The 72,089-nt window shown below is 45.3% G+C and overlaps 2 protein-coding genes across 3 annotated transcripts; both read right to left on the bottom strand.

Annotated features, from left to right (window-relative positions):
• Nucleotides 1–16,567: 16,567 nt before the first annotated feature.
• Nucleotides 16,568–40,881, bottom strand: ETV3 (ETS variant transcription factor 3). 2 transcript variants are annotated; one of them, XM_075283215.1, is made up of 5 exons: nucleotides 40,752–40,881; nucleotides 33,397–33,460; nucleotides 30,424–30,661; nucleotides 26,170–26,285; nucleotides 16,568–24,115 (listed from the first exon to the last, which is right to left on the bottom strand). In XM_075283215.1, the coding sequence occupies exons 2-5, from the start codon at nucleotides 33,440–33,442 to the stop codon at nucleotides 22,935–22,937; spliced, it is 1,581 nt and encodes a 526-aa protein (XP_075139316.1). In that variant the 5' UTR covers nucleotides 33,443–33,460; nucleotides 40,752–40,881; the 3' UTR covers nucleotides 16,568–22,934. The 2 variants fall into 2 exon arrangements, with proteins under 2 accessions (XP_075139316.1, XP_075139317.1); XM_075283216.1 differs by having other exon boundaries at nucleotides 30,424–30,771; nucleotides 40,752–40,815.
• A 12,790-nt stretch (nucleotides 40,882–53,671) lies between these two features.
• LRRC71 (leucine rich repeat containing 71) lies at nucleotides 53,672–70,776 on the bottom strand. The gene is made up of 17 exons (XM_075283214.1): nucleotides 70,752–70,776; nucleotides 70,515–70,603; nucleotides 66,665–66,694; nucleotides 66,425–66,559; nucleotides 66,093–66,236; nucleotides 62,830–62,905; nucleotides 62,654–62,728; nucleotides 62,274–62,342; nucleotides 60,902–61,061; nucleotides 60,709–60,792; nucleotides 60,539–60,628; nucleotides 60,326–60,463; nucleotides 60,022–60,136; nucleotides 59,814–59,896; nucleotides 56,713–56,821; nucleotides 56,162–56,283; nucleotides 53,672–53,785 (listed from the first exon to the last, which is right to left on the bottom strand). Exons 2-17 carry the CDS (start codon nucleotides 70,582–70,584, stop codon nucleotides 53,672–53,674), a joined length of 1,614 nt encoding a protein of 537 aa, XP_075139315.1. The 5' UTR covers nucleotides 70,585–70,603; nucleotides 70,752–70,776.
• Between the last annotated feature and the right edge of the window lie 1,313 nt (nucleotides 70,777–72,089).

Below are 72,089 nucleotides of genomic sequence, written 5' to 3'. Positions count from 1 at the left end.
CAGAGATAATTCCCCGCTCCTGCCTCACTTCATCCATACAAATCCCTTGTCGAGCTCATTAATTCCCTCATGGGGGACGCCCGGGATCATCACAGGTGATTGGCCCTTCCCCGGCTAATGTAACGCAAGGCCGAGGTCAATACTACTGTTTGTTTAAAGCTCTGTAATGCTATTAGGCCAAGAGGATTATGGGACACTGGCAGGACCAACAGACTGGACGCAGAGGATTCTGGGATGGTCATTTACAATTGTGTCCAAGATCAGTTTGGCAGTGAAGACATGGATAGATTTGTAGACAAGGCGAATTTATATAGATAGATATGGAACGGATATCAATAGGTAAATAGATAAATACAATTATATAATATAACACTGCCATTATGTCTAAGAATATAACTACTATAAAACTGCCCTGTTTGTACAAGAATATAACTACTATAATACTGCTCCTATGTACAAGAATATAACTACTATAATACTGCTCCTATGTACAAGAATATAACTACTATAATACTACCTCCTATGTACAAGAATATAACTACTATAATACTACTCCTATGTACAAGAATATAACTACTATAATACTATTCCTATGTACAAGAATATAACTACTATAATACTACCTCCTATGTACAAGAATATAACTACTATAATACTGCTCCTATGTACAAGAATATAACTACTATAATACTACCTCCTATGTACAAGAATATAACTACTATAATACTGCTCCTATGTACAAGAATATAACTACTATAATACTACCTCCTATGTACAAGAATATAACTACTATAATACTGCTCCTATGTACAAGAATATAACTACTATAATACTACTCCTATGTACAAGAATATAACTACTATAATACTACTCCTATGTACAAGAATATAACTACTATAATACTGCTCCTATGTACAAGAATATAACTACTATAATACTACTCCTATGTACAAGAATATAACTACTATAATACTGCCTCCTATGCACAAGAATATAACAACTATAATACTGCTCCTATGTACAAGAATATAACAACTATAATACTGCTCCTATGTACAAGAATATAACTACTATAATACTGCTCCCATTTACAAGAATATAACTACTATAATACTACTCCTATGTACAAGAATATAACTACTAATATACTGCTCCTATATACAAGAATATAACTACTATAATACTACTCCTATGTACAAGAATATAACTACTATAATACTGCTCCTATATACAAGAATATAACTACTATAATACTGCTCCTATGTACAAGAATATAACTACTATAATACTACTCCTATGTACAAGAATATAACTACTATAATACTGCTCCTATATACAAGAATATAACTACTATAATACTGCTCCTATATACAAGAATATACATACTATAATACTGCTCCTATGTACAAGAATATAACTACTATAATACTGCTCCTATGTACAAGAATATAACTACTATAATACTACCTCCTATGTACAAGAATATGACTACTATAATACTGCTCCCATGTACAAGAATATGACTACTATAATACTGCTCCCATTTACAAGAATATAACTACTATAATACTACTCCTATGTACAAGAATATAACTACTAATATACTGCTCCTATATACAAGAATATAACTACTATAATACTACTCCTATGTACAAGAATATAACTACTATAATACTGCTCCTATATACAAGAATATACCTACTATAATACTGCTCCTATGTACAAGAATATAACTACTATAATACTACTCCTATGTACAAGAATATAACTACTATAATACTGCTCCTATATACAAGAATATAACTACTATAATACTGCTCCTATGTACAAGAATATAACTACTATAATACTACCTCCTATGTACAAGAATATAACTACTATAATACTACTCCTATGTACAAGAATATAACTACTATAATACTATTCCTATGTACAAGAATATAACTACTATAATACTGCCTCCTACGCACAAGAATATAACTACTATAATACTGCTCCTATGTACAAGAATATAACTACTATAATACTACCTCCTATGTACAAGAATATAACTACTATAATACTGCTCCTATGTACAAGAATATAACTACTATAATACTACTCCTATGTACAAGAATATAACTACTATAATACTACTCCTATGTACAAGAATATAACTACTATAATACTGCTCCTATGTACAAGAATATAACTACTATAATACTACTCCTATGTACAAGAATATAACTACTATAATACTGCCTCCTATGCACAAGAATATAACAACTATAATACTGCTCCTATGTACAAGAATATAACAACTATAATACTGCTCCTATGTACAAGAATATAACTACTATAATACTGCTCCCATTTACAAGAATATAACTACTATAATACTACTCCTATGTACAAGAATATAACTACTATAATACTGCTCCTATATACAAGAATATAACTACTATAATACTGCTCCTATATACAAGAATATACATACTATAATACTGCTCCTATGTACAAGAATATAACTACTATAATACTGCTCCTATGTACAAGAATATAACTACTATAATACTACCTCCTATGTACAAGAATATGACTACTATAATACTGCTCCCATTTACAAGAATATAACTACTATAATACTACTCCTATGTACAAGAATATAACTACTAATATACTGCTCCTATATACAAGAATATAACTACTATAATACTACTCCTATGTACAAGAATATAACTACTATAATACTGCTCCTATATACAAGAATATACCTACTATAATACTGCTCCTATGTACAAGAATATAACTACTATAATACTACTCCTATGTACAAGAATATAACTACTATAATACTGCTCCTATATACAAGAATATAACTACTATAATACTGCTCCTATGTACAAGAATATAACTACTATAATACTGCCCCCTATGTACAAGAATATAACTACTATAATACTACTATGTACAAGAATATATCTACTATAATACTACTCCTATGTACAAGAATATAACTACTATAAGCTACTACTATTTAGCATTGTGTAGTAATACTATATAATACTACTAGTAATGCTGTGACCTATAAATACTATTCCTATCATATGTATTAGTAAATAATGACTTTTGCTGTTATTTTTAGTTGTGGTGTTTTTTGATGTTGTTGTTCCAGGAAGACACAAGTGACCCGATAACAGAGATCTCATCCGGAGACATAAATATCAGTGTATTTCTATTTTTGCAGTTGACGTCAGTGTATTAATGCCGTCATGTAGATATAAATAACCCGGGGCCGGAGCCAGGGTCTCACTTCAACACCTACTGTATGTTGTGCAGGGAATTACCGGGACATTCATGCCTGTGTGCTCTTGGCATCACTCTCACTGCCCAATGCCAGCAGTGAATACCTCGCTCCTGACTCCGGTCAGCTCCAGTAGCAACACGCTCCCTACCACCGACTCCCCTCCATTTCCTTGCTTTGTGTCTCTAGGGGAAATAGGATTTTAAAAAGCTTTTGTACTCTGGTCAAACAAGAAATCCTAAATGAGGTAAGAAAAGATCAGGAAGGTCGGCTGAAGGAGGCAGAGACAGGGGCCAGTGTGATGGGATTAAATATAGACTAGTAATGTTCTTCTGGCTTGAGGAGACCATAGTGTGAGCTCTTGTGGTCCACAAATTTGTGTGTATATAGCGTATGCATATACAATTTTGACTAACCAAAAAAATTTGGAGCTCCCGTGCTTCATGTCAAAGTTAAACATAGACACAGTCAATAAGGTTGGAGAAAGAAAAGTCCATTCCGCCCAACCTATAAAATTACTATGTTGATCCAGAAGAAGGAGAATTTTTTTTTTTTTTTAAAAAAAGCCATAAAATGTCTAATAGATGCAAATCTCATCTCCATAATGGGGGACACACATTACCATTCACACCAGGACACGTCCACTGTGAATGGAGAGGTTCCATCTCCATAATGGTGGCTATCCATTAGCATTCACACCAGGAGACATGTTCACTGTGAATGGAGAGGTCCCATCTCCATAATGGTGGCTACCCATTGCCATTCACACCATCTCCATAAGGTAGCTACCCATTATCATTCAAATCAGGTAACATGCCCACTATGAATGGAGAGGTCCCATCTCCACAATGGTGGCCACCCATTGCCACTCACACCACCTCCATTATGGTGGCTATCCATTATCTTTCACACCAGGAGACATGTCCATTGTGAACAGAAAGGTCCCATCTTCATAATGAGGGCCACTCACTACCATTCAAGCCAAGTGACATGTCTTCTTTGGATGGAGAGGTCCAATATCCATAAGTGGGAATCAACCACTACCATTTACACAGGTAACAGGTCCACTGTGAAGAGAGGTCCAATCCCCATAAGAGGAGTCACCTATGGCCATCCACACCAGATGACATATCCACCATGAACAGAGAGGTCCCATCTCCCATTGCCATTCATGCCATCTCCATTATGGTGGCCACTTTCTATAACCGTTACACTAGCCTCCTCCATTTGACCTTATCGGAGCCAATCGTAGTGTTTCAGGTTAAGCAGCCAAGAACTGAGTTTTCTCAAATCCCGGCTATTAGTTATGGAGCGTTTTTCTCTATTACAGTTACACCCCTACTCCTGATCACACTGGCACAAATATGTCGTACCGTCAAAAATTCTACATGTCCATCATTTTTTCCAAAAATAGTTGAAAGACCTCTCCCAAAAATTATAACCAAAACTGGTTAAATCAGCGAACCCAACTCCACCGAATATGTAAGAAACTTCTTATAGAGAGAAGTCTCACCTCTGGGTTTGGCATTCATAAGAAGGGCCTCATGACCACCATCCCATATGACAACTGGCCGCCTACTCGGCTTTTTCCATAACTCCTATAGAAATAAACAAAGTCCCGCGCGTACGTGGCCACCGACCTGGATGTGATGGCTGAAGGAAGGTTCCTTGTTCCTAATTTAGACGCAGGTCTTAGAGGTTGGACCCTATTATTAGGCATTTCCGACAAATTCATCTATCGATCCTCAAACTCAACTCCCCTCACCGGATATTTTTAGGGCTAAAGAGTTGTCTCTAGAAAAACGTCCTTCTTCTGTGCAGCACACCAAAACCAGACTGGTCATCCCATACAAAGTACTGATGGAAGGAGAAGTCTAATTACACCCAGGGTCCTCCAGAGGATGGCTGATATGGTCACTAGTCATACTAAGATATTTTATAGAAGCTTCTTACACTGTTAAAGTAGAGGGAACACTTTAAATAACCTCTTAAAAGTCTTCATTTATGGCTGGAAAATAATTTGTTCCCTCACATGGGCTATAAAACATTTACATACTTGCCAAGTCCTGGTCCACTGGTAAGCCCCGCCCCTGCTTAACTGAGCACTGCTTCTAAGCTGATTTTTTTGGGGGTAATTCCCTTATATTCTTCCCATTTTGAGTCTAGTATTGTTGGCAAACACATATTTAGCCTAATCCTGCTTCGAAGTAGTCACTAGGACAAGGGAGACTTCTTGTAGTCTCCCTTCATAGAGCTATTTAGTGCAAATCATTTTACTACATGTTGCACACATTTCAAAAACATGACGACATTTATATTACATTAGCATTGAATGTGACATCTGTCCGTGGGGTCCCAAGAATCCGGTCATGCTAAAGATCCGTCTCAATGGGTAATCCACCTGCCCCTTATAATATATCGCGGCAACTATTTTTGTACACAGCATTCCCACACTATACCGCATGGTATTATAATGGACACCGCATCAACTTCTAGTCTCCTATATAAAATAAAACAATAAAATATATACCTGTGTATATATATATATATATATATATATATATATATATATATATATTAATAATAAATAATAAATATTCTACATTAAGATTTAATTTTTGTAAAAAATTGCAAAAAGTAAAATTTGGATCATTAAAAATTTGTCATTTATAAAATCGAACGGAATCATTTCAGTATTATGGATTGTGGGTTTACATTATTAATACATTTTATTTTTTTATTGAGATCACAAAATTTTATAACCTGAAACATAAGAGGTTAGAGGACCCTTCTATTCTATCCAGTATAAAGAACACCATGTGATAACGCGTCTGTATATATACGGTATACACTAATGTAACATCCAAATACATGACCAACGTTCATCTAATAAAATTACTTTCACTATAATGTAAAAAATAATAACTCACCGCGTGAGCCAAAGCACATTCAGTTACAGATTATTCAATATTTTTCAAGACTATACTATATAATACATGGTGATATACAAATATAAACTGATATTTATTCATTTTGTTTTGAACAATTTATTTTTGGGAAAAAAAACTGCAAAAAAGTAAAAAAATAAATAAATTTCAGTTTCCCTTTTATGACGAAGGAAAGATCATTTAAAAAAAAAAAAAAAAAAAAAAAAAAAAAAAGGATAAAAAAAAAGAAAAGAAAAAAGGAGAGTGGAAATAGGTTCAATAGCTATTTGGTCAATAAATGGATTGGGACCCTAAACTTATACGTAAGGGTAAACACTGATGTCCTTAGTTGGAGTCTATTCTTTAGAAAAATAAAAAAAAAAAAAAAAAACAGAAAAAAAACCCAAATCTATAAAAACTCTAAAAAGATAATAAATATGAATAAAAAAATAGGATTGTATAATAAAAATGTAATTATTTGACAGAAGAAAAAAATCTAAAATAGAATTTTCATAATAGACAAAAATCCCAAAAATAGAAAAAAATAAACAAACAAAAATTACATAAAAACCCCCCAAAACAAACAAAAAATAAACACACAATCCGAACAATATATTCATAATAATTATTGAAAAAAAAAATAAAGACTACATTTGTTTCACTGATTTTTAGGTGCAGGTGAAAAACAAGATCTCTATACTCGAACGAAACTTTTTATACGTTGCTGACGGTAACCAAACTCCGTTACCAAAAATTTTTTGTGCTTAGATTACGGAGCGGAGTCTTACCTTAGGAGGTGATCGGTCCTGTCTCTCTCCTGTTCTGCGGAGATCTGTCTGTCACCAGCGAGTGGCACTTTCCATCACACGCTGCATTAGAGTTACTTAAAATGATAACCCAGTGTTCAGTCCCAGGGGAGCGCCGGGGGTTCGGAGGCAGAGACTTTAACCCTTTAAGTAAGGCAGCGGTGATACTGAGTTAATAAAGGATATAACGCTTGCATTATCAGGTGGCCCTTTGCCCTGAATCACTATTGATCGGAGACCTCATCATACTCTGCCGCTATAATTCCTATTTATTTGATCGTCGCACTGCCTACTCTCTGGGGGTACGGCCACATTTTAATTCTTCTTGACACTAAGTGCATCGAGATCTAAACCTCCATCACCCGGAGGCCGCTGAATTGTTTGGGAGTGATGTGGCTCTGGAAATTAATTGGATGTCACCTGTGTTACTCTATGGGTGCGATGGTAACACAAAGTGCCCATTTATGAAGTCAGCATGTCTGGAAAATAAAACCTAATTGGGCCCGCGTTTGCCAAGTATGATGTAATTCGTCACGTGTGGTTATGAGAAGTTATTTTTCTAGTTGGTCGTTTGGTACAACTATCTGCAGTCTCACATAGGTGGTGTATTATTTTACATGTGTAGGGTTGGACACAAACCTTTTACAAAATAGAACGATTTAACAAAAAGGAATAGTACTCAGCAGATCAGTGGTAGGTTCTCATTCTATAGCCGGACGGCCTGTGGAAGGGGAGTCTCCCTCTCCTCATATGGAGTGTAATGATAGAGAGAGAGGGGACTCAGTCCTCTGGTGGTGACCAAGTATGATGTTCAACTGTGGCATGGCCATGCTCGTGCCACGGTGAACCTGGCTCTGTTGCACTGTGTCCTAGGCAAGGGCTTAGTCCTCTTGCCCTATCGCTAGGAACTCAAACTGAGTCCAACATTAGTCTGGCTATGCAGCATGCCCATCAGTGTCCCGCTCACTGACCACTAAAGATGGCCACCTTCTGTGGCATGGTCATTTCCAACCTTCGGTGAGCCTGGCTCTGTTGCTGCTAGCTGTAGTGCTGTGCCTGGGCCTAATTTCCATACATGGGCCTAGTCCTCTTACCCGGTTCCTGGAAACTCAAACTAGATGCACCACTATCTTGGCTCCATAGCACCACTGCATGCCCAACTCTGTTAGCTGAACTAGACTTGCAAATTTATCTCACGATCCATGGGATCCTTAAGTAGCCTGTCTTTTCTGCACCCCATTGACATCTGTGGGACTGGGGCCCTCTAGAAGATGAGGGGTGAGCCCTCTACACAACACACACATTGTATAAAAGTTAGGCAGAACTATCTGAAAGGGTTAATTTGGTAGTTTTGATGCTTCTACAACTTCAGTTTAGTAGATTTGCTGACTACGGTGTCCAATATAGGGGTGCAAGGTCACCATCCAAACCAGTGACCATAAGACGTGCACGCAACATAGATCCATCTCTTAAAAGGGTTTTTTCACTAAATACATTTATGGCATATCCACTGGGACCTGCACCCATCTCCAGGTTGTGTCACCCAACTCTACGTTACATCAACCTCGTTGACCGTGAAATCTGAATTGTCCTCGATGGTCAGGCTTTACAGAGAAGTCATCGCTCTCTGAGCTATACCGTTTCCGCAACTCCCATAGAAGTGAATAGGAGTCCTAGAAACAGCGTGGATATGCCAAAATTGTGGGGAAACAGGACATTGAATTGGACCTTCATCAGGGGATTATGGTTTCAAAGCCCACAAAAGGCACCATGAAAGTCAAATTCCTATGATATACCAAGGCCTAAATGTATCTAGGTATACTCGACTCTGGACACTGCATTGATATTTCCTCAATACATCCCAATAGAGTGACCACTTGCATTTTAAGGACCGATGTGCCGAGTATCTCAAGTGTTTGCTTGAAAACAGACAAGCGTTAGCTCATCTCTATTCCTTGCTAGCCGGGTAGTTGCTTGTTGAAGCCATTATGGTGTTATAATTGCCATTAAGGAATGAGAGCGGCCAAAAGCGGCGCCTAAAATATAGACACCGCCAGCATAAAAATGAAGCCAAGGCGAGAGATTATACTGCAGGAGAGGAACGCGGACACTCTGGTTACTGAAGGCTTTTCATATCCCATTAGCACCAATGAAAAGTGACAGCTTAGGATCAATAACAATCCGAGCAAACAGACTGAGTAATGAACTCATTCCAGGCAGATTTAGGTGTTGGCTCCATGACTGGCCCCCCCTCCAACCCCTCCGGTGTTTATCAAAAAGAAAAGACCAAGCTGAGTTTTCTAGGGGACTTTGAAAACTTTTACGTGGAATAGAACGCGTTGTGAGGACATATTAGTATTACCTCCAGGAACTAGGAAATATTCACCCTCCGTTGTCCTCTTCGGTCAATTCAGGAAGGGTGGTAGGCCCACCAGCAGAACTACAAATGATTCAACGACCCATCTCCATAACTTTTGTAATAGTGCTACACCCGATCCCCCGTGAAAACTCTTCCATGTCAACTTCCTCATCCAAAGTCTTGTAGGCACACTGCTCTTACCGTAGAGAATCCCACCTATGATGAAGCCGTAGATTCCTCCTTGTTATAGTTACCGACCTGAATATAAATAGATGCGAGAATGAAAACAAAATCCTGATGAGTAATAAACACCATAAAGGATTTGGGGAACAAATCCAGTCTTAAGCTCGTACAAGACGTCTTCCTTCGGTTCTCCTTAACGTGGTTCCATTATACTGATCCTACGATGAGTCACTTGCGCACTAGGCCCGTAATAGTAACAAGTGATCAGAGAATAAATATTACTCATATTAGGGACGGAGAGGTAAATCTTTATATACATATTTGTAAGACCGGTGATGCCAATCTCGTAGAATCCACTAAAATGATTAAAAAGGTCACTTGCTGGTGACTCAATGGAGGACTCCAAAAGGATTTGAGAGCTTATCCAATTTCTTAGTGAATCAGCCACTCGACAAACAAAACTTTCTACATCAGTTCCGCCTCCCGGCTAGAATCTGTCGTCTTATCCATTTAGATAGTAACGAGATGACTCAATACTTGGCCAGCATTCTAGGATCTGATATAAAAATAGCTACAGTGTCGTCATGGATAGAGAAGGTTACATGTTCCATGTTTACAGACCTTGAAGATGATGAACAAAAGGAGAGGAGATTGGATCCAAGTAGCTATGCAATTTTCTTCAAGGAGATAGATCAGATTGGATGTCATTTTCTCCAAATGTGGACTCAAGTTTGAGCAAAGACCAACAGTCTACAGATTACCAAAAAGTTTTGACCACCGATGTCTTGGCTTCCATCACTTATCTTCTAGGAGGAGCAGAACTGGCTAGTCGAAGAGACAAGAAAGGAATCTTCCAAAAAGAAGGAACAGTAGACGTGAATGCTCTGGTTAGGGCCAAAGTCAACTAGTGAAGAAGTTGGTCAGATCATGTCCTCTGTAACGTGATTTACATGAAGCAAACATGTATACTTCGTGATGAGCCTGCCGTACCAACCAATTGAGGCGCCCTAGAAATGAAGCCTTCTCATCTGATAAGTCTTGAACATTTCGATCAATACGGGAGTTTTTGGTCTCACCAAAATATTTAACCATATAATTTGGTATAGTAAATCAGAATTGTGAGAATGTGGCAGGTGCATCTACAGTGTTGGCCAAAAGTATTGGCCCCCCTGCAATTCTGTCAGATAATACTCGGTTTCTTCCAGAAAATGATTGCAATCACAAACTCTTTGGTATTATCTTCATTTATTTTGTTTGCAATGAAAAAACACAAAAGAGAATGAAAAAAAAAGTCAAATCATTGATCATTTTACACAAAACTCCAAAAATGGTCCGGACAGAAGTATTGGCCCCCTCAGTCTAATACTTGGTAGCACAACCTTTAGACACAATAACTGCGCACCGCTCCCGGTAACCATCAATGAGTTTCTTACAAGGCTCTGCTGGAATCTTAGACCATTCTTCTTTGGCAAACTGCTCCAGGTCCCTGAGATGCCATCAAGAGATCTCTCCTTCCCCCCACAGGTGTTCTATGGGATTCAGGGCTGGACTCCTTGCTGCCACTTTACAAGTGTCCAGGGCTTTCTCTCACCACCATTTTCTAGTGCTGACCTGTGTTTTGGGTCATTGTCCTGCTGGAAGACCCCTGACCTTTGAGGGAGCCCCAGCTTTCTCACACTGGGCCCTACATTATGCTGCACAATGTGTTGGTCGTCTTCAGACTTCATAATGCCATGCACACGGTCAAGCAGGCCAGTGCCAGAGGCAGCAAAGTAACCCCAAAACATCATGGACCTCCGCCATGTCTGACTGTAGGGGGCGTCTTCTTTTCTTTGAAGGCCTCTTTTTTTCCCCTATAAACTCTATGTTGATGCCTTTTCCTACTTTTGTCTCATCTGACCAGAGAACATTCTTCCAAAATGTTTTTGGCTTTCTCAGGTAAGTTTTGGCAAACTCCAGCCTGGCTTATGTCTCTGGGTAAGAAGTGGGGTCTTCCTGGGTCTCCTACCATACAGTCCCTTCTCATTCAGACGCTGACGCTGGATAGTACGGGGTGACACTGTTGTACCCTCGGACTGCAGGGCAGCTTAGACTTGTTTGGATGTTAGTCGAGGTTCTATATCCACCATCCGCACAATCTTGCGGTGAAATCTCTCGTCAATTTTTCTTTTCAGTCCACATCTAGGGAGGTTAGCCACAGTGCCATGGGCTTTACACTTCTTGATGACACTGCGCATGGTAGACCCAGGAACATTCAGGTCTTTGGCGATGGACTTGTAGACTTGAGATTGCTCATGCTTCCTCGCAATTTTGCTTCTCAAGTCCTCAGACAGTTCTTTGGTCTTCTTTCTTTTCTCCATGCTCAATGTGGTACACACAAGGACACAGGTTAGGTCAACTTTAATCCATTTCAACTGGCTGCAAGTGTGATTTAGTTATTGCCACCACCTGTTAGATGCCTCAGGTAAGTAACAGGTGCTGTTAATTACACAAATTAGAGAAGCATCACATGATTTTTCAAACAGTGTCAATACTTTTGTCCACCCCCTTTTTTATGTTTGCTGTGGAATTATATCCAATTTGGCTTTTTGACAATTCTTTTTGTGGTTTACCATAGAAGACAAATTAAATGAAGATAATAATACCAAAGAATTTGTGATTGCAATCATTTTCTGGAAGACAATGAGTATTATCTGACAGAATTTCAGGGGTGCCAATACTTTTGGCCAGCACTGTATATGAAACGTTAAAGAAACCCTCTGGCATACATTAAAACAAACAAACAAAAAAAAAAAAACCCCAAAGAACTAAAATAAATGTATGGTTAACTCATTGACAACATGTGCTCAGTAACTAGGCCCAGCAAAGGTTAAATAACACAAGCAGGAAGAGTCTACACTTTTCCTCAGCCTTGACATTGAGTAGGCATTTACCTACCTCACTGCACATCCCCCCCTTTACCATTGGTAATGCCACCCATCAGGGCTGCCCTTTCTCCCCTTTATTGTTTGTATTGTGTATTGAACACTTAGCTTCTCACGTTAGTCAATCTGAGGTCAAAGCGCGTAATAAGGAGCTTAAATTATCTCTTCTCACCCTTACGAATAGTTCATTACCTAACCTCCACACTGCCCTCCATACCCATGGTAGACTAGCAGGCTATAAGACCAATACCTTAAAAACTGAGGCCCTACCCATCCGATTCCTCCATCATTTCTTAGCTAGCGCCAACAATATTTCCAATTTCAGTGGAAGGAGACTTTCCTAAAATATTTGGACATACACCTTACCTTATGCTACTTTATGGTATAGTAAGCCGATTCCCCTCTGCTCAGGGAGTTCCGTAAACTTGTGGATATTTGCAAACATCTACCCATATCTTTAGGTTGCATAGCTTCAGTTAAGACTACCCTCCTACCCAAACTTTTGCATTACTTTCATAACACTCCCGGCCTGTCATTACTATGGGGAAGCTCAGGGTTGTGACGTCAACTATACTTTGATTTATTTGGCACTCTAGGAGGCCTAGTATTCCGAAGTTTGTCGTCTTAACTGATAGGGGGTCTGGCAGTTCCTGATATTCTTAAATATAATTGGGCAGCCCATCTCGACAAATCCCTTGGACACTGTGGGCATATAACAGATGGACAGAGATGGAAAAGCTATGGTTGACCCCCAATACACCCTAACTCTCTAACGTACATTTGCCCATCTTCAACAGCAATGTCCTCTCACCTCAAACATGTTATCACTACACACAAACCCATCACCACGTCCTACTTTTTCACTCCACTCAGGTATCCCCCTGAGAAACTCCTCCTTATAGGCACATTCACCAAGGACCTCATATTGGCTATTCATTGCATCCTCCACATCCCAGTGCCATCGGCTCCACCTGCTCATAAGTATATGACGAGCTGGGAGGATACTGTGCAATTTGGTCGAAAGCGGCTAAAAGATCTAAGTGCACCATGTAGAAGAAAAAACAATATAAAAACACTTTATGTTTCGGTGTCACACCCCTGTCCTCCTGCACAAAGTTAAATTTTGCTGTTCCTTCGGTCGGCAGGATGTCGTTACATTAAGCTGCAACCATTCTGATACCACGTGAAAGGGCCGATATGAAATTTATCACGCCATGTAGGACCCTCTTCAGTACCTTCTGAACGTACCACCTAGAGCTATAGGTAAAGAGTTGGCCAAACTATACTCACCTTGGCTAAGACCTTAATTGTTGGAAATAGACATCAAGGAGTGAGTGCTCTGCGTATAATGGAAAACCTCACCAATCGTTCATCGATTCCTTGGAATAGTTTCAACTGATTTGGGACCCTTGGGATACATATTGGCAATCTCAACCTTCCCGAGAACCAGTATACTCCTAGGTAATAAGGTGGGACATACTCACGTGACATAGTAGAAGAGAGTTCCAATTCACATATTTTCTAACATTATATAGTATCATGAATGGTACCATTAAATTTTTTATTTTTTTTTGAAAAAATACTAAGGGTATTCAAGTCTGTAGGATAGTGATAGTCCGGGGTGCTACTTATAGGGCACAACTGCCTTCATAGCCATCTATAGGCTCAACAATAAAACCAGGCAGCAGGCAAAATAAAAAGCCAATTTCTTAAAACAGCAGAATCCTAAACTTTGTAATTAATATATCTGAAAGGATACCGAGGCGAGCGGCCAGGATCTCCCCCCCCCCTCGCATTATTGAATTGGTCACGACGTCGGTACAGCGAAAGTAACAGAGAAAGTGAAAAGCAATAGGGAAGGAACGCGACGTCTAAATGAGATTTGAGATCAAGCAATTACATGATCAATACGGATGAAATAGAGTAATCCTGCAGATCAATAGCCAGGCACGTGCAGCGCTTCTGATGGGGTCCCTGACCAAACTGAAAATGAAAGATGGGAGCTCTCAGAAGCTATTACGAGGGCTCGGGATCATGTGTAGAAGCAAAGAATCACGGATTGTAAGCATTCCCATTGAGCAGCATACCTGCGTTGCAATTTAATATGTTAACCTAGCCACTTGTGAGATGTAAAGAAGACATCGAGGACCGTCTGTACATCAAATCAAAGCAACGTGACCCAAGGAAAGGGGGGGGGAGGAGAAGAGAGCGAGGGGAGAATTTTTTTTTTTTTTAAATCTACATAGGTGTTTGGAACAGTGCCAAAACCATACGGCAGGGTTAGCCTATCACGAAGGAAGTCCAGCAATCCACAGAGTAGGAACACTTGGTAACCAAGACAGAGTTATATCAAGATGTATCATCACAACATGGACCGGTCCTCACTTGGGTCAGTTGTGCAAGAGTGTTCAGCCAACTACTGGATGTCCTGTTTTTTAAGTTCTGGGCTGTGGAAGGATAACCACCAAAAAACCTGAGAGATGGAAAGTTGTTTCCTGAAGAGCGCCATTATATGGACATGTGAAGTCAATGTTAGGTTAAGTTCAAAGGTTTTTTGGATTGGAAAAAAAAACCCAAAAAATGGGTAGCCGCGACTGAATGTTGGTGCAGTGCACAGGCATCCAGTCGCACACTCTGCTCCAGGTAAGGCGAAAAAGCCTGAAGAATGATCTCGCTTCTTTTTCTGGGAGTCGGACCGATTTCCATTGAAATCAATGGGAGCTGTCTTTTTGGTCAAAAATCCCCCGTGTGAACTTACCCTTAAACACTAAAGTATGAATTTTTTTTTTTAAATTCTCATATTTTCTATACTTTCCCATGGAACCTTAGGTCCATTTAAAAAGACTGGCATCAAACAATCCTCATAACCCCATTGCCAGCGGAGGGCACGCCTCAGAGGTCAGGGCACACATTTCCCCATAACTGAGGCAGTGTGAACCTAGTGGGAGATTAATTGAAAAATTTCCTTCCCATTAAAAAGGCTTTCAAAAATTCCACCATGAATTGGAGATTTAAAGGGTTTATTTAGTTCCAAAGTTTATTGCCGACTGCTTAGAATATTATAGATAAATAGTCATACTCCAAGATCTTTGTGGATTGCATTCCGAATCTTCCTGGAACCCTGCAAGGATCTCTGTATCCTGGCCCCCCCCCCCCCAGCCATGACATCCCAATATGTGCAAGTGACAGACACATGCCACCGTTTGTAGAAATAGACAGCAAATATGGACCACATGTCCGTGGCAGAAGATCTGCACTCAAACGCCATAGAGATGAAGGACAAGCCATAAATAATGGTAGTAGAACCTTTCATTGGAATAGGTATAACAGTACGACAACGCGTTTTGGGCTATAGATAAGTCCTTTCTCAACTGCAGATTCACATGCTCCAGTCACTGTCCACCGGGGCCACTCTCACCATCTAGTTCCTGACATCTTGCTCACCAGAAGTGACATCACGACTCCTCTCCCTCCCCTCATGGAATGAGTCCCCTCCGTCCGCTCCATAGAGCTGGGCAAATCTCATAGTTTCCTTTGAAACCTTCTACCTACTTCTACTGACTTCAATACCGTGACAACCATTGTCTGACTACAGCCATCACATATCCGCTAGAGAGACTAGAAGGAGAACCAGGAACCTGTGGCCCAGAAGACGACTTTTGTCATACCCGAAACCGCTGCCAATTTTTGACTTGAGTAGATTTCAATTCCAGCACATGCCCTAATTGGCGTGTCTCCCGGCCTTCTGTAAAAGTTCACTTGTCTGGGTCCAAAATTTTTCAGCCTCACTGAGCCCAGAAAAAGTTTCCACTCGAACAGCAATGCCTTTTTGCCAGGGCCGATGACAGGGACGTAGACGTGCGACAAACCCCAAAAACGGAAGCGGCGTCCTTTCGAGTTATTCATAAGACGACTCATAAACCAGTCCCTATGGCTCCAGTTCAAGAACAAAAAAACAAAACCAAAAAAACTACACACACGCAGACACCTTTAATGAAAAGGGAATTTTTTTTTATTTAACTTTTCCAAAATCTTAAAATTTGAGGTAAAATACTTTTACTTTCAAATTTTATACAAAATACAGAGCTATCACATACCCCTGGGAAAAATATGTATATTATACATATATTTCTATATAACATTACATCATATATATAATATATATGCCAAAAAAGTTGTGTTTTTGAAGACTTTATAGAAATTGGAACGTCTAAAGGCACTGCACAGATTAGCTAGTATACATTTATGTACAGAAACTCCCCCCCGCCTCAGTCTAAGGGGGCACATACTTTAAATCACCACCCCAGCATCAAAGCTTTATATCTAGAATAGGGGGCGGGGGCATTATTTAAAATAATCCCTATAAAATGTCTAAGAGAAAAAATAATCCAACACCTTTATCAAACGCAATGCCGGAATAAAAAAAAAAAAATCCGGACAATCAACCAAGAGTTAAGGACGACCTCAATGAGCTGGTGTAGTTGTTGGTGGGGCCTCAAGATGGTGCCATGGCAAAACTGCTACATTACATTAGGCTAGTTATGTGGCAGACATTTTTTGGCAAAATTTTTTCGCCAAAATTGCTCAATAGTCCTCCCCCCCCTCCCCGACAACAAACGTAAACATCCAGGAACAGATATTTCATCTGTATCAGCAGCCAGACGTTGAGGAATAACATGCAACCATTTTAACAACGGTTCAGTATTAGGGTTGAGCGATCGGGATCAGAAAAGATCGGATCCTGATCGGTGATCGTGAAATTTGCTCGATCGGGATCGACTGGAAAATGATCGGAAATCGGATTTTGAAATCTCAAGATCGGCTCAACCCTAAAAGTAACTTCCCATAGAGAAGCATTGACTACGGTTGAGCGATTGGGAAAGATCGCATCCCGATCGTCGATCGAGCAAATTTCACAATCGGCTGGAAAATGATTGGAAGTCCGATTTTTAAAAATCGATCCTGAAATCTCGAGATCGGCTCAACCCTATTCAGTATCTGGCAAAAAAATTTTTGACATGATGCTAGAAAATCCTTATAGCTCCTCATATAAAACATACCCAACACAAAAACCCCTCTGCCACATAGTACTTGACGTAAAAGTGGAAGGGTCAGAACGTAAACTGATAACTTCACAGGATAGTACACCCTTCTAACAAGTCCGACCGCCATATTGGTGGAGTCATAGGGCTTGGACTTCTAGAGGTCAAATCCCTGCCGTCATCCTTAAAAAAGGAAACTTTGGGATAGTAAAGCACCAAAAAGTGGCTGAGAACCAATGGCTTAGATAGCCTACTCCTAAGGACATTGTGAGGGGGGTGTAGTGTCCTAAAGTCCATGTCCGATTCCCTTCACAGCCCACCAACAGTTCAGTCGAACTTCACTCCCAATCGTTGCCTCACGTAAACATGCCCAGTAACTAAAGGAATTGGGAAGACGCACACTTGTCAATGCCATCGTTGTTGTGTAAAAGGAGACCCACTGCCAACAATGAAATAATGCAAACTGTATGGGGGTAAGCAGACTTCGACATACTTCCGAAGAGTGATACAGTGACGTATCTAAACAAGTACCACCTGACTTTCTTAAAAGTCGACTGGCGCTTGTTCCGGACAGACTAACTGCCCATGGTATGCTAGACTTTGTGAATTCTCTGCATGTCTTGGGATAAGGTGGTGGCCAAAGCAAATGACCAACAACGGGGTCTTCTGACAAGACACAGAACACTGGTTAATGCTTCGTACACAACTACTCCAGACCACTTGGTTGATTGTCCATTTAGTGTTCACAGATACAACGCAACCCAACGTGCGTTACACCGCTCTTTCGCTTAAATATTTGGCATTTTAACATCAAAAATTCTGGAAAAAATATATATATATTTATATTCAACTCTGACTTCCAATAAGAGGTTTTCGAGGACAACGTCCACCTGCGTTTCCGGAAATGGTCGCAAGAGCAACTTCTTAACACTAGAGGGGGCTCTTTGTTCAATACAATTTGGATTTTGAGCTCAGAGCCGTGCATGCAAAAAAATTAAAATAAATGCAACCTGGCCGCTACTGGCTGGTCCAGTGTCAGAGGCCCTGAGAAATCCCTGAAACATGAGAAAAATTCCATCGGGACGATGTGCAAATCCCATTGCGGAAAAGGCTACTCTTCTGAATCCCTTGCCTAAAGAGATAACTTACTGTTAATAGGTTAAACTAGCGCACTCACACAAACACTCGGTATAATACAATAGCAAGCCTACATCGGTCATAAAAAGCAGCATCTGGATTAACCTGGCACTTGGGGCAAATATCGGGTGTCTGGTTTTTTGCGCTAGGAGGCGGCAAATATTGTGGAAGTCGCTTCCTAGCAGACGGCGTGAAGGGTTTAGGTTACGATTTATCGGCTGTTCCTGAGTAACATTTTTTAGTGACAAAATGAATCCAATAAAGATGAGATGAAGCAATGATCCTCTGTATTGGTATATATATATATATATCCAAAACAAGAGGAGCCCTCAAAAAGGTTAAAGCAGCAGTACTTCAGTTGGCGGACATGTACACACACAAATTAGCTCAACATTCAGTTAGGCCCTAGACGGGTATTTAAAGATGACCCTTCACCACCTCTAGCTCCATTCATCCGTCAGTAGGCACCGCTTCACAGATTTCAGCACAGTTGGAATTTTCTCTCTAGCCCTCATGGTTTCCGAGCAATCCGTGCTGTTCGTTTTAGTGCCCGATAGGTTTACTAAACTCCCTAATAGCAAGTGGGTGGTGTCGAGAAGGAAGCAGGCAAGGGGGCGTAAGAGAGCTCCAATCAGAAGCAGACCATGTGATTGGAGGGTTCTGAGTCACACGCTGCCTATCACCACCCACTTGACATGAGAGTCTAGTTAACATAACATGTTGAAAAAATTGTGTATGATGTTTAAGGGGGCTGCCCCTAGAGGGCAACAAGCAGAGGGATTGTTTTCCAAGATGTAAATAGGAAAACAGATTTGCATATTTTTCACAATCCCCCAGTGGAGTGAAATGGCTTTGTAAGTCTCCATACGCCTGTGAAGGTGATCAATCCTTAAGGAATGATATTATCTCCAGTTCTAAGAATAGACTGACTGAAAAAAGAATGGTGTAATACTTCATTCTGCCTGCGGGAGTGCTGTAGGGAAATTAAACACTAGACAGGATCAGTGTCTTAAATGGACACCATCCAAAGTAGTAGTCCAGAGCAGACATCGCATCTATGATCCCTAACAAACGTGTTTATACCTAGTATGACCTGTGCACCTTCAAGGGGTGTTATCCTTTTTTGGGGGGCCATGTTATGAGGGAGACCAGACATGTAAAATTGCATGTCTAGGGAGACTACAAAGTCTATCCTTTTTGCACAATGGAATACCAATAATAGAAAGGATAGCAAGACAAGACTAAGACAACAGGAGAAACCAAACCAAGCTTTGAAGTTTACGCCTCACGCATCCAAAGAAAAGCTAATCCTCTGCAGGCAAGGAATCAGTGCACACGGAAGAGACAGCGGGGCAAGGTGTTGCCAGGACAGGTTAGACCGCATTCTTGGATGTGACATTGGGAACTGGCGTTCACTTTGGGGAATGGAGAAAAACAAGAGGTAATAGGAAGGCCGCTCCGGGGAAAAAGGTGTCCCATTTCTCTAAGTCTAATTAACATGCCAGCAACGGAAAGAAAACAATCTCGAGATCGGATTTGAGGCCGCACTGGCGGAGGGAAGTCTCATGTGACTCACAGGTCACACCCGGTTTCATTAGTAACAGGGACATTATTAGGATAGATTACATCTGTGTTAAAGTCACCCCCGATGAGCCACGCTACTAGTATCAAGACAGAGATGAACCAGGCCAACAAATTTTTACACTCGATTGAAAAGGAGCGAACAAGACAACCAAGAAACCAAACTAATGCTCGAGAGAACAGGCACTTTTATAGTTCAGCCCAAAAACGTAACCAACGTTATGTCGATGGAGAACCCATGGGTGACAACCCAGAAGAACCTCTCCGAGGTTCTACAACAAAGGTCTAACGTGGAGGACAGAACCAACGTTCAGATCACAGAGGTGGAGATCTGTGGAGAAACCCTTTAAACGGTGCACAGGGGCTTCGGATACATTCTGATAGATGTCATTAGTAACCAAAGTCAGAAGACCAAGACAAAACGGAAAGGTCAGTCACCTCTGCTGTTAAGAAGACTGGTTGGTCCAAATCCAATGCCATAATTGGTGGTGGAGGGGTCAGATGGACACTACTTTAAAACAAGTCTGGCTACAAAGACAACTTTGTCGCCCGGAGGACTTTCCATGACGTTCCTGCTCTGACCTGAGGTGAACACAGTAATGGCCAATTCATGCAGCGTGATGGCCATCTGAATGGGGGTTTGTAGGAACGGGTCACTCATGATAAAGTGACATTGTTCACATCTTAAGAACGGCTTGTTGACAGGATTTGACACCAACAATAATGCAAGCTGGCCAAGTGGCCACTCATCTGAATACACAGCAACAATTGATAACAATACACAACTTAAGATTAGATTGTTCCTTTGGTTGATAACCATCCCTCCCATCAGTCGGGCTCTGCATGACATGTCCGACTGTCCGTTACCTTCCCAAGAACAAAGCAGTCAGGTGAAAATCTACAGCTTGAGCCTCAAGCTCTTGAGATCAGGCACCATAGAGGCCTCCAGAGATATTAGATGGTCAATGGATCCCATCAAAAACTATTGGCACAGTCGACTACAATATGTATGGCCATCCCCAAGAAGATTTTTCAACATCTCATGTAGTCTTAATAAGCACTGCTCCAACAGTTGGAATTTTCTTTAGCCCCACCATTTCCAAGTAATAAGTGCAGTTAGTTTTGGTTCCCGACAAACCAACTAAACTCCCTAATGACAAGTGGGTGAAGGCAGGAACAGGCAAGGAGTAAGATTCTGAGCTCTGAATCATACCTCCTCAGCTGCTCCTACCTTAGATCACCCCTGTGCCATTAGAGAGCCTAGTTAGCATTACAGGTACCAAAACTAACTGCACTTATTGCTCAAGAATGGTGGCGGCCTGAGATAAAATTTCAACAGTTCCGGGATCAGTGAAACTGTTCGTATTAAGGGATGAGTTGTTGAACTGTCCGCTTTAAGGATCTGGTAAGCACGTACAAAAGAAAGGTCTGAACTTCTAAAGGCGGACCCCCACAATCCCGATCACTCTTGACACCACCATCTCAATGCCACATGTGCTCCGCTACTTTAGGGTGGGAAGAGCAACTCTAGTGCCCTCAAATAAAGCCCACAAAAAAATCCTAGGAACCTTGAACACTACTTGACCCGATACATATATGTATGTGCAAACCAACGCCACCAGCTCTTTGTACTTTAAGATAAAGACTCTTAAAGGGGCACGGTACAAAATTCTGACCCTAAGCATCAGGAATGCATGAGCGTCACGAAGAGGAAACGTAGGAAGACGTCTACTCAGAAAAACATATTTGAGACAAAGGGGAGAAGAAGATCGGCGGGCCGAACATGTGCAGTTATTTTTTTGTTTTTGTTTCCTTACACTTCCTGAATTCTCTCGAGTCTGCTTCCTGTAGGTCACGAAAACCGCAACTTCCACATCCTGGCGTTTCTACGTCAGGATATTCTCGGAGCATCGGAGCGTACACATTTATACATTTTCCAAGGAATTGGGATTGCAAGTGCCAAGAAGAAAAAAAAAAAAAAAAAAAAAAAAACACTATCCTACGACTCATTTCGTAGAATCAGTACTGCTGCTTTAAGCTTCGCCCTCTGACTTTCCGTATATAAAAATAGCAGTTTTAACCCATGACATCACCAATGGGTTGGGGTGGGATATATTATAAAGAGGACTCCATTCACACCCACTCGCAAACTCACATCTCACGCAGCTCTCTAGTCCCTACAACCTATGTTGTAGTGTCAGGTTTTTCCAACCCTCTTATTTTTAAACTTTTTTTTTTGTTTTTTTTATACAAAAATTTGTTACAAGTGCAGAACCCTGAAGTCGACGAAAGCAACCCGTATGCCAAAACTTTGGGGAGGTGGGGGCAATTTCATAGAATGCAACGTTTCTCCACTCCGATGGGTGTCGGGTAGAGCTCTTTGCGATTTCATTATCAAGTTACAAAAATAGGACTAGATGTCGCCACCTAGCGGGCAAAAATTGTTAAAAAAAAACAAAAAAAACCCAGGGTGTAAAGATGCAGAACCTCGTCTATAAGAGGTAATATTTTCCCTGAAACCTTACAAGCAAATATAGAATTATTTTTTAGTAAAATCACCTGCAATGTAAAAGGAAGTCTGGGAATTAATGAAACTAAACCTTTAACCTCACCCCTTTCTGCAGCAATGCCACATAAATAGGATAATACATTAAAAAAAAAGAAACCAAAAAGTCGCCATCTCTTTCCAGTACTAGGAGTCGGCGGCCGCAGCGACGGCGCCGGTTTCTACCGACAGGTCTGAGGAACGGCAGCCGTTGATGATGCAACTGACTTTTCGGCACTCCTCGACGACTTCCGTCTGCCGATCCCCGTTCCAAAGACGCTTGTAGCGAAACTTCGGTGGTAGAGTCTCCTCCTTCTTTTCGACCACAGTGGTTTCACTGGAAGAGTCTTTGGCTGCTTTCTCGCTGGCCTCGGTCTGACCCTCTGAACCCTCTTTGGGGAAACCGAACCGAGGTGAAGCAGTGGGGAACTGCGGCCAGGAAGGAGCAGCAGGTTTGACGAAAGTATGGCAGGTCTTCTCAGCGTCCAGTTTTGGAGAAAGGGTTTCCTCTTCGAAATCGCTTTCTGAGTCTTCTTTCTCCATGGGGTCTCGGCTATCGAGCTCTTCTTCAGAAAGGAGGTCATCTTCATCAGACACCGGTTCGATCTTCACGGGCACGGGTTGCGGAGGAGCTGGGCGTTTCTCCTCAGAACTTTGAGGACGTTCTTTGTTCTTACGCCCCATCGGAGGCGGCTGAAGCTTAATGGGGAAGGAAGGCTGCTCTTCGGGTGGGAAGGGACGATGTGGTGGTGGCATCATGAAATTGGGAAATCTTGGTAAAGTCCTTGGACTTAAGTGGTAGTTAAATACGGAGCAGGCTTGGGCCTGCAGGTAGTGTTTCATCTCTTCTGGGTTGAAGTTAAAGCAGCTGCCGCTTTGGAAAGCCGGGCTCAGTCCAGGGGAAGGACTGTACGAAAAGACTGTCGGAGTCAGCGACAAGGCAGGCGATATGGGTACGCTCATCAGACCTCCGCGCCCGGGAAGTGGAGAGACCGCAAAAGGACTGTGGGCATCTGGGTACATGCCAGGCATCGAAAATACAGGAAGCATGAGATCAGACTTATGCTTCTGGAGGCCATGATGACCTGTGCCGATGTTCCGAGAGGACATGTGGTCTGCGCTTCGGCGCCACTCCGAGTGAAGATCTTCGGGTTCTGATGGGATCGGTTTCCGCTCGTTGACATCGTTGAGAGATTCCCTGCTGGACTGTGCAGAGGAGCTTCCGGTAAAATGGTTCATGTGTCCATCTTCATTGGGAGAATCTAAAGGCGAGAAGTGGAAGTGGGACGAGGCTGTGGGGACCGGCGGTGCGCTCTGAGGAACAGCGCCTGAAAGGAAAAAGATCGAGAAGTAAACTTGATTGTCGAAGACGCTAAAGGAGAGGACAGAAGTAGCAAACAGTAACCCAATTTTCATTCTAAGAAGGATCTCCAAGCTAATGTAAGTGACCGACCACAGAACGTCCCCAGGTCCTGTTCCTGTGACACTGGAACAGAGGGACAGTCATTCTCATGACTGGGGGTCCCAGTGGACAGCACCACCACCGATCAGTCACTTATCACCCATCCCATGAAGACGTAATCATTTCACTCTTTAACAACCCCTTTAACATACCATTTCAAGTGGAGTAGGGGACACTGTACATTGATAGTTACTCTTAAAGGGGCTGTACTATAAACACCAATAGTTATCCTACAGGATAGGAGATAAGTGTGTGAGCGGTGAGGACCCACACCAATCCTGAAAACGGGTTCCTGTCCCAAGTAGCAAGTCATGAATTTGCATTGTCGCTCCATTCATTTGCTACGGTACTTGCAGGGATAACCTAGAGCTGTACCATACAAAAGGAATAGTTCGCGAGAAGACAGGACCCCATTTTCAGGATCAGACCCCCCCCCCCTCCCCCCCCACCTGTTATGACTTACCCCGTAGTGACAACCTACTTAACAATTCAGTGGCTGATGTTACCCGGCAGGGTTTCAAGAACTACAACAAAGTCTGCTAACACTTAAAGCTGTGACTCCGTGTTATAGCGTGTCCGGCCCTTTAAGCTGAAATACCGAGGTCTGAACTTGCTCCTAAAGCGGTTCTGTACATCCATCAGTTTTCTGACAGGGTCAAAGCAGTATCAGGTTTACCATCTTGCCTTAGGCCAAAGCTCTGACAGATTCACTGATGCTGCCGCTACTCTATAGGGGCGGGGGGGGGGGCGTGATGAATGTAAAGGCTATAGCCGCAGAGGTGATAGTAAGACATGATACAGAAGCGCCGATTTTTTTTTTTTTGTCATTTACACCGCCACAATGTGCAAAATTGAAACCGGAATATCAGCTCCTTAAAGTCGCCTTTCCTGCTCGCTCGTCTTTCAGCAGAAAAAAAATAAAAAAAGGTTGCAGTGTTTTCCTGCAGAGCACCAGCACGGTCAACCTCCCATCAGATTATATACCCAGACCCAAAAATATCCATTAAAAACCCTACCGGCACTGCTTCATCTGCAAGCCTTGGGGCCGACCTGCTGCTACGATTTACGTTACTTAGAATCTGATAGAAGGGAAATTCCATCCGGCTTCAGAGAATCGCAAAAAAGAGAAGTCGATGGCCAGCGGCGAAAAAAAAACAAGGAACGTGGTATTTGATCCGTGTAGCAAGAGGACGATTGCCCAATACGGCAAAAATTTTCAATTTCACATAAAAAATACAAAAAAAAAACAAAAAACCCCACACACACAAGGTAGTGAGGGCTCAATGCCTGGAACGGTCAAGTCATGACTATATTTTGATGACATTGTTAGGAGAGGTTATCCAGTTCAGACTGCAAGGGGTATGACCCCCCCCCCAAAAAAAAAATTCATACGTGCAATGAAACCTCTTCACTGCTTTCAAAGAACAGCGCCGTACATTGACTAGTGGCAGTGTTCGGTACTACAGCTCGGCGCCGTTCACTTGAATAGGACGGAGCTGCACGCAGGCCGTGTGACGTCACCTATGTAGAGTAACCTAATTAAATAAATCTATATTATGTGGTGGCCATATCCAACTGACCAAAGTGGCAGCGTTGCGTGGATGGGTGCCACATTCTCTACCATTGGTGTTTGCTTGTTTCGGAGACTGGTTTTGCAACATGGTTCCGATCAATATCAAGTACAGGCACAAGCAAAAGTAAAGTAAACAATAATGGTGAAGCAACCCTTCCACCATTTGGTAGGCACAGCGCCATATGTATATTGTGGTAGTGCCTGGTATTACAGCCAGTTGCACCTTAGTCCTATTCAAGTGGCTAGGCCGCAATACCAAGTATGGCCACAACTTAGGAGAGCGCTGTGCTTTGTAAACAATGAAGGCGATTGGATATTGATTCATCTATAGCTGCCCGCCATCTTACCATTGGGCCGGATATTGATGAAGGGGTAGTTGGGCATGACCAGCTTGTTGAAGTTGAACTTGTAGGTAAACCTCTTGCCCTTGGTCTTATGCAGGATCCTTTTATTGTAGTAATACCTGGAAGAGAAAATGACACCGGTTATCGGCTCAGTCTACACCAGCGCCCGATGAACTCTACCGACCCCGCACAATTACTGTGTCACAAAGTCCACCCGCCCTGTGTGTGATGGGACAGATACCAGGCTGGGCCGCCCGGCACAGTGAGGAAGCGGCCTGTCTGCACGGCGAGCGAGCTGGATGCTATCAGTAGTAAACATGTGTGATGAGAAGAGCCAGACACCGCAATGCTCTGCACACAACTAAATCCGGTTTACAGCTCCGCTCCGCCCTGGGGGGAGCTCGGGGCAAAAACAAACCTTCTTAGACGTTGTGGTATATTAGCTGGTAGCGATAAGATATTCTGTAAGGGGATGGGGAAGCTAGAAGACACCGACGGGAAGAAAAGCTGAAAAATTATCCGCAACTTTCTGCACAATCTGCATAATATCTCATCGGAGGAAACTGAATTTCTTGCTTCTTCTCGGTCTGCAAAACGAAACCCATCAGCAGGTTTGAGGACACTAGACCGAGAGCGTGTCCTTAGGCAGTGCGGTGTCCCCAAACCTGCTGATGGGTTCCCTTTTAAGAAAAGGAGGCTGTAAGCAATATTGACCCCTAAACCTTTTGACCGGGAAAGCATTGGGAACATACTCTGGGGACTGGACGACCGAATGCATGACCAAAGATCCAAGAACAGATAAATATGGCCGCCTTTTTGCCCTGGCCTATAGGCTGTGTGGGGTATCGTAGCGCTATCCGTTTTACTGCAATGGAACTGAGCTGCACTACTGCACACAGCCTGTAGACGGGAGTGGCACCGTTTTAGGAAGAAACCCCATTCGCAGGCTTTTTCTGGTACTTTCCTGACAAACTTTAAGAATTGTCCATCAATGGTGGACGGCTAAACGCAATATCAAGGAGCGGCACGGTTTAGAAACCAGTCACCCTTAAGAAAGGCTATTCTTCTACCTTTAGATGTCTTCTCCGCACCACCGTTCAGTAGAAATCCAGGTTTTCTTTGGTATGCAAATGAGTTCTCTCGCAGCACTGGGGGCGGTCCCAATGCTGCGAGAGAACTCTCCAGCGCCGCCTCCATCTTCATCTGGAACAGCCTCTCCCTCTGTCTTCTTCCGTCCTGGGTTTCAATGTTCTAGGCCTCAGGCCTCGCCGACTGCGCATGCCCAGGCCACAAGAAAATGGCCGCTTACACAGTAAGCTGGCGTAAGCGGCCATTTTCTTGTGGCCCAGGCAAGTGCCGTCGGCTCTGGCCTAGAAGATTGAAACACAGGATGGAAGAAGACGCAGGTAGAGGGCGTTCCAGAAGAAGATGGAGGCGGAGCTGGAGAGTTCTCTCGCAGCATTGGGGACGCCCCAGTGCTGTTTGAGCGTTGGGACCTCCCCCAGTGCAACGAGAGACCTCATTTGCATACCAAAGAAAACCCGGATTTCTACCAAATGGCAGGGCAGAGAAGACATCTAAAGGTAGGAGAAGAATAACCTCTTAAGGCTATTCCTACGTGTCAATGAGAAAAAGGAATCCAATGATAGGATCCCTTTAATATATGTAGGGGTTGTCCAGGATCTGCAGGTAATGGATACAGAGGACAGGCCATTGACACTACTGTGGATACGACCCCAGAATCTGTTACTCCTATAGGATTCCCTACAATGTCCGTCTCTGGGCTGGGTCATCCAGTTATATAGCGTGCTATCATTTTATAGGGCCCCTCCGATAACCTGAAGTTTCTCAGATTAAAGGGACGTTCCTGCGCCACTGCAGGATCAGTGAGGGTTAAATTGTGCAAGCTCTTACTATAACCAAAATGAAAGTGGCGCTCCCTTCACGGTTACGCCATCGCAGCCGCACATCCCGGATTGCCAGGAACAAAAAAAAACTGTTTTGGCCTAAACTTTCGCAGCCTGAGGGTGTCCTGGATCCCTGGGAACCTGAACACGTGTAAAAGGAAAAACAAACCAAAGACTAGAGCGGCGGATTAACCTTTTATCTCCAGGTTTAAAGGCCCTTGAAAGAGAAGGAAGTTACAAAGACGAGACAAAAGGAATAGAGAGAGCGCGACAACACCTGAGGCGGCAAAGCTCGGGCTCATCATGGACGCAAAACAGCAGGACCCGCCCACATATTCCCCCCCCCCCAGCGCAGGATGCATGAAGACACAGTGGGAGGCGATGTATCAGGAGTTATAATAAGAACGTGGATTTGGATGTTCTGCCTTAGTCGTGACTCTAAAGCATCAAAACAACATCACTTTGTGCCCAGAGGTGGGCGAGGCGGAGAGGAGAACACAGGTATTGGGCTCTGTGCATTGGCAGTGTGCCAGGCCCATGTACATGGCAGAACTCAGCACAGGTCCGATTCCCCGGCCTATGTGTGGTGGATGGAGCCAAGGCAGCGCACAAGATCATGACACGGCCCCCACATTTGTAGCATCACCTCTCCATCACTCAGGTCTCCTAACACATGGAGCTCGGTGGACCCCACTGACTATAAAGGGTGTCTGTGTTATGGGAAACGTTCCCTTTAAAGCCCTATACCTACAACAGAAAGATTGGGCTGAATTTCGACAAGATAAGCGGACACAAGGGGCGTTTGACAGATCCTTGCTCCCCCATTCAGAGCACACTTGATGTGTATGGGGGGACGTGTATGGCCGCATCGACATGTGTGTGGTGAACAAGGGACACAACCCTGAAGTAGTCACACCCAGTGTTATTATGTCCAATGACTAATAGCAGGACATGCCATTTCCCAACCAGGTAGGATGTTTTAGTAATTGCCCTGGAAATGTCAGGGGACACAAGGCTGCAGGCGCGTGAGCTGCTGCGATACATGACAGGGAGGTGTGGCAAAAAAACAAAACGGAAAATTTTTAGTGTCTTAAAGGAGCGCTCTCAGTACAGGCCGTGGGTATGTAAAGACTGTTGTAGGACTAGGACTCCCAGCCATAAACACATTAATAACTAGCGCTCCATTGACTTCTATAGAGTTTCAGGCATCAGAGTATACAAAGAAGTGAATGGAGAGCCAGTAGTGCATGTAAAGTGGAGTTTCAGTCACATGGAGGATACAAGGGGACATTCAGGCCCCCCGTTCTCCTGATACCTAGGTGCCCAATGGTTAGACCCCAAGCGATATGACACTTATCTCCCATCAAGAGTTTGAGTCTTTAATAGCACAACCCCTTTAAATGCATATAGGAAAACTGCCTGCTGCTCTTCCTGCTCTCTGTATCACCGCCATCTCATGCTACAAGTCTATAGAGTACAGCGGGGTTGGTCATGTGACTATCAGCAAAGCAAAGCTTGTCATGGGGTTAGAATCGTAGGAATAGACCTTATCCAGTGTGGGGAATGACCATCAAGCCTTATTTTCTCCACAAAACCCCTTTAAGATCCCATCATTGGATTCCCTTTTGTTTCTAACACGTAGGAATAGCCTTAAGAAAGTTTATTCCTCTCCTACCTTTAGATGTCTTCTCCGCGCCGCCGTTCGGTAGAAATCCCGGTTTTCTTTGGTATGCAAATGAGTTCTCTCGCAGCATAGGGGGCGGTCCTAGGTGCTCAAACAGCACTGGGGGCGTCCCCAATGCTGCGAGAGAACTCCCCAGCACCGCCTCCATCTTCTTCTGGAACACCCTCTCCCTGTGTCTTCTTCTGTCCTGGCTTTCAATCTACTAGGCCTCGGGCAGAGCCGACTGCGCATGCTCACAGGCCACAAGAAAATGGCAGCTTACTGTGTAAACAGCCATTTTCTTGCGGCCCGGGCATATTCGATCGGCTTTGCCTGAGGCCTAGAAGATTGATCTCCAGGACGGAAGACGACACAGGGAGAGGCCACTTTAGAAAAAGATGGAGGCGGCGCTGGGGAGTTCTCTCGCAGCATTGGTGACGCCCCCAGTGCTGTTTGAGCGCCTAGGTCCGCCCCCAGTGCTGCGAGAAACATTTGCATACTAAAGAAAAATGAGATTTCTACTGAACGGCGGCACGGAGAGGACAACTAAAGGTAGGAGAAGGGAAGCCTTTAAGGCTATTCCTACGTGTGATCCAGAAAAAAAGGGGTATTCAATGATAGGATCCCTTTAAGTGCAGCTGACTGGCTGAAGAGCACATGTAAGGTTTGTACAGCACCATCCCTTACCTGAGTGCCCGGCTCAGCTTGTCGTAGTTCATCTGGGGTTTACATTTCCTCCGGCCCCACAGCCGGGCCACTTCATCGGGATCCTTGATGACAAACTCTCCGTATTCTCCCTGCTGCCAGGCGATGACGTGACGGAACTCCTCCTTCTGTAGCAGCTCCAGGATGAAGTGCCATAGCTGGATCTGCCGAGAGCCGGGGCTAGACTCTGCCTTGTAGGCCCAGTCCGGGAAGTGGTAACCTGCAGATTGTCAAAGAAATCAAATAAATGATAAAAAAAAAAAAAAAAAAAAAAAAAGAAACGGACAAGTGATCGCAAAAGAAATGATCAGACAAAAACCATGGAGAAAACTAAAAAAAGACATTTAAGCAGAAAGACGTACACAAAAATAGAGAAGAAGCAGAGATAGATTAGATTTGCCAGCATCAGACGGAAGCACGAACACCAACCTACACATACAAAGAGGAGGAGTCAGTGAGGTGAGACGCTGCAGGATCGGGAGAGCACGAAACAGCCACGACCAGCGCTATATACACACACATCACACTGCCCGGGGTACAGACAGGACGGACAGACAAGTGGACAACACAAGAAATATGGATTGGAGAGAAGGGATTTACTATGGCCCCATGTCCTGTGGGTAGGGAACAGGGTCTGAAAGGGAAAAGGTAGGGAATGAAAGTCCCCCTAAGGCTGTGATGGCGAACCTACGGGTGCCAGAGGTGGCACTCAGAGCCCTCTCTTTGGGCACCCATCTGTGGAACAGATTGTAATGTGTGGTGCCCACTGTGCGGAAGATTATACTGTGTGGGGGGGGGCCACTGTGCAGCAGATTATACTGTGTGGGGGGGGGCCACTGTGCAGCAGATTATACTGTGTGGGGGGGGGGGCCACTGTGCAGCAGATTATACTGTGTGGGGGGGGCCACTGTGCAGCAGATTATACCGTGTGGGGACCACTGTGCAGCGGATTATATTGTGTGGGGACCACTGTGCAGCGGATTATACTGTGTGGGGACCACTGTGCAGCAGATTATACTGTGTGGGGAGCACTGTGCAGCAGATTATACTGTGTGGGGAGCACTGTGCAGCGGATTATACTGTGTGGGGGCCACTGTGGAGCAGATTATACTGTGTGGGGGGGCCACTGTGCAGCAGATTATACTGTGTGGGGGGGCCACTGTGCAGCAGATTATACTGTGTGGGGGGGCCACTGTGCAGCAAATTATACTGTGTGGGGGCCACTGTGGAGCAGATTATACTGTGTGGGGGGGCCACTGTGCAGCAGATTATACTGTGTGGAGGCCACTGTGCAGCAGATTATACTGTGTGGGGGCCACTGTGCAGCAGATTATACTGTGTGGGGGCCACTGTGCAGCAGATTATACTGTGTGGGGGGGCCACTGTGCGGCAGATTATACTGTGTGGTGCCCACTGTGCGGCAGATTATACTGTGTGGAGGCCACTGTGCGGCAGATTATACTGTGTGGGGACCACTATGCAGCAGATTATACTGTGTGGGGACCACTGTGCAGCAGATTATACTGTGTGGGGGCCACTGTGCAGCAGATTATACTGTGTGGAGGCCACTGTGCAGCAGATTATACTGTGTGGGGGCCACTGTGCAGCAGATTATACTGTGTGGAGGCCACTGTGCGGCAGATTATACTGTGGGGGCCACTGTGCAGCAGATTATACTGTGTGGTACCCACTGTGCGGCAGATTATACTGTGTGGTGCCCACTATGCAGCAGATTATACTGTGTGGGGGCCACTGTGCAGCAGATTATACTGTGTGGGGGCCACTGTGCAGCAGATTATACTGTGTGGGGGCCACTGTGCGGCAGATTATACTGTTTGGGGGTCACAGTGGAGCAGAAAGCTCTATAAAGTGCCATTCACATGGCCGAATTTTGCAGGTCCGTAAATGTCTGCGATTGAGGATCCGCACATTATTAAGGTTAAATTCCCGTGTTGGCACTGTGCATTACATTAGTGGGTTTTGGGCTGCAGTTTGGGCACTCTATCCCTAAAAGGATCGCCCACTCTATCCCTAAAAGGATCGCCATCACTGCCCTAAGGCCTCCCTGTGAATGAAGCACCAGTGCGATGGCATGAACGGTGCCTGGGGTTACAGGAGCTCAACCATTATCAAAGGGCTGTACCAAGTTACAATGTAATATACGGATATGCTAACTGAAAAACCAGAGGTGCTTTTATTTAGTGGGGTCCTGTTTGAACGTATGGAGGGACCGCCACACCATAAATCCCTAAATAAATAGATCTGAACTGCAATACCAAGCATAGCCACTATATATCATATGGCAGTGAGCTTAAAATTCGGTAAACAGTCATGTGATCTGTGGGGGATGGTGGCCATCAGACTCCACTGATCAGATATCGATAACCCATCATAAGGATTACAATAGTGGAAAACCCCTTTACGGTTCACACCAGAAATAAAACGCATAAGAAAAGCCAGTTTAGTAAAAGCAAAGGACACAGGATGGGAACAGAATCCCCCCAAAGGCCAAAATGGAGTGTGAGTAATGTGCGATGCCACGTTAAAGGGGTTTCCGGGGTATTACCCGCTGATGACCTACCCTTAGGATAACCAGTGGTCTGACACCTGTGGTTCGGCCATTAGCGTCACTCCGAGCACCGCTTCTGATTCGCAGGCCACGTGACGTCAGTCATCGGTCACGTGGCCCCGTTTCCAGCTCAGTCCCATTCCAATGAATAGGGTTGAGCTACAATCCCAAGTACAGAGAGGTGTGCTTAGTTTTGTGAAGAGGCCGCAGTCCTCACCCCCTGATCTTTGCTTAGAATTGGTCATCAACTAAGAAGCCTGGAAACCCCTTCAGGATGGTCATCTGGTCACTTGGGCTTTATAGACCTGTACGGCCCCCCGCTACACTCATGTATGACACACGCGTGTCCATGTGGTCAGCTTGGCACTTTAGGAGAACAGCCTTACCTCCCCCTCCTTTTGGCTTTTCTACAATACTGCAACCGGTCTTCATCTTTCTTCTTCCTGCTGACTGCAAAGACAAGACAAGAGATTAAGACTCCGCACCTACAAAGCGAGCAGAACTTACACACGAGAAGCATTTCCAGGAAGAGTTACCCAGTGCTGTAATAGTATCCTGCCCGGCAGCAGATGCAAAGTCACAGACCCTGCACCATTTAGGCCGCTACACAATATTCACGAGTGTAATGAAATACAGCAGAGGTGTCAGGCCGAGAGCGGACACGTCTAGTCAGCAGTTAACCCTTTGACATAAGGGGTTTATGACAATTTAGTCTTAAAAAGTGGGATTTTGTACCCCTGCTATGTTCCTTACAAGAGGAATCCCAGAGGTTGCTGAATCACTCAGTTATCCTCAGCACCCCCATTGCCAGAATTGGGGATATGACTCTCAGACCCACTGTAGATAGTCACAAGGGATAACCTAAGCACCCAAACACTTGACAGAAGCTTTGATGGATATGGTTTGGGCGCAGAGACCCTCGGACATTGGTAAAATGAATGGCAATAGCAACTTGGAGTGGGTACGCGGATTGTAAGTCACACACCAAGAGCAAAGTCTGAAGACCTTGACCACCACGGAGCTAATCCTCTTACCTTTAGATGTCTTCTCCGGACCGCCATTCGGTAGAAATCCTGGTTTTCGGCGTATGCAAACGAGTTCTCTCGCAGCACTGGGGGCGGGCCTGAGCGCTCAAACAGCACTGGGGGCGTCCCCAATGCTGCGAGAGAACTCTCCAGCGCCGCCTCCATCTGCAACGGCCTCTCCCTGTGTCGTCTTCTGTCCTAGGTTTCGATCTTCTAGGTCTTGGGTAGAGCCGATTGCGCATGCCCGGGCCACAAGAAAATGGCCACTTACACCAGTGTAAGTGGCCATTTTCTTGAGGCCCGGGCACACGCAGTCAACTCTGCCCGAGGCCTGGAAGATTGAAACCCAGGACGGAAGAAGATGCGCAGAGAGGCCGTTCCAGAAGAAGATGGAGAGTTCTCTCGCAGCATTGGGGACGCCCCCAGTGCTGTTTGAGCGCTCAGGCCCGCCCCCAGTGCTGCGAGATAACTCATTTGAAACCAGGATTTTTACCGAATGGCGGTGCAGAGAAGACATCTAAAAGTAGGAGAAGAATAATCTCTCTGAAGGCTATTCCTACGTGTTATGGAGGGGGAAAAAAAAGGGGCATCCAACGATGGGATCCCTTTAAAGCACCTTCTGCAACTACTATTACAGTGCCGCTCCCTGTGGACTGGAGCTCATACACAATACAGATGCAGATCTTCAGGCTCCATTGAGGACTATGTGGAAGCCACCGCCACATAGAGCGAGTTACACATACGGAGCTAACCATGATGGCGCCCCTGACAATAGGACGTCTGTGTTTGCCACTGCGCAGCCGCCTCCTGACAGGTGAGCCCGAGCACTACAATGATCTGAGTGTGACCCCTTTTGTCTCGCAAACAAAAGGAAACTGACGGCTTACGCATTTCCTTCCTTGTGGTCGAAGCTGCCAAAAGCATTGTGTCGTCCACCCTCGCAACCCCGCTTGTGGTGACAAACACATGGGGTGTCATATCCAGTCGTGATCGCACAGGAGAACAGCTCGTCTGGCTAGGAGAGCAAGCCTGGCACGTGGCGGGTTAAAAATGCCCATTAGTAAGTGACCGTGTCCTTATAGGTTTCCCCTCTACTGTGTAATGCTTCGTTCCTCCTGCAGTGGCGCTGCAGGGAACCTGAACATTTATTGCCAGGGCTCGGTAACCATTGGCACCTCTGCTGCGGTGACACTACAACTCCCAGCATGCTCCATTACCTTCTGGGACCTGCTCAGTAAGTGTGCATGCTGGGAGTTGTAGTGCTAAAGGTTGCTGCTCCAAAACCGGTAAGCTTTTCCAAGAATGGAGTTCAAGGGGCAACACAGTGGCTCAGTGGTTAGCAGTGCAGCCTGGCAGCGCTGGAGTCCTGGGTTCGAATCCTGCCAGGAACAACATCTGCAAGGAGTTTGTATGTTCTTCCCGTGTTTGCGTGGATTTCCTCCCATTCTACAAAGACATACTGATAGGGAAAAACAAAACAAAACGTACATTGTGATCCCTATATGGGGCTCACAATCTAAATTAAAAAAAAAGAAAGAATGGAGTCCGGACATTGGCGAATTTGAGGCCGTGCACTAGTTTCAATGGTGTGTGGAGGGGGGCACAAGGTGTCTGCCCAAACTGGTCAGGATTCAAGGGGCTGGAAACAAAAAAAAAAAAAAAAACGCAAGAAAGCAAACCCACAAGTGTCTCATCTCTTTGCTATTGTGTGTATGAGCTATATAATATATATATATATATATATATATATATATATATATATATATATATACACATACACACACATATCCCATGGAGATAGAGGACCAGGTGAAAGAGCAGAGACCCTTTAGGTAGGACAGGCTCTGCTCACATCTCCTTGGAGTGTGGAAAGAACAGAGTACAGATCCTTAAATACATACTTGGATCAGAAACGAAGGGTCACAGCACCTCAGCCAAAACCTCCCGCCCCTTGGGGGGCTCCTAGGACAAAGATCAAAACTTTTGACTTGTACCTTGAAGGAAGAAACGCTAAACTGAGCGGTTTAATAAGAAGGTGCCAAATGCCAGGAGGAGCGAGAGCAAACACTGCGGGCTGATGAAGAAGGCACCGACACATCTAGTTAACCCATAGTGGAAAGAGGAGTCAAACACGGGACTGTCCTTGGCACGCCGCCTCCCGTGTCACAGACAACTCTACTCTTACGGTCTGTCATACCGCACTTCTGTGGAGATCACTCTGCCCTAGTCAATCTAACCGCGGTCTCCAGAGCGGCCCCCTGCCCCAGACTAGGCCCCATTTATCTGCTGGAAAATGAAGACGAATCCGACAAGGCTCAAATCCCTCTTCTGAAGAGGCTTCAAGCAGCGTGGGGAAACTAAAATGGTGTGTGGGGTGCACAAATACTAAAAGGGGGCGGCCTACTGTGTAGGAGAGGGGGCAAATGGAGCATTAAACTACATAGCGCCCAATACACGTTGTGGGGGCTACTACCGTGTTTCCCCGAAAATAGGACGTACCCCGAAAGTAAGGCATGGCAGACATTTTGCTGCCTTGCCTAATATAAGGCGCTCCCCCGAAAGTAAGACGTAGTGAATAGAAATGAATGGAAGTAGCCGGCAAGCGGGGGGTTAATCGGCGTGCCGGGCGCTTCCATTCATTTCTATGGGAGCGTGTGTGGGCACCGATCGGAGGCATTAGCGCTGGATGTCTGCCGACACCAGGCGGCTATGGCGGCCGCCCGACTCCCGGGTGGGCGCCATAGTTAAACATCCGGGTGTTTAACTATGCCGGCCACCCGGGAGTCGGGCGGCCGCCATAGCCGCCTGGTGTCGGCAGACATCCAGCACTAATGCCTCCGATCGGTGCCCACACCGACCGTGGGCATTAACCCTTCTGGCGCCGGTGATCACCGGCACCTGGAGCATGCTCCAGGGCCAACGTCATGTTGGCATGACAGCCGGGAGCCTTGTAAAGGCTCCCCGACCTGTCTGCAGTGCTTTTCTTTTGCAGGCTGCTCTATGCAGCCTGCAAAAGAAATGACGATTTTTTTTGCAATGCAATGCAATTGCAAAGGTCTGATCACTAATGCATTGCAAAAAATCGTCATTTCTTTTGAAGGCAGGTTGCCTGTCTAATGTATTACAGGGGGTTAATAAATGCAAATATATATATATATATATATATATATATATATATATATATATTAAAAAGTCGAATAAACCCATTTCCCTAGAACACACATAAAAGTATGTAAATACTGTGAAACACATACCGTACATGTTAGGTATCCCTGTGTCCAAAATCGCCTGCTCTACAAATCTATAAAGATATTTTTATACTGTACAGTATTTAATAAATGTTAATTTTTATATTTAGCAATATATGTGAATTCTTCTTTGGAAAAAATAAGACACCCCCTGAAAATAAGACATGGCACATCTTTGGGAGCAAAAATTAATATAAGACACCGTCTTATTTTCGGGGAAACAGGGTAAGGAGCAGTATACTATATGAGGACATGATACAGGGACATAACATTGTGCAATACTAAGCAGGCCTTATACCGGGTCCGCAATGGAGTATTATACCATAAAGCGGCCACTAACGGGTCATTATACTGTATGGCAGTTACTTTATGGGGTCACAATTGTACTGGGTGGAGAGAAGGGGGCAGAGGTGTGTCTTACTATATGTAAATACTAGATATGTGCGGCTGATGGCGGACTCCGCTCAGTAAGTGAAGGTCCGCACACCTCCGTAATGGGTTCACGGCGCAGAACCTCAAGCCATACAGGGGGTAGGAGGGGGCAGATGCCGCACACTGCTAGAGGCCAAACAACCCGACAGGTAGTTGTAGAAATAAATAGGTTAGTAATTGTAGCAAACGCTCCCCCCCTCGAGCCAGTGCTGACATTTAGAAAAATGCAGAAGGAAATGGTGAAGAACAGGTGTAAGGATTAGGTGACATGTGATAAACGCCGAGGCGTGTCCGCTAATCTATACACTCAGCACGGAGGAAATGGGTGGACGTTGTCAGCCGGCGGCACGCATCCTCCTGGGTCACCGCCGCTCAGGATTTCTCTATCAGACCGGGGCATTCCTCCTGTCAATCTCCGAAACATATCCTCTGCCTGATCACACAGGACTCAGATTCGGAGGGTCTCCACTCTCCCCCCAGGAGTCCCATTGGCCTCCACGGTTGCTGTATATAAATTTCGGAGGAGGAAGACAGCCCCTAGACCAGGCTCTGTGCACATGGATGTGTTCCCATCAGTGACGCCCCCCTACACACCCCTGCCATACTATTGCATTCTAATAGAGGGCACAGCGCCCCACGTAGGCTGAGGGAGAAACTACGGAGCCATAAGAGAATTATCCCCATGTATTACACACTTACAAAGGCAATAACCACGTTTCCCCTGCGGCGGTGGTCCAAACATTCCCCAGGATTGTATCCTTAGCTTGGTGGGGGTCCGGACAGATTAGCTGTGTGAAGAGACCCCCCCTCCCCGAGTGCTGCGGCCCCTTCCCTGTATACCAAGCACGGCTCAGTACATCCTATAGTGGCTGTGCTTGGTATTGTAGCTCAGCCCCTTTCACTTCAATGAGACTGAACTGTAAACAGGTCAAGCGACATCACATGGACTGTGTAGCAGAAGCAGCTGATATGGGGGGGGGGGTCCAAGGTATGATCAGATATTGATAACCAATTCTAAAGAAAGGTAATCAATATGTAAATCCTGGAAAACACACTAGAGGGCTCACTGGGAGGTAAATACATTCTGTCCCTGCACCGCTACCTTACCATCTTCTACTGTGTCAGTCTTCACTGTAGTTTTAGCATTGGATTCATCCAAACGAATGGTAATGAAGTCAATGAAAATGTCTTTTTTTTTCCAAGGATTGGTATGGTAATAACTTGTGGTCTAGACATGTTCCTAACAGGAGGGAGGAGGAGGAACCAAACTTACAAAGGCAACCGATCCAGTCATGTACATGATAATTGAGGAAACACCACATGATGCAGACGCTGCGGGGCACGAGTCACGCTCCTCATACGGGAACCAGAGGACTATGTACCAAAGTGCGACTACAACTCCCAGGAGGCTGCGGCTGGAGACTACTGCCCTATAACCAGTGACATAGGACAGGGCAAGTCAGAGAGCCAAACATTAGTACCAACACTAGAAAACCATCCCATAATCCTGCAGCCTATGACAAGCATTACAGCGTCAACTCAGCTTTCCAAAGGCCTGATCAGGAGATGACAACGAAGCCCCACAATAGCTGGAAACGCAGAAGAGAACAGTTATATACGGTGGCTCAGTGGTTAGCACTGTAGCCTTGCAGCGCTGGAGTCCTGGGTTCGAATCCCGCAAGGAGTTTGTATGTTCTCCCCGTGTTTGCGTGGATTTCTTCTCATTCTACAAAGACATACGGATAGGGGAATAATGTACATTTCGATTCCCTATATGGGGCTCACAATGTACAAAAAATAAAGGGGTTTTCCAGGCTCATTGCAAAGATCAGCTGATTGAAGCCTCGGCAGTGCCCCCTATGTGCAAGTCCTGCTCCACAGATCAGAGGACGGCATGTTCATGGGTCACCTGACCTGTTTTGCAGCTCAGTCCCATTCAAGATTCAACACAACGTTGTTCAGCACAAAGCCGCCGCAGTGTTCGGAAGCTCTTCAAGCAGCTGATCGGCATGGGGGCCGGATATCAACCTCCTGAGTAGATTCAATTATCAGAAGGACAGGTCATCAATAGTAAGTTTGGAATAAACCAGATACGTTTATATCATTCTGTCTGTCACTATCACTGCTTGCTGTCACTGAACACAAACCTACAGACAGAATTACAACGTGGATTTCGTTGCAGACTCCATAGCCCCCATCAAGTCTGCACTTACTGAAGTGGGTCGGCAACCATCAGCCATTGTGAGACGACAATCTGGGAATAGTGCGAGCATGCTGGGAGTTGTGGTGTCACAAGTACCAATCCTCAAAGCCACACAATAAATCCCTTGACATCTCACAGCTGAGTGTTTGCTACAAATGGATCCATCCTCTGAACACAACAGCATTGTCGTAGGTTAACGCGTCTCACTACAGGCAGGATCCAACTGTAGCAAATCCTCAGCGGTGAGAAATCTCAGGACAAGGATGTAAACAATGTGTCAATTCACCGACAGCGAAGAGACGTCTTGAAGATGATGAGAAATTAAAATCCAGAAAGCCGTACAACCAAAAAGACAACTTGACCGGGGTGATCTTAGCCTTATAGCGCCCCCATGGCAAAGTGGGAGAGGACAGCATTACAAGAATCAGCAATATTATCACAATATCCAGCCAAAGCATGCGATGCACTTATGTCGCCGGCATAGGCAGCGGAGATGCACAAAGCCAAGGCTCAGGTCACCAAATAAGCAGCACCATGGATGGGGAGACAACATAAACAAGGCCCAGACCTACACAGAAGCCCCAGCCATAGGGGGCAGCAGCGGGACAGGCCCTGCACTGCTGAGACTTGTAGTTCCACACCCAGAGTTTAACCATTAGTGACCCAGGTGTCGTGTCGGCGGCTTAAGAGTAAATTCCAACACAAGCCCGAGTGGAGCAGGAGCCCGGCAGCGCCAGGAGCCCCGCGCGGAGCCGCCAGGGCCGGAGGTAAACACAGCAGGCCGAGCTCCGAGGGGAAAACGAACGATGGAGGCAGAAAAGGGCGGCACTCACCAGTGGCAGCCGCTCAGTCACAGCTCCGCCGCTTCGTCTCCGCTCTCCTCCGCTTCCAGTCTCCTCATACAGCGAGCAGGAAGTGCCAGCCGCCTTATTAATCCCACTTCCGGTTTACGTTTCCTCCCCCTCCCTGCACGGGCGTCTACGTGCGCGACGTCGGAGCGTGGTTCCGCGACGTCACCGCCAAAGCCACGCCCACACACTCGGCTCCTTTGATTAGCGCTAAAGCCACGCCCTTCCAATGTTGGATACAAAACAAACCCCGCCCCCCCCCCCCCCCCCCCCGACGCCTGTTCGTCACGCCCACAAATAAAAGTTCGCTTTTTTTTCTTCCCAGTTGTATCAGTTTTGCGACACCGCCCCTTACGTCACATGGGAATCCCCTCCTCTCTGTAGATGATTTGTACGTCAGCAACTCCCCCACACACCGTGTAGGACTGAGGACAAGGGAGAGGGGGCGGGAGGACGAAAACAACACGTGACTTCAGCCTCCGGCGTGCTGTGCTTGGACTTGTAGTTCCACATCCATTTACAGATGGCTCCCATACGTTTTGTTTTTTTTTTACATTGAACCGATCTTCAGATTTCAGGATCGATTTTAAAATCCAATTTCCGATCATTTTCCAGCCGATCGTGATCATGAAATCTGCTCGGAATCCAATCTTTTCCGATCCCGATCGCTCAACCCTAGTCAATGCTTCTGTATGCATACCTCTCAACCGTCCCGGATTCACGGATTCGGGGTCCTGTGGTCGGCGGGAGGTGTGTCCCGGTTTCAACGCCGATGAGTTGATTACATAAGCGATTAAAACAGGAGCCGGAATGTAATGAAGGGGCCCATGAAACGGGGGACAGATGAAGGGGGGAAGAACGGCATGAAACTGGGGGCAGAGATGGAGGGGGGACATGAAGCTGGGGGCAGAGATGGAGGGGGCACATGAAACTGGGGGCAGAGATGGAGGGGGGACATGAAACTGGGGGCAGATGGAGGGGGGGACATGAAACTGGGGGAAGAGATGGAGGGGGACATGAAGCTGGGGGCAGAGATGGAGGGGGGACATGAAACTGGTGGCAGATGGAGGGGGGGGACATGAAACTGGGGGAAGAGATGGAGGGGGACATGAAACTGGGGGCAGAGATGGAGGGGGGACATGAAACTGGGGGCAGAGATGGAGGGGGGACATGAAACTGGGGGCAGAGATGAAGGGGGGACATGAAACTGGGGGAAGAGATGGAGGGGGGACATGAAACTGGGGGCAGATGGAGGGGGGACATGAAACTGGGGGAAGAGATGGAGGGGGGACATGAAACTGGGGGCAGAGATGGAGGGGGGAAATGAAACTGGGGGAAGAGATGGAGGGGGGACATGAAACTGGGGGAAGAGATGGAGGGGGGACATGAAACTGGGGGAAGAGATGGAGGGGGGACATGAAACTGGGGACAGATAGAGGGGGGGACATGAAACTGGGGGAATAGATGGAGGGGGGACATGAAACTGGGGGCAGAGATGGAGGGGGCACATGAAACTGGGGGCAGAGATGGAGGGGGCACATGAAACTGGGGGCAGAGATGGAGGGGGCACATGAAACTGGGGGCAGAGATGGAGGGGGCACATGAAACTGGGGGCAGAGATGGAGGGGGGACATGAAACTGGGGGCAGAGATGGAGGGGGGACATGAAACTGGGGGCAGATGGAGGGGGGACATGAAACTGGGGGCAGAGATGGAGGGGGGACATGAAACTGGGGGCAGAGATGGAGGGGGGACATGAAACTGGGGGCAGAGATGAAGGGGGGACATGAAACTGGGGGAAGAGATGGAGGGGGGACATGAAACTGGGGGAAGAGATGGAGGGACATGAATCTGGGGACAGAGATGGGGGACATGAATCTGGGGGAAGAGATGGAGGGGGGACATGAAACTGGGGGCAGAGATGGAGGGGGGAAATGAAACTGGGGGAAGAGATGGAGGGGGGACATGAAACTGGGGGAAGAGATGGAGGGGGGACATGAAACTGGGGGAAGAGATGGAGGGGGGACATGAAACTGGGGGAAGAGATGGAGGGGGGACATGAAACTGGGGACAGATAGAGGGGGGGGACATGAAACTGGGGGAATAGATGGAGGGGGGACATGAAACTGGGGGCAGAGATGGAGGGGGCACATGAAACTGGGGGCAGAGATGGAGGGGGCACATGAAACTGGGGGCAGAGATGGAGGGGGCACATGAAACTGGGGGCAGAGATGGAGGGGGCACATGAAACTGGGGGCAGAGATGGAGGGGGGACATGAAACTGGGGGCAGATGGAGGGGGGACATGAAACTGGGGGCAGAGATGGAGGGGGGACATGAAACTGGGGGCAGAGATGGAGGGGGGACATGAAACTGGGGGCAGAGATGAAGGGGGGACATGAAACTGGGGGAAGAGATGGAGGGGGGACATGAAACTGGGGGAAGAGATGGAGGGGGGACATGAAACTGGGGGAAGAGATGGAGGGGGGACATGAAACTGGGGGCAGAGATGGAGGGGGGACATGAAACTGGGGACAGATGGAGGGGGGACATGAAACTGGGGGAAGAGATGGAGGGGGGACATGAAACTGGGGACAGATGGAGGGGGACATGAAACTGGGGGCAGAGATGGAGGGGGGACATGAAACTGGGGGCAGAGATGGAGGGGGGACATGAAACTGGGGGCAGATGGAGGGGGGACATGAAACTGGGGGCAGAGATGGAGGGGGGACATGAAACTGGGGGCAGAGATGGAGGGGGGACATGAAACTGGGGGCAGAGATGGAGGGGGGACATGAAACTGGTGGCAGAGATGGAGGGGGGACATGAAACTGGGGACAGATGGAGGGGGACATGAAACTGGGGGCAGATGAAGGGGGACATGAAACTGGGGGTGAGATAGAGGGGGGGAATATAATTTACGGGTGACTGTAGGAAGATTTGGGGTCCTGTATAATCCTGTATAATCTTCCTACAGTCACCCGTAAATTATATTCCCCCCCTCTATCTCACCCCCAGTTTCATGCAAGCACATGAAAAATGAATGAGAATGGGCGGAGTCAACACAAAAGTGGACAGAGTTAAATTTGCACATTTTGCCCCTCTTTCTGCTCTTCAAAAGTTGGGAGGTATGTCTATGGGAAAAGTCACTTTTAGGGTTGAGCCGATCTTGATATAACCTCTGACCTCGATCCCGCTGGAAAAGATCGGGATAGGAATTCCGATCCCGATCGTGAAATTTACTCGATTACCCATCGGAATCCGATCTTTTCCAATCCCGATCGCTCAACCCTAATTGTGACTAGGATCGGGAAAGAGCGGATCCTGATCGGCGATTGAGCAAATTTCACGATCGCGATTGGCTTGAAAATGATCAAAAATCGGATTTTGAAATCTCAAGATCGGCTCAACCCTAAAAGTGACTTTTCCCATAGAGAAGCATTGACTAGGGTTGAGTGATCAGGTTCGGGAAAGATCGGATCCCGATCGGCGATCGTGATCGGCTGGAAAATGATCCGAAATCGGATTTTAAAATTGATTCTGAAATCTCAAGATCAGCTCAACCCCAATTGTGACTTGTATGCGTGAACAGAGTCTACGGCAGGGCTATTTGGCAATGAATTATCTGGGGACCATTTATCCTGCCAAGCAGATACACATATCAGGAAATAGGATAAAAGTTCTTGCCGTAGAGGTGGTGGAAACGGGAGACATGAGCAAGTGTAAGGACCTGAGGGGTCGAATTGTGATTGCGTCGACTGGACATCTCCAACATGGCTGATCATTGGGGTGTTCCCAAAATACAGTGGTTAGCACCTACCAAAAGTAGTCTAGGAAGGATAACCACTCAGGGACAGGCCTGTCATTTTAGGGGCCCAAGACAAAATTACGAATGGGGGGGCCCACTAAGTGAAACTTTTGGGCCATTCTCCCTCTTTGCTGGCACCACCCGCATGTGCAGAACAAAAAAAAAAAATCCTTTCTTGGCCCCCATATAGTATATTATGTTCTTTACTGCCCCCATACAGTATAATGCCCCCTCTATTAGCCCCCGAACATAATATTGGTCCCTTCTTTTGGCCCCCACACTCTTTTCTCCTTCCTTTGATCTCTCACACAGTATAATGCCCCCCATTAGCCACCGCAAATAATATTGGTCCCTTCTTTTGGCCCCCACACTCTTTTCTCCTTCCTTTGATCTCTCACACAGTATAATGCCCCCTCTATTAGCCCCCGAACATAATATTGGTCCCTTCTTTTGGCCCCCACACTCTTTTCTCCTTCCTTTGATCTCTCACACAGTATAATGCCCCCCATTAGCCACCGCAAATAATATTGGTCCCTTCTTTTGGCCCCCACACTCTTTCTCCTTCCTTTGATCTCTCACACAGTATAATGTCCCCTTTACAATATACAGTATCTTACATTGTATAGTGCCCATATACATGATATAGTATCTTACCTCCCTTACTCCGCCCATACATTATAATGCTGGTTTTAGAGCTTCCATACAATATATTGCCCCCTTTATTGCCCCCGCACATAATATTGCCTCTTCTTTTGACGTCCACACAGTAATTGCCCCCATACAGTTTATTACCTCCTTTACTGACCCCTAAACAGTATACTGCCCCCTCTACTGGTCACCATAATATATTACCTCCATTACTGGCCCCCCTCATAGTATATTGCCCCTACGCATAAAATATCACCCTCTTTTTTTCTTGACGCCCACACAATAAATTGCCTCCCATTTTTGGTCCCCGCACAGTATACCGCCCCCTTTCTTAGGCCACTTCCTATTGGACTATTCCTACAGGTAATGGACAATATCTTCCTCTTTGGCGTCTAGGGGGCGCTGCACGCTACGATGCCCCGATGCTGAGGACATGTCCTGACGTTCTTCATGTTGGGTTGTACTGTGGGGTCGGGCCTGGACAGGAGCGGGGGATGGGTGGGTAAAATATCGTCTGCTATCTGTAGGAATAATCCAGTAGGTAGTGGCCAATTTAAAGGGATTGTCCACTTTCAGACCAATATTGAGAGACAAATGTTATTGTTGGTATAATAAAGTATAATGGGGCTGTGTAGTCATAGACCAGTCGGTGGCCATGATGGCCCCTGTCCTCTGCCGAAAGTGCCTACAATGGGTGCCGCAACTGGGCCACGGAGTGATGGAAGAAGATGGCGGCCTGGTGTGATGAATATATTTTACATCATGTAGACGGTAGGTGCGGTTGCATCACTTACCTAAGGAGAAGACGCCACCGGGCGGCGCTACAGGGGAGGCAGTGTTATGGTCTGGGTGCCTTGTGACCATGTACCGCCTACCCAAACATCCTGACCAACTACCCCTTTCATGACAATGGTGCCCCCTAATGGCAGTGGCCTCTTACAGCAAGATAATGGCCCTGCCAAATGCTCAGGAACATCACAAAGAGGTCAAGATGGCGACTCGGCTCCAAGTTTCCAGATCTCGATCCGATCGATGGAGGCCGCACCGAGAACTTACAGGATCTGTGGCCAGATAGTGCAGGACACCTCGGAGGTCTTGTGGAGTCCATGACGGGGGGGCTCTGTGCTGATTTGGTGGCACAAGGGCGACTACACAATATAGCTCATAGCAACCAATCACAGTGCAGCTTTTATTTTTCCAGAGCAGCTTAAGACGTGTAAGCTGCATTGTGATTGGTTGCGATGGGAAACAGGAACGGTTTTACTTTGGTAGCTTTGCCGGATGCAGCGCCATTATATATCACTTATATAGGGTCACATGGGTTGCCACCCAGCTTTCCCAGGGTCTTCATCAGCTTACCTACCTAGCTAGTCTGTCTCCTGTATAACTAGGAAGATTTCTCATTCAGGGATCTAAGAAAGCTGGGTGGGAACCCTTTTGAGTGATGCAATGATGGTCATGTTGGTTGTCACCCAGCTTTCCTAGACTCCTCTGCAGCATTTCTACCTATCTGCACAATGACCCCCACCCATAACTGCATCACTGTGTAACTAAGAAGACTTCTTATTCAGGACTATAGGAAAGCTGGGTTATATCACTTGCGGGTGATGTAATGACGGTCATATTGGTTGTCACCCAGCTTTCCAGACTTCATCTTTCCTAGTTCTACAATAATACGTTCTCTCCTCTCCTGTATTACATTACCATTAGGCTGTGTTGCCATTCAGGACTTTAAGAAAGCTGTGTGACAATCACTATGGCCATTCTACTAATATTCATATTGTTTGTCACCCAGCTTTCCCAGAAGTCTCCGAAGCAAACTTGCCCGGTAATACAATTATTAATTGTATCCTCCACTGTATCCCAGTAATATGAGGATGACTTGCCATTTAGGACTCCAGAAAAGCTGGGTGACGACCGACACTGTCACTGTCCTGAATTGATATTCATATTGGTTGTCACCCAGCTTTCCCAAAAGCTTCTGTAGCAAACCTCTCCTATTCATGTGATACAGCGAATCATCTCTCCCTCCTATATCACAGTGTTATAGGGTAGATTTGCCATTCAGGATTCTAGAAAAGCTGGGTGAGAGGTGTAATATTATATATAATAATCATATTGGTTGTCACTCACTTTTTTTCCCAGTTATACAGTGATTTCTATCCCTCTCCTGTATCACAATACCATTCAGGACTCTAGAAAAGCTGGATGACAACTTAGTACTAATGATACTGTGATACAGATTCTACTCACAATATTATGTGACAGATTTGCCATTCAGGACTGTAGGAAAGCTGAGTGAAAACCTTTATGAGAGAAGTATGGTGATCATGTTGTATGTTCCAGACTCCTTTGCAGCACTCCAGTGATTTCCCTCCTATATGGCGGCATTATTAGGCAGATGTGTCGCTCAGAACTCTAGGAAAGCTGGGTACAGCAGAGAGCGGAGGGGCTTGCTTTCATCTCCTCCCCGCTGCATTGTGGTGTCTGTTTCAGTCGTCCCCGCAGTGTGATGGATGTGTGCAGACCGCCGCTCCACGTCACTCACCATGCCACCTACTTTCCTGTGATAGCGTCACACGCATGGAGTGGGGGGCGGTGATGTCACAGGACGGCTGGCCTATCAGAGGGGGGCGTCGCAGCAATGTGGAGGCTGGGAGCTCAGCATATGCCCTAATACAGAGACTGGCAGCACTGGGAGATATGCTGCGCTCCCACCGCTGACTCACTATTCTCACAAATCTCATTGTTTATGCTTTTTTGGAAATTTCTGAAATTTCAAGAAATATCAGAAATTTTGGAAAAAACTCAACAATGAAATCTACACCTAGAATCTGTAAACTGCAGTGTATGTGCGCTGATATGTGACCAGTACTAGTGTACAGTATGTGCAATGATATATGACCGGTACTGGTGTATGAGCAATATGTGACTGATACTAGTGTATGTGACCGGTACTAGTGTATACACTCTGATATGTGACCGGTACTAGTGTATGAGCACTGATATGTGACTGGTACTAGTGTATACCATCTGATATGTGACCGGTACTAGTGTATGAGAGCTGATATGTGACCGGTACTGGTGTATGAGCACTGATATGTGACCGGTACTAGTGTATGAGCACTGATATGTGACCGGTACTAGTGTATGAGCACTGATATGTGAGCGGTACTAGTGTATGAGCACTGATATGCCACCGGTACTAGTGTGTGAGCACTGATATGTGACCGATACTAGTGTATGTGCACTGATATGTGACCGATACTAGTGTATGTGCACTGATATGTGACCGGTACTAGTGTATGAGCACTGATATGTGAGCGGTACTAGTGTATGAGCACTGATATGTGAGCGGTACTAGTGTATGAGCACTGATATGTGAGCGGTACTAGTGTATGAGCACTGATATGTGAGCGGTACCAGTGTATGAGCACTGATATGTGAGCGGTACCAGTGTATGAGCACTGATATGTCACCGGTACTAGTGTATGAGCACTGATATGTCACCGGTACTGGTGTATGAGCACTGATATGTCACCGGTACTAGTGTATGAGCACTGATATGTCACCGGTACTAGTGTATGAGCACTGATATGTGACCGGTACTAGTGTATGTGCACTGATATGTGACCGGTACTGGTGTATGTGCACTGTTATGTGAGTGGTACTGGTGTATGAGCACGGATATGTCACCGGTACTGGTGTATGAGCACTGATATGTCACCGGTACTAGTGTATGAGCACTGATATGTGACCGGTACTAGTGTATGAGCACTGATATGTGACCGGTACTAGTGTATGAGCACTGATATGTGACCGGTACTAGTGTATGAGCACTGATATGTGAGCGGTACCAGTGTATGAGCACTGATATGTGAGCGGTACCAGTGTATGAGCACTGATATGTGAGCGGTACCAGTGTATGAGCACTGATATGTCACCGGTACCAGTGTATGAGCACTGATATGTCACCGGTACTAGTGTATGAGCACTGATATGTCACCGGTACTGGTGTATGAGCACTGATATGTCACCGGTACTAGTGTATGAGCACTGATATGTCACCGGTACTAGTGTATGAGCACTGATATGTGACCGGTACTAGTGTATGTGCACTGATATGTGACCGGTACTAGTGTATGAGCACTGATATGTGACCGGTACTAGTGTATGAGCACTGATATGTGAGCGGTACCAGTGTATGAGCACTGATATGTGAGCGGTACCAGTGTATGAGCACTGATATGTCACCGGTACTAGTGTATGAGCACTGATATGTCACCGGTACTGGTGTATGAGCACTGATATGTCACCGGTACTGGTGTATGAGCACTGATATGTGACCGGTACTAGTGTATCAGCACTGATATGTGACCGGTACTAGTGTATGAGCACTGATATGTGACCGGTACTAGTGTATGAGCACTGATATGTGACCGGTACTAGTGTATGAGCACTGATATGTGACCGGTACTAGTGTATGAGCACTGATATGTGACCGGTACTAGTGTATGAGCACTGATATGTGACCGGTACTAGTGTATGAGCACTGATATGTGACCGGTACTAGTGTATGAGCACTGATATGTGACCGGTACTAGTGTATGAGCGCTGATATGTGACCGGTACTGGTGTATGTGCACTGATATGTCACCGGTACTAGTGTATGAGCACTGATATGTGACCGGTACTAGTGTATGAGCGCTGATATGTGACCGGTACTGGTGTATGTGCACTGATATGTCACCGGTACTAGTGTATGAGCACTGATATGTTACCGGTACTAGTGTATGAGCGCTGATATGTGACCGGTACTAGTGTATGAGCACTGATATGTCACCGGTACTAGTGTATGAGCACTGATATGTGACCGGTACTAGTGTATGTGCACTGATATGTGACCGGTACTGGTGTATGTGCACTGTTATGTGAGCGGTACTGGTGTATGAGCACGGATATGTCACCGGTACTGGTGTATGAGCACTGATATGTCACCGGTACTAGTGTATGAGCACTGATATGTGACCGGTACTAGTGTATGAGCACTGATATGTGACCGGTACTAGTGTATGAGCACTGATATGTCACCGGTACTGGTGTATGAGCACTGATATGTGACCGGTACTAGTGTATCAGCACTGATATGTGACCGGTACTAGTGTATCAGCACTGATATGTGACCGGTACTAGTGTATGAGCACTGATATGTGACCGGTACTAGTGTATGAGCACTGATATGTGACCGGTACTAGTGTATGAGCACTGATATGTGACCGGTACTAGTGTATGAGCACTGATATGTGACCGGTACTAGTGTATGAGCACTGATATGTGACCGGTACTAGTGTATGAGCACTGATATGTGACCGGTACTAGTGTATGAGCACTGATATGTGACCGGTACTAGTGTATGAGCGCTGATATGTGACCGGTACTGGTGTATGTGCACTGATATGTCACCGGTACTAGTGTATGAGCACTGATATGTGACCGGTACTAGTGTATGAGCGCTGATATGTGACCGGTACTGGTGTATGTGCACTGATATGTCACCGGTACTAGTGTATGAGCACTGATATGTTACCGGTACTAGTGTATGAGCGCTGATATGTGACCGGTACTAGTGTATGAGCACTGATATGTCACCGGTACTAGTGTATGAGCACTGATATGTGACCGGTACTAGTGTATGTGCACTGATATGTGACCGGTACTGGTGTATGTGCACTGTTATGTGAGCGGTACTGGTGTATGAGCACGGATATGTCACCGGTACTGGTGTATGAGCACTGATATGTCACCGGTACTAGTGTATGAGCACTGATATGTGACCGGTACTAGTGTATGAGCACTGATATGTGACCGGTACTAGTGTATGAGCACTGATATGTGACCGGTACTAGTGTATGAGCACTGATATGTGACCGGTACTAGTGTATGAGCGCTGATATGTGACCGGTACTGGTGTATGTGCACTGATATGTCACCGGTACTAGTGTATGAGCACTGATATGTGACCGGTACTAGTGTATGAGCGCTGATATGTGACCGGTACTGGTGTATGTGCACTGATATGTCACCGGTACTAGTGTATGAGCACTGATATGTCACCGGTACTAGTGTATGAGCACTGATATGTGACCGGTACTAGTGTATGTGCACTGATATGTGACCGGTACTGGTGTATGTGCACTGTTATGTGAGCGGTACTGGTGTATGAGCACGGATATGTCACCGGTACTGGTGTATGAGCACTGATATGTCACCGGTACTAGTGTATGAGCACTGATATGTGACCGGTACTAGTGTATGAGCACTGATATGTGACCGGTACTAGTGTATGAGCACTGATATGTGACCGGTACTAGTGTATGAGCACTGATATGTGAGCGGTACTAGTGTATGAGCACTGATATGTGAGCGGTACCAGTGTATGAGCACTGATATGTGAGCGGTACCAGTGTATGAGCACTGATATGTCACCGGTACCAGTGTATGAGCACTGATATGTCACCGGTACTAGTGTATGAGCACTGATATGTCACCGGTACTGGTGTATGAGCACTGATATGTCACCGGTACTAGTGTATGAGCACTGATATGTCACCGGTACTAGTGTATGAGCACTGATATGTGACCGGTACTAGTGTATGTGCACTGATATGTGACCGGTACTAGTGTATGAGCACTGATATGTGACCGGTACTAGTGTATGAGCACTGATATGTGAGCGGTACCAGTGTATGAGCACTGATATGTGAGCGGTACCAGTGTATGAGCACTGATATGTCACCGGTACTAGTGTATGAGCACTGATATGTCACCGGTACTGGTGTATGAGCACTGATATGTCACCGGTACTGGTGTATGAGCACTGATATGTGACCGGTACTAGTGTATCAGCACTGATATGTGACCGGTACTAGTGTATGAGCACTGATATGTGACCGGTACTAGTGTATGAGCACTGATATGTGACCGGTACTAGTGTATGAGCACTGATATGTGACCGGTACTAGTGTATGAGCACTGATATGTGACCGGTACTAGTGTATGAGCACTGATATGTGACCGGTACTAGTGTATGAGCACTGATATGTGACCGGTACTAGTGTATGAGCACTGATATGTGACCGGTACTAGTGTATGAGCGCTGATATGTGACCGGTACTGGTGTATGTGCACTGATATGTCACCGGTACTAGTGTATGAGCACTGATATGTGACCGGTACTAGTGTATGAGCGCTGATATGTGACCGGTACTGGTGTATGTGCACTGATATGTCACCGGTACTAGTGTATGAGCACTGATATGTTACCGGTACTAGTGTATGAGCGCTGATATGTGACCGGTACTAGTGTATGAGCACTGATATGTCACCGGTACTAGTGTATGAGCACTGATATGTTACCGGTACTAGTGTATGAGCTCTGATATGTGACCGGTACTAGTGTATGAGCACTGATATGTGACCGGTACTAGTGTATGAGCACTGATATGTGACCGGTACTAGTGTATGAGCACTGATATGTTACCGGTACTAGTGTATGAGCTCTGATATGTGACCGGTACTAGTGTATGAGCACTGATATGTGACCGGTACTAGTGTATGAGCACTGATATGTTACCGGTACTAGTGTATGAGCACTGATATGTCACCGGTACTAGTGTATGAGCACTGATATGTTACCGGTACTAGTGTATGAGCACTGATATGTGACCGGTACTAGTGTATGAGCACTGATATGTGACCGGTACTAGTGTATGTGCACTGATATAATTTTCTTCCCAGTTGTACAGTGCTGCAGTATATGTTAGTGCTATAGTAATTCAGATAGTGTGTATCTGGTGCAGAGTATTCTTTATGATATACTGCCACCGTGTGGTCACTGCATTGCATTGCTCACAGCTACACTCACGTGACATGACTGCGCTGTGCCCGTGTCACTGACATTGATGCGGTGTTATCTACTCCACTAGTAGTGTCACACTCATCATACAGGGGCCTTTACTGCCTGCTGGCATTGTAACTGGCAACAAAGCATGTGGGACACAGCGCCATCTAGTAAGATAATAACGGGTAGTGTACTGTGATTTCAACCCAATACCATTGATCACCAAGAAAGAAGATGGACACCCAAGGAGCAGTACCCAACAGCGCCATCAGTGATCACGTGTTCACATCTGGTAGTGCAGCTCAGTCCTATAAAAACAACTGGGGTTGAGCTGTACTACCAAAAACAGCCACAAGGATGAAAGCAGCGCTGCAGCTGGTGCCCCAGAAGTGGAACATTTTAGGAGTTAGTAAAGGGAACGACTGCAGAGAGCGAGAATATCAATCCATTTATTAGATATACAAAAAATGGAAGAAAATCGAACTACAAAGGCTTCACTACAGATCTGATGATGTCACCTCCTTCGAGTAATGATGTCACTCTTCATCCCGTCACATCATCTGCTCATCTACAGAAGATCTGGAGGACTTGTGGATGGGGTCGCGTGAGATCATAATCTCCTGGATCTGGGCAAAGGTCGGGGATTCTGCCGGAAACTTGTTCTTCTAGAGATTCGGGGGAGAGGTCCAGGATTATATATGTACCTATATACCAGCTGGGGCCTTATATCTATATACCTATATCATTGGCTATATACCTACATAAGACGTCCCTTTACAAGAATGTATACATGCAGATGAGCTCTCCTCCAGAAGGAAGAGAACTGTCTCACTGGCGCCACCTATAAGTCAATTTCCGACCCTAATCTTTAATGGGTTGGACATTCATTTACAGTTAGTTGCCCATAGGGGGGCACTAGAGAGACAGTTTTCTTACCCCTGGTGAAAAGCTAATTTGCATATTTTTCCCAGGTAGCACTGCCTGTAAGCGAGTCTCCTCAATGTGAACCAGTACCTTCCAAAATTGTTCACTAAAAGGGTAACCTCGTGTATTCCCCTCTCTGTATTTTTGGGGATTTCCTCCCACACCCTAGTGACAAGGACTGATGACAGTGATAGTAACCCACCTACGCCCTCTGCAGAAGCCCTTGGTGAGTTGTCTTAAAGGGGTTGTTCAGGAATTTTTAATGTATGGCATACACTTAGCCAGTCTTGCGTGTAGTACCAGTACTGGCCACTATACAGGGCATGGAGCCAACGTCCGTACAGCTGATCCTTGCCTGGGCCAATCAGGTATTTAGGGTCATAAATTAAAAATTTTGGACAATCCCTTTAGGTTAAGGATTTATCTATCTTAAAGGGGCCTGTCTCTGTAATAGATTCTTTCTGTAATTCCTCCCCAGTCCACTAGGTGGAGGAATATATTGTTAAACTGCTACATAGAGCTCTCTAGGATGTGCGTATATACTCAGTAGGGTACTCTTGTTACCCCTCAGGATCCTCACGTCTTGGCCAGAGAGAAGCGAGGTTATATACACTCACCGGCCACTTTATTAGGTACACCATGCTAGTAACGGGTTGGACCCCCTTTTGCCTTCAGAACTGCCTCAATTCTTCGTGGCATAGATACAACAAGGTGCTGGAAGCATTCCTCAGAGATTTTGGTCCATATTGACATGATGGCATCACACAGTTGCCGCAGATTTGTCGGCTGCACATCCATGATGCGAATCTCCCGTTCCACCACATCCCAAAGATGCTCCTCTATTGGATTGAGATCTGGTGACTGTGGAGGCCATTGGAGTACAGTGAACTCATTGTCATGTTCAAGAAACCAGTCTGAGATGATTCCAGCTTTATGACATGGCATTGCATTATCCTGCTGAAAGTAGCCATCAGATGTTGGGTACATTGTGGTCATAAAGGGATGGACATGGTCAGCAACAATACTCAGGTAGGCTTTGGCGTTGCAACGATGCTCAATTGGTACCAAGGGGCCCAAAGAGTGCCAAGAAAATATTCCCCACACCATGACACCGCCACCAGCCTGAACCGTTACCGATACAAGGCAGGATGGATCCATGCTTTCATGTTGTTGACGCCAAATTCTGACCCTACTATCCGAATGTCGCAGCAGAAATCGAGACTCATCAGACCAGGCAACGTTTTTCCAATCTTCAATTGTCCAATTTCGATGAGCTTGTGCAAATTGTAGCCTCAGTTTCCTGTTCTTAGCTGAAAGGAGTGGCACCCGGTGTGGTCTTCTGCTGCTGTAGCCCATCTGCCTCAAAGTTCGACGTACTGTGCGGCGTTCAGAGATGCTCTTCTGGCTACCTTGGTTGTATCGGGTGGCTATTTGAGTCACTGTTGCCTTTCTATCAGCTCGAACCAGTCTGGCCATTCTCCTCTGACCTCTGGCATCAACAACGCATTTCCGCCCACAGAACTGCCGCTCACTGGATGTTTTTTCTTATTCGGACCATTCTCTGTAAACCCTAGAGATGGTTGTGCGTGAAAATCCCAGTAGATCAGCAGTTTCTGAAATACTCAGACCAGCCCTTCTGGCACCAACAACCATGCCACGTTCAAAGGCACTCAAATCACCTTTCTTCCCCATACTGATGCTCGGTTTGAACTGCAGGAGATTGTCTTGACCATGTCTACATGCCTAAATGCACTGAGTTGCCGCCATGTGATTGGCTGATTAGAAATTAAGTGTTAACGAGCAGTTGGACAAGTGTACCTAATAAAGTGGCCGGTGAGTGTAGAGTGTCTCTCACTCTGGAGGACCCGACCTGTCCTGGATTACACAGATAACCCACTGATAGGAATGGACATTGTGTAATACTTCATCTCCCCTGTGGTGGCGCTGCATAGAAACTGAACACTTACTGCCAAGGTCTCCCACAGATTACAGCAGGTCACTACTGATCTCAGTATGGGGGCCCCTTTCTAAAAAATAGGGATTGTTCAAAATGGAGAACTCCTTTATTTTGGATCAGACCTTGCACCCCCCAGGATTCCAGACTGTAGCTGCCTTACCCCCAGAGATAGCCGCAGTAGTCCTGTGTTAGCCCTGGAACCAGTCGCTGGTTTCGTCTCCTGTACTTGAGTCTCCATTGCTGCCAGGAAGCCCCTCAGACCCTCCTCAGTGACTTTGTTTCCTATAAATTGGAAATGCCAAAAAACCCATGAAAGGGATTGTCCAATATTAGAAAAACATGGCTGCTATCTACCCCAAAACAGCACCACACCTGTTGATAGGTTGTGTCTAGTACTGCAGTTTAGTTTGCTGCAATACCACACTCAACCTGTGGATAAGTGTGGCGCTGTTTCACAGTAGAAGGCAGCCATGTTTTTCTAACCATGAGATCCTATGAGATATCAGTATTTCTAGTATTATATATTTTGTGCTGTCTGCAGGGGGCGCTCGTTCTCCATATTTTTCAGCATTACCCGGTCACTCTGTTGCTTTTTATCCAGGTTAGTGTCTGTGTGTCTAAAGCCACAGTGATGGACCAGGACCAACACACCCGGGGGATGTATACGGCTCTACTGTGCACAGTATATACAGCGCCGGACACTCTACTTACTAGAAAGGTTTAGGCTGATCAGAACTTTGTTTCCAGGGAGATAAACATTTCCATCCCGAAATTCTGCTGATTCCAGCAAAGGGTTAATGACTTCACTTGGCTCCGCCTGCTGAAAATAATAGAAAATGTATTGTACTCCTAGAAGCATAATCACCTATAGGGGGCAGTATTATAGTAGTTATATTCTTGTACATGGGAGCAGAATTATAGTAGTTATATTCTTGTACATAGGAGTAGTATTATAGTAGTTATATTCTTGTACATAGGAGTAGTATTATAGTAGTTATATTCTTGTATATAGGAGCAGTATGATAGTATTTATATTCTTGTACATAGGAGCAGTATTATAGTAGTTATATTCTTGTACATAGGAGCAGTATTATAGTAGTTATATTCTTGTACATAGGAGTAGTATTATAGTAGTTATATTCTTGTACATAGGAGCAGTATTATAGTAGTTATATTCTTGTACATAGGAGCAGTATTATAGTAGATATATTCTTGTACATAGGAGTAGTATTATAGTACCGTATTTTTCGGACTATAAGACGCACTTTTTTTCCTCCCAATATGGGAGGAAAATGTGTGTGCGTCTTATAGTCCGAATGCAGCGTGTGCAGCGTCTGTGTCCAGCGTCTGGGAATCAAAAGGAGAGCAGCACGGTGCCTGCCTGCTCTGCCCCTCCTTCCCTGTCTGTGTCGCGTGTTTGCAGGAACGAGATCTGAGAGGCAGGGAAGTAGGGGCGGGCCAGACAGGTGAAGGAAGCGTGGTTTCAAGCTTGCCGAGAAAACCACGCCTCCTTCTCCCGTCTGGCCCGCCCCTCCTTCACTGCCTCTCATATCTCGCTCCTGCAATGAAGCCACACAGACAGGGAAGGAGGGGCGGGCCAAACGGGAGGAGGAGGCGTGGTTTTCTCGGCAAGCTTGAAACCACGCCTCCTTCACCCGTCTGGCCTGCCCCTACTTCCCTGCCTGTGTGGCTTCATTGCAGGAGTAAGATCTGAGAGGCAGTGAAGGAGGGACGAGCCAGACGGGTGAAAGAGGCGTGTTTTCAAGTTTGCTTAGAAAACCACACCTCCTTCACCCGTCTGGCCCGCCCCTTTTTCTCTTCTTGCATAGCTTCACTGCAGGGTGTCTCTTTCCATCCATGGATGAGATTAGATAGACAGACAGACAGACAGATAGATTAGATAGATAATGTTCAAATCACCCCCATATCCCTAGAATACATATAAAACAAAAACATTACTGTGAAACACATACACATTTGGTATCCCTGTGTCCGAAATCCCCCGGTTCTATTTACATTGGTGAAATATTATATTATTAGGTTATTAAATATTTCACCAATTTTTTTTCCTTAAAATTTTTTTTTTCCCTATTTTCCTCCTCTAAAACCTAGTGCGTCTTATGGTCCGGTGCGTCTTATAGTCCGAAAAATACGGTAGTTATATTCTTGTACATAGGAGGTAGTATTATAGTAGTTATATTCTTGTACATAGGAGTAGTATTATAGTAGTTATATTCTTGTACATAGGATTAGTATTATAGTAGTTATATTCTTGTACATAGGAGTAGTATTATAGTAGTTATATTCTTGTACATAGGAGCAGTATTATAGTAGTTATATTCTTGTACATAGGAGGTAGTATTATAGTAGTTATATTCTTGTACATAGGAGTAGTATTATAGTAGTTATATTCTTGTACATAGGAGCAGTATTATAGTAGTTATATTCTAGTACATGGGAGGTAGTATTATAGTAGTTATATTCTTGTACATAGGAGTAGTATTATAGTAGTTATATTCTTGTACATAGGAGCAGTATTATAGTAGTTATATTCTTGTACATATGAGGCAGTATTATAGTAGTTATATTCTTGTACATAGGAGTAGTATTATAGTAGTTATATTCTTGTACATAGGATTAGTATTATAGTAGTTATATTCTTGTACATAGGAGTAGTATTATAGTAGTTATATTCTTGTACATAGGAGCAGTATTATAGTAGATATATTCTTGTACATAGGAGTAGTATTATAGTAGTTATATTCTTGTACATAGGATTAGTATTATAGTAGTTATATTCTTGTACATAGGATTAGTATTATAGTAGTTATATTCTAGTACATGGGAGGTAGTATTATAGTAGTTATATTCTTGTACATAGGATTAGTATTATAGTAGTTATATTCTAGTACATGGGAGGTAGTATTATAGTAGTTATATTCTTGTACATAGGAGTAGTATTATAGTAGTTATATTCTAGTACATGGGAGGTAGTATTATAGTAGTTATATTCTTGTACATAGGAGCAGTATAATAGTAGTTATATTCTTGTACATAGGAGTAGTATTATAGTAGTTATATTCTTGTACATAGGAGTAGTATTATAGTAGTTATATTCTTGTACATAGGAGTAGTATTATAGTAGTTATATTCTTGTACATAGGAGTAGTATTATAGTAGTTATATTCTTGTACATAGGAGCAGTATTATAGTAGTTATATTCCTGTACTTAGGGGGCTGTATTATAGTAGTTATATTCTTGTACATAGGAGCAGTATTATAGTAGTTATATTCTTGTACATAGGAGCCATATTATAGTAGTTATATTCTTGTACATAGGAGTAGTATTATAGTAGTTATATTCTTGTACATAGGAGCAGTATTATAGTAGTTATATTCCTGTACATAGGAGGTAGTATTATAGTAGTTATATTCTTGTACATAGGAGTAGTATTATAGTAGTTCTATTCTTGTACATATGAGGCAGTATTATAGTAGTTATATTCTTGTACATAGGAGTAGTATTATAGTAGTTATATTCTTGTACATAGGAGTAGTATTATAGTAGTTATATTCTTGTACATAGGAGTAGTATTATAGTAGTTATATTCTTGTACATAGGAGGTAGTATTATAGTAGTTATATTCTTGTACATAGGAGCAGTATTATAGTAGTTATATTCCTGTACATAGGAGGTAGTATTATAGTAGTTATATTCTTGTACATAGGAGCAGTATTATAGTAGTTATATTCTTATAGATAAATTGGGCAGGGCTGTGTAGTGTAGATCCTCAGGATGTCTTGTCTCCTACCTCATGCTCAGGTAATGGCGCTCTCTTGGTGGCAGACTTAACCGGTTTTCCCCGTGTGTTTTTTTGGTCAGAGTTGGCCGTTTCTATAAGATATCACAGTCATCATTATTACACTGTGAATATAACCTAATAAGTACAATTTATCAGAAAGCACCTGTGCACCCCAGTCTCTGATACCAGCCAGTATATAGTCCTGCACCCCTCTTACGTTTCTTGGCGTTTTTTGGGTCTTCTTTCTTATTTGGTCCTGGTTGCATGGTCACAGTAGTGGAGCCACTTGTCACATTGCTAACATTTGCCTTGTCTTCCTTCTTTTGGAGATCCTGAAATAAATGAACATTAGGCAATTTATGCTAAAGGGTTAGCTCTACAACTTATGATATAGCAGAGCTCAGTCTGTCCATATGGGATTTATGGTGAGGGACCTCAGACTTATAAGATGGTCAGGCAGTCCTGTCAAAATTTAGCAAACTTTGATGTGATCTGTATTGGGGCCTTGACATGTTCCTTACCTTTTCCTTCTCCTTCTTCTTTGAGACACTGGATTTAGCCTTATGCGCTTGGGATTTCTCCCCTTTATCCATAGCTGAGCTGCTGTGATGACTTAGCGGTCGCTCGCTTTTGGTATCGGCATGACGTGACGTTACCGGCTATAAAGAAATAGGCACCCATTAACCCTTACATTGGCTGTATAAGCAGATGGAGCACATTATCGTGGTCCTCACCGATCTCGGCTGGTCCTGCACCTCCTCCTCCAGGAGCAGTCGTCTTCTCTCCACTATTTCTGGATGTGATAAAGCAAAGCGTCCCAGCATCTAGACCCGAACATGACACACTGTTATACTATATATATGACAGCACAGACCTATATACGAATATCACATTCCTTACCAACCTCGGCCAAGGCGAGCGCCCCTTGATCTCCGATCTGGTTACTGGACAGATTAAGGGACAGCAATGACCGGTTGAATTTTAAGGCCTGGAATAAAATACAATGTAGATTGTGTATAATGAGCAGAGGAGGACAAATCTACCTGCACCCCCGGCCCTCCACCATGATAATGAGGGGACTGAGGATCAGTCCTGACCTGGGCAATGTAACCCGCCCCCAGGTCTGTGATGTGATTGTAGCTGAGGACTAGTGTGGCCAGGTTCTTGCTGGTCATCTTCAGGCTCCGCAGGGCTTGGCCGATGTGTCGGGCCCCTTCGTCATTGATTTGGTTATTTCTGAGTGATATATGGACCAGCCTATAGGGAGGGAAGGACAAAGGTGTGACAGGTAATAGTAGATGCCAGATAAATTGCCTATTAAAGTGACGATGGGGTGTGTGTGGGGGGATTATTACAAAAAAGGATTTTACTATGCAAAAGTAGTAAAACTTAAAGGGATCCTAACATTGGATATCCTTTTTTTCTGACTAACACGTAGGAATAGCCTTAAGAAAGGCTATTTTTCTCCTACCTTTAGATGTCTTCTCCGCGCCGCCATTCGGTAGAAATCCCGGTTTTCTTCGGTATGCCAATGAGTTCTCTTGCAGCACTGGGGGTGGGCCTCAGTGCTCAAACAGCACTGGGGGCGTCCCCAGTGCTGCGAGAGAACTCTCCAGCTACGCCTCCATCTTCGTCTGCAACGGCCTCTCCCTGTGTCGTCTACTGTCCTGGGTTTCAATCTTCTGGGTCTCGGGTAGAGCCGATTGCGCATGCCCGGGCCACAAGAAAATGGCCACTTACACAGTAAGCTGGTGTAAGTGGCCATTTTCTTGTGGCCTGGGTATACGTAATTGGCACTGCCCAAGGCCTAGAAGATTGAAACCCAGGACAGAAGAAGACCCAGGGAGAGGCTGTTCCAGAAGAAGATGGAGGTGGCGCTGGAGAGTTCTCTCGCAGCATTGGGGACGCTCCCAGTGCTGTTTGAGTGCTGAGGACCGCCCCCAGTGCTGTGAGAGAACTCATTTGCATACCAAAGAAAACCGTGATTTCTACGGAACCGCGGCGTGGAGAAGGCATCTAAAGGTAGGAGAAGAATAGCCTTTCTTAAGGTTATTCCTACGTGTTAGTCAGAAAAAATGGAATCCAATGAAAGGATCCCTTTAAAAAAAGTTATGCAAATTTGGTATCAATGTAATTGTAATGACCCAGTGAGTATATTTAAGCCGCACAGTGAATGGCACAAAATCTATAGCATAAGAAGTCAATGGCAAAATCACAGTTTTTTTCTCTAATCCCACAAAGAGTTAATAAAAGTTAATTCATGAGGTATATCTACCCCAAAAATAGTGCCATCACACACTACTACTACAAAAAAAAAACAAAAAAAAACATTCTCCTTATACAGTCAAGGGATAGAAAAATAAAAAAAAAGTTATAAGGTTTGGTATCTGAAGATGGAAAAACGTAAAAACAGTGTGATCACTAAAGGGTTATTGGCATGACATTCCCTTTAAGGATGACTTTACTTACCCTGAATCGTCTGAGATTAACTTGTAATATGACTGGTCAGGCAGAGGGTTTCCTTCAAGTGAAATAACCCTGGGAAACACAAAAATGTAAGTATATGTGTAAAGTGTGAACTCAAACTCAATAAAGGGGTCCTCTGCTTTTAAAATGTGACTTTGTGGTACTCGGTAGGAGTTCCCTCATGGGGACATCACTTATACCCAGAATGCAGCAGGTGCAGCCCTCTGATCTGTAGGACCACATACTTTCTCTGCGGCGTGTGGTTTTCTATATGATAGGGATGCTGTGGTTACTGTGAACCTGGTAGATATACTGTATGTAAAGTAGCACCCAACCCCATACGGGCCCACCGTGATACCACTGCTGAGGTCTCCCCTCCTTACCTGACACTTGGACAATGTTGTAGGACGTCCACAAGTAGGGAGAAGGTTCTGTCCGTGAGGCCGACGTTCCACAAGCTGGGGGAACACATAAAGGACTGAGAATAAGGGCACAGCAATGGCGGTATTATATGAGCACGCATGTGGCGGGGCGTCAGATAGGCTTATGGTCTCCTCACTTGATCTTGTACAGGTTGGGGAGAGCCGGCAGACACTTGGCAAAGATCCCCATCATTTTATCATCGATCTTCCAACCTGTAACGTAAGAGAGCTCACATTAGATCTAGAAGGTCATAGGCGGTCACCAAGATGGCGTCCAAACAGAGGCGTAACTAATGGGGTAGTAGTGATAGCGACTGCCACAGGGCCCGGGACATTAGGGGACCCGGCGACAGCCATTACCGTTGCGTTTTTTTTTCCTTAATAGGCCGTTACTAGGAGGAGTTACTCCAGCTGGTAATAGGCCCTATTTGCTTACCGATTCTGGCAGGGGCCGGGATCGGTAAGTGACACCGTGGGCCCCACAGACACTATCATTATACTCGGGGGTCTTTTCAGACCCCCGAGTATAATGAGCAGAGGCCGGAGAGAGGTAAGAGATCATAAAAAACACTGTCCCTGACATCACATGACCGGGGCCTGCGTCCTGGGTCATGTGACGTTCCAAGTAATTTGACATCCCGGACGTCATTGAAGATGGCCGACAACACCGAGAAGTGCAGTGGAGCCAGGGATAGGTAAGTAACAGTGGATTTTATGTTTGTATCCCCCCTGGGTCTCCGATTATTATACTCTGGGGTCTGAAAAGACTCCAGAGTATAATAATTTATCATGGGTCTCCACAGTGGGGCATAATACTGTGTGCAGGGGCCACTATGGGGTATAATACTGTGTGCAGGGGCCACTATGGGACATTATACTGTGTGGAGGGGCCACTATGGGGGATAATACTGTGTGCAGGGGCCACTATGGAGCATAATACTGTGTGCAGGGGCCACTATGGGGCATAATACTGTGTGCAGGGGCCACTATGGGGCATAATACTGTGTGCAGGGGCCAGTATGGGGGATAATACTGTGTGCAGGGGCCACTATGGGGCATAATACTGTGTGCAGGGGCCACTATGGGGCATAATACTGTGTGCAGGGGCCACTATGGGGCATAATACTGTGTGCAGGGGCCACCATGGGGTATAATACTGTGTGCAGGGGCCACTATGGGGCATAATACTGTGTGCAGGGGCCACTATGGGACATAATACTGTGTGCAGGGGCCACTATGGGACATAATACTGTGTGCAGGGGCCACTATGGGACATAATACTGTGTGCAGGGGCCACTATGGGGCATAATACTGTGTGCAGGGGCCACTATGGGGTATAATACTGTGTGCAGGGGCCACTATGGAGCATACTACTGTGTGCAGGGGCCACTATGGGGCATAATACTGTGTGCAGGGGCCACTATGGGGCATAATACTGTGTGCAGGGGCCACTATGGGGCATAATACTGTGTGCAGGGGCCACTATGGGGCATAATACTGTGTTCAGGGGCCACTATGAGGCATAATACTGTGTGCAGGGGCCACTATGAGGCATAATACTGTGTGCAGGGGCCACTATGGGACATAATACTGTGTGCAGGGGCCACTATGGGGCATAATACTGTGTGCAGGAGCCACTATGAGGCATAATACTGTGTGAAGGGGCCACTATGGGGCATAATACTGTGTGCAGGGGCCACTATGGGGCATAATACTGTGTGCAGGGGCCACTATGGGGCATAATACTGTGTTCAGGGGCCACTATGAGGCATAATACTGTGTGCAGGGGCCACTATGGGACATAATACTGTGTGCAGGGGCCACTATGGGGCATAATACTGTGTGCAGGAGCCACTATGAGGCATAATACTGTGTGCAGGGGCCACTATGGGGCATAATACTGTGTGCAGGGGCCACTATGGGGCATAATACTGTGTGCAGGGGCCACTATGGGGCATAATACTGTGTACAGGGGCCACTATGGGGCATAATACTGTGTGCAGGGGCCACTATGGGGCATAATACTGTGTGTAGGGGTCACTATGGGACATAATACTGTGTGCAGGGGCCACTATGGGGCATAATACTGTGTGTAGGGGTCACTATGGGGGATAATACTGTGTGAAGGGTTACTATGGGGCAATAATACTGTGTGCAGGGGCCACTATGGGGGATAATACTGAGTGCAGGGGCCACTACGGGGGAAAATACTGTGTGCAGGGGCAACTATGGGGGATAATACTGTGTGCAGGGGCCACTATGGGGGCATAATACTGTGTGCAGGGGCCACTATGGGGCATAATACTGTGTGCAGGGGCCACTATGGGGGATAATACTGTTTGCAGGAGTCACTATGGGGGATAATACTGTGTGCAGGGGTCACTATGGGGGCATAATACTGTGTGCAGGGGCCACTATGGGGCATAATACTGTGTGCAGGGGCCACTATGGGGCATAATCATGTGTGCAGGGGCCACTATGGGGTATAATACTGTGTGGAGGGGCCACTATGGGGCATAATACTGTGTGCAGGGGTCACTATGGGGCATAATACTGTGTACAGGGGCCACTATGGGACATAATACTGTGTGGAGGGGCCACTATGGGGCATAATACTGTGTGCAGGGACCACTATGGGGCATAATACTGTGTGCAGGGGCCACTATGGGGGATAATACTGTGTGCAGGGGCCACTATGGGGGATAATACTGTGTGCAGGGGCCACTATGGGGGATAATACTGTGTGCAGGGACCACTATGGGGGATAATACTGTGTGCAGGGGCCACTATGGGGGATAATACTGTGTGCAGGGGCCACTATGGGGGATAATACTGTGTGCAAGGGCCACTATGGGGCATAATAGAGCGCTCAGGAATGTGTGGGGGTGTCCGTCAGTCGAGGTCTTCGGTGTTGGTCGGGGGTGGGTGGGGGCTCATGGTAGAAGTTCACCACGGGGCTCCGCCATTCCTAGTTACGCCACTGTGTCCAAATATGTGGCAAATAACTGGAAGTAGTGCAAGGGACAGCAGGACATAATCCAGTGGAGTAGCTGCCATAGACATAAGGCCTGTGGTACGTGGTGGAGGGCTTAGCTTGTGCCCATCTTTATGGCATCGTGGGCAATGTTAAAGGGGTTGTCCGGGAAGTTAATTTAACCTGACTTCCTCCGGTAGTTTCATCACACTGAACCCAGGGGTCCTGATCACATAATCGGAAACAGCCCCTGACCCCGGATGGTTTCCAATCACATGACCCAATTGGAACTAGACTGGAAACCTTCAGAGACATCAGGTAGGTTTAACTCTCCGAACAACCCCTTTAACCTGAGTAGGGCTGCAGGGATTGTAGGGAAGTCCTGGGGGGGGGAAATAAGATGGAACTAGAGGTCGTCTCAGTCACCTCTGATAGAGATTTCTCGGACAGATCGTCCATCGTCGCTCTCCAGCTCTACCCGGATACTCGGCTTGAAGTAGGAGTAGCGGTCTCTGTGAGGGCCCGGACCGCCCTGGCTATCCTTATCAGACGTGTAGCCGGGGTCATCTGCTGCAAATCATAATGGAGAGATATAGAGAACAAACATAAAGGGGAACTCTGCCACTAAGGGCACTCCAATGACGGACCCTAGGCCTTATCCGCAGTTCTCCCCAGCAGAATTTGCCTATTGTCGGAATACCCCTTTAAGAAACTGCTCACAGTGCAATTCCCTGATGTAAGGATAGAAGGACACTTACCGAACACGGTTTTCTCGGAGGCCGGAGTGGTGGGGGGCCGCGGTCTTGGGACCACCTTAGGAATCTCGATGTAGCCCAGGCGGCTGCACAGCTCGGTGAAGTCCTGCTCCAGATTACCGGTGCACTGGTAGTCCTCTGCAGGGGTGGAGGAGGATATGGTAATATAATGGTATAGTATACCGCCAAGATCCCAAAGAGCTTCCCTTTAATAACTGGAGCTCCCCTTTAAGAAGTTCTTACCAACAGTCAGCGATGTCTTGTCCTGACTACCTGAGAGAAGAATGAACATCTATTAGTAACAGTATATAGCACAGGCAGGTATATACTGTGTATACTAACTAGATATATTATGATGGAGGACGTAGGGCATGGTAGGCTTAGATACACGACTCAGCAGACTGTATCACATACGATAGGCTTAGATACATGACTCAACAGAAAGTATCACACAGGATAGGATTAGATACACGGCTCAGTATACAGTATCACACAGGATAGGATTAGATACACAGCTCAGTATACAGTATCACACAGGATAGGATTAGATACACAGCTCAGTATACAGTATCACACAGGATAGGATTAGATACACAGCTCAGTATACAGTATCACACAGGATAGGATTAGATACACAGCTCAGTATACAGTATCACACAGGATAGGATTAGATACACAGCTCAGTATACAGTATCACACAGGATAGGATTAGATACACAGCTCAGCAGATAATATCACACAGGATAGGATTAGATACACAGCTCAGTATACAGTATCACACAGGATAGGATTAGATACACAGCTCAGTATACAGTATCACACAGGATAGGATTAGATACACAGCTCAGTATACAGTATCACACAGGATAGGATTAGATACACAGCTCAGTATACAGTATCACACAAGATAGGATTAGATACACAGCTCAGTATACAGTATCACACAGGATAGGATTAGATACACAGCTCAGTACACAGTATCACACAGGATAGGATTAGATACACAGCTCAGCACACAGTATCACACAGGATAGGATTAGATACACAGCTCAGCAGACAGTATCACACAGGATAGGATTAGATACACAGCTCAGTATACAGTATCACACAGGATAGGATTAGATACACAGCTCAGCAGATAATATCACACAGGATAGGATTAGATACACAGCTCAGTATACAGTATCACACAGGATAGGATTAGATACACAGCTCAGTATACAGTATCACACAGGATAGGATTAGATACACAGCTCAGTATACAGTATCACACAGGATAGGATTAGATACACAGCTCAGCAGATAATATCACACAGGATAGGATTAGATACACAGCTCAGTATACAGTATCACACAGGATAGGATTAGATACACAGCTCAGTATACAGTATCACACAGGATAGGATTAGATACACAGCTCAGCAGACAGTATCACACAGGATAGGATTAGATACACAGCTCAGTATACAGTATCACACAGGATAGGATTAGATACACAGCTCAGCAGATAATATCACACAGAATAGGATTAGATACACAGCTCAGTATACAGTATCACACAGGATAGGATTAGATACACAGCTCAATATATAGTATCACACAGGATAGGATTAGATACACAGCTCAGTATACAGTATCACACAGGATAGGATTAGATACACAGCTCAGTATACAGTATCACACATGATAGGATTAGATACACAGCTCAGTATACAGTATCACACAGGATAGGATTAGATACACAGCTCAGCACACAGTATCACACAGGATAGGATTAGATACATGACTCAGTATACAGTATCACACAGGATAGGCTTAGATACACAGCTCAGTATACAGTATCACACAGGATAGGATTAGATACACAGCTCAGTATACAGTATCACACAGGATAGGATTAGATACACAGCTCAGTATACAGTGTCACACATGATAGGATTAGATACACAGCTCAGTATACAGTATCACACAGGATAGGATTAGATACACAGCTCAGTATACAGTGTCACACATGATAGGATTAGATACACAGCTCAGTATACAGTATCACACAGGATAGGATTAGATACACAGCTCAGTACACAGTATCACACAGGATAGGATTAGATACACAGCTCAGCACACAGTATCACACAGGATAGGATTAGATACACAGCTCAGCAGACAGTATCACACAGGATAGGATTAGATACACAGCTCAGTATACAGTATCACACAGGATAGGATTAGATACACAGCTCAGCAGATAATATCACACAGGATAGGATTAGATACACAGCTCAGTATACAGTATCACACAGGATAGGATTAGATACACAGCTCAGTATACAGTATCACACAGGATAGGATTAGATACACAGCTCAGTATACAGTATCACACAGGATAGGATTAGATACACAGCTCAGCAGATAATATCACACAGGATAGGATTAGATACACAGCTCAGTATACAGTATCACACAGGATAGGATTAGATACACAGCTCAGTATACAGTATCACACAGGATAGGATTAGATACACAGCTCAGCAGACAGTATCACACAGGATAGGATTAGATACACAGCTCAGTATACAGTATCACACAGGATAGGATTAGATACACAGCTCAGCAGATAATATCACACAGGATAGGATTAGATACACAGCTCAGTATACAGTATCACACAGGATAGGATTAGATACACAGCTCAGTATACAGTATCACACAGGATAGGATTAGATACACAGCTCAGTATACAGTATCACACAGGATAGGATTAGATACACAGCTCAGTATACAGTATCACACATGATAGGATTAGATACACAGCTCAGTATACAGTATCACACAGGATAGGATTAGATACACAGCTCAGCACACAGTATCACACAGGATAGGATTAGATACATGACTCAGTATACAGTATCACACAGGATAGGCTTAGATACACAGCTCAGTATACAGTATCACACAGGATAGGATTAGATACACAGCTCAGTATACAGTATCACACAGGATAGGATTAGATACACAGCTCAGTATACAGTATCACACCATAGGATTAGATACACAGCTCAGTATACAGTATCACACAGGATAGGATTAGATACACAGCTCAGTATACAGTATCAGACAGGATAGGATTAGATACACAGCTCAGTATACAGTATCACACAGGATGGGATTAGATACACAGCTCAGTATACAGTATCACACAGGATAGGATTAGATACACAGCTCAGTATACAGTGTCACACATGATAGGATTAGATACACAGCTCAGTATACAGTATCACACAGGATAGGATTAGATACACAGCTCAGTATACAGTGTCACACAGGATAGGATTAGATACACAGCTCAGTATACAGTATCACACAGGATAGGATTAGATACATGACTCAGTATACAGTATCACACAGGATAGGATTAGATACACAGCTCAGTATACAGTATCACACAGGATAGGATTAGATACATGACTCAGTATACAGTATCACACAGGATAGGATTAGATACACAGCTCAGTATACAGTATCACACAGGATGGGATTAGATACACAGCTCAGTATACAGTATCACACAGGATAGGATTAGATACACAGCTCAGTATACAGTATCACACAGGATAGGATTAGATACACAGCTCAGTATACAGTATCACACAGGATAGGATTAGATACACAGCTCAGTATACAGTATCACACAGGATAGGATTAGATACACAGCTCAGTATACAGTATCACACAGGATAGGATTAGATACACAGCTCAGTATACAGTATCACACAGGATATATCTATATACACTGATTTAGCAGTAGTCACACCCGGATTGTGATGCTTATGGGGGGCATCCTATAAAAGTGATGGGGGGTCTCTGAACATAAGAGTATTATCAGTGTGCACGGCGCCCTATATGATACATTAGGGACTATTAGTAAGTAATGGTCTCATACACTGCGGTCATCACACACAAGAGGGAGCCCCGCTGACATATTGGGCCGTACCTGTGACTGGAGACATGGGGCGCTGTTCTCACCCTCCCTATAGGGGGCGCACAATGACTGTGTATTAGGCAGTGGCTTAGTTTCCAATCCCCGGCTCCTTACCTGCAGTCCTGGCCTCGTCCTCGCTGATGTCCTTCAATGTCTTGTCTTTCTTATCCGTCTTCTTCCCCATGGTCACAATCTTCACAATTCTGCAAGGAATAAAGCAAGTGTGAGATGTAACAGGCCTGTACAATGCCGACATGCTGGGACCTGTAGTTCCACAAGGCTTACAGACGCCATGTTTGCTCCTATGTAGTGTATAGATGAGTAGGGGGTCACACTGTATACAGGACTCACCTCCCGCAGCCTCAGCGTCCTGTCATCATGGTAACTGGGACTAGGCAGAGCGGCAGCAGAATCAGCCAATCAGCTGCTGAGGCGGGACCGCAGCGCCGGAAGTAGGGCAGGCAGGAGAAGGTAAAATGGCGACCGCTGCTTCACGGCAGGTTAGCAATCGGATAGAAAGTGATAATGAAAGTGTGAACAGTAACAAGGACTGAGGCCAAAATAGAGTCAGCGAGTTCGTGGGTAAGTGGGTGTGGCTAAAGTGATGGGCGGGGTTAAAGCTAAGTAGTGTATGTATGGGGTTAGACAGGGTCATACAGAGCCTATATACTGTATATAGTGCACAGGGGGGCAGTATAAGGCATCATATGTATAGATTGTTAGTCTGCTCATAGCAACCAATCACAGCACAGCTTTCATTGCGTATTTTGAAAGCTGCCTTGTGATTGGTTGCTTAGGACCAGTTTTATGGCATTGATAGGTGATCATGTGACATAAAATGCCCCAAATGACATGATCTGCCACTTGGGGTAAAACTAAGTCAGACAGGAAATCTAGGCAGTACCTGACGGCAGCGCTGCACCTCCCATGAGGCGACCTGAAGCGACCGCCAGGGCCCCGGGGAGGGTGGCATTTTTGCTGACCTAAGCCAGTCCAGGACAAGCTGTTCTCTGATGTCTGCTTCAGGCGGCAGAAACAAATGCTTCACCCCGCCTGGCGGCTGTAGACAGGATTCAATGGGACAGTCCCCGATTCCAGGTGCTGTCGCGGTCAGCGGGAGAGACGTCCAGGCTTCAAGTTTCATTCAGTGGTGATGCAGGAGCCGTGGATGCCGGGGCCTGAGACATCGCTATTGCGGGGAGGGACGGGGGAGCGGAATAGCAGCATCGCTCCTGCCGCTGCTGGCTTCATGCAGGGCCGGAGCGTAGCGATGTCTCAGGCCCCGGCACATGTGCTGGCGTCTAACCCTCCCCGGCATCCGTCTCTCTATTACAGTGGTCTGTATTGCGGCCACATTCGGACTATAAGACGCACCCTTCTTTTCCCCCCAAATTTTGGGGAAAAAAGTGCGTCTTATAGTCCGAAAAATAAATTTGAACCGTTTTCCATATTGATTTCAACACATTTTCCAGGTTGGAAATACTATGAACTATCTGTGTGTGAACATACCGTAAACATTTTCAGAAATCTGTCCCATACTGCAAAATATCATGCTCAAATTAAGGGGCTGTTCAAGCCCAGAGCAGGTATCTTTGGCCCTGATAGATCTTCCATATCAGATTGATACATGCACAGTGTACAGAGCTGGAAGCAGACAGCGCCATCCACTGTATAGTGGCCGTGATGGGC

The sequence above is a fragment of the Leptodactylus fuscus genome, chromosome 7, assembly GCF_031893055.1.
Source record: "Leptodactylus fuscus isolate aLepFus1 chromosome 7, aLepFus1.hap2, whole genome shotgun sequence".
Taxonomy (NCBI): domain Eukaryota; kingdom Metazoa; phylum Chordata; class Amphibia; order Anura; family Leptodactylidae; genus Leptodactylus; species Leptodactylus fuscus.
The sequence above is the reverse complement of the archived record's forward strand: the minus strand, read 5'-3'. Positions and strand labels throughout refer to the sequence as shown.

Excerpts from the sequence above, each read along its gene's own strand:
- LRRC71 (XM_075283214.1), bottom strand. The coding sequence starts at position 70,584 with ATGGGGAAGAAGACGGATAAGAAAGACAAGACATTGAAGGACATCAGC. Across the intron at positions 62,906-66,092 it reads CCGAGAAATCTCTATCAGAG|GTTGGAAGATCGATGATAAA; the intron begins GTGACTGAGACG and ends CTTACGTTACAG. Across the intron at positions 62,729-62,829 it reads CCCAACCTGTACAAGATCAA|CTTGTGGAACGTCGGCCTCA; the intron begins GTGAGGAGACCA and ends GTGTTCCCCCAG.
- ETV3 (XM_075283215.1), bottom strand. The coding sequence starts at position 33,442 with ATGAAGACCGGTTGCAGTATTGTAGAAAAGCCAAAAGGAGGGGGAG. Across the intron at positions 26,286-30,423 it reads AAGCTGAGCCGGGCACTCAG|GTATTACTACAATAAAAGGA; the intron begins GTAAGGGATGGT and ends TTTCTCTTCCAG. Across the intron at positions 24,116-26,169 it reads CATCAATATCCGGCCCAATG|GCGCTGTTCCTCAGAGCGCA; the intron begins GTAAGATGGCGG and ends TTTTCCTTTCAG.